Raw genomic sequence first — 53,645 nt, 5'->3', positions numbered from 1 at the left:
TAAATTTTAAAAAAATTTAAAAATTAATTGATGTTTTATTTCATTAATTCAAATTGATAGATAATGATAAAAATATTGTATATGTTGATTTGAATTAATAAATAAAATATCAAATAATTTTTAAATTCTATAAAACTTAATAAACTTAATATATGTATTAAAAAAATTAATTTAATTATTGAATATTTGAAATTTGATATATAATATAAATTATTGGGTAAAAAAAGTTATTTAATAGTGTTTAAATAAGTGAATCTATCAACTTAATATATAGAGAGAAAGACAGATTGCTAATGTAATAGACACCTATTTTTGTTATGCAAAATATATTAATAGCTTACACTAAAATTTTGTAAAAAAAATTACTTTTTACGATTAATTAAGTTATTATATTATAGTAATTTAAACAGGTTATAAAAAATTGCAGCTTTAGTAAAAACGGAAGCATGAGATAGGAGAAAAGAGAAAACTGATTTAAAGATGGAAGTTGAAAGGAGTGCGAAAACCCTAAAATGTGACATTTATATTCACAAACAGCAACTTAAGAAACACTCGATCAAAGAAAATTATAACATTTATAAGATTTCCACCACACGACATATTACATCAACTGCAGCATGAGTGACCGATGTAAATTTTTGCCCTAGTGATTAGGCCTACGCAGTACAAACCTATTAAACTCATTTTACATCTCAAGAATATTGACATCATATTCAAAGGGAAGCATATTTAAAGATAAGAAAAATAAGGTAGTGCGGAAACAACAATTGATACTTTAGCCAATTTTATTTTTTCATATATAACTCCGTAAATATCATGTCTCACTAGAGGATCCACATAAGGAACGTCTAAAAGGTAGCAGTATACACCTGCGTACTATTTATATTTAGTATAGCAATCAAGGATTTCTTAGAATGCTTATATGAGCTCTACACTCATATGAAATACATAATAATTTTAAGGTTTGAGGTGACAGCACGAGCTCATGAATGTGACATGAACACATTGTATTCAAAGGATAATTTTCTAGAGCATGTGGTGGGAGAGATCCATGGGAAAGGGATTGTTTAGAACATTATCCATGTAATAGTGTGGGTGGCTTGGATCCATCACCACAAACTGCATGTCCTCTGAAGGCTTCCAGTGCCGTTTCCTTTGATTAATAAACCAGTTGTTTATTTGCTTCTGATCCAGACCTGTCGACTCTGCTAGTGCCAGCTTCTGTGATTCCTGCACACATTATTTAATAAAATTACCATCTAAATTATGAAAATTATTCTAAATATTACTGCTCATTTTCTCTTGGGAAGCTAAGAACCATCAAGTATTTATCATCTATCATGAAGTATGATATGATAAATTTACTAATTTTTACAAAAACCATCTTAGAAGTCATATTAAGAGGATTTCTAGTTAATCACAATGTAAAAGTTTTTACACTGAAAGTCCGTAGACTACTATTAAACTCAAATTTACTTGCCTATATATCAAAACATTAGGAAAGGATAGAGTAAAAGATAGAACTTACGGATGGGTAAGGCCATTTGTAATGTCTGCTCCACCATTCAAGTAATTGTTGCCTTGCTTCTTTAGGTAGCTTTCCCTTTTTCCTCTTCTTCATGAATTCTTGCTTCAGACTGCCCAAGTATCCGCTGTACTTGCGCAAAAGCTGACCCTTCAATTCCCTGTCCTCTGCCTGGGGATCTATGTTGTGTAGATCAACATCCTCTTCAGATGATCCATTCCTATCACCACCCTCGTTACAAGCTGATCATCATATCAATCAAGTCAATTATGAAAATACTAGATACTTAAGCCTAATTCAATGTAACTAGATTTATCAATAATGTCATGGCAAATATAATTATGCATACAACTCTAAAATTTCCTTTCTCAAACAGGCGACTCTAATAGTTGATCAGAAAGAATTTGAATAATTGCTAAATAGCAATCTAGTCAACTCTTAAACCAATAAAAAAGAGCAAGAAAAAAAAAACAAAAAGCTCAAGCTCACAAGTGAGATGGATGATGACAAATGGTATTTCCCTCCATTTTTCTCTAAGAATTTTTACGAACTGTAGCAGCCAATAATTTTCAAATTTACCTACCACTATGATATCAACTAGTTGAAAGTTGAAACTAGCAAATACGTATAGTTTGATTACATATAAATGTTGGGTACCAGAGGGAAAATAAAAACTGCAACAGCGGAAGTACACACAAGAGAAACAAATTAAAGAAAACAAACTCAAGAATTAACGTGGTTCAGCACTTCTTGCCTACATCCACAAACAAATTTTTACTAGCAATTTTTACAAGGACAAAATTGCAAAACCTCTCACACAAGTTTTCTGGAAAAACTTGGAAACCTTACACTTGCACACAACTACCCAAGTCCCTAATACACTCAAAGGAACCTATGTTGTTGTGGTGAGTAAACACAAACCCTCACCCTTTATTTATAGTAGTACTCTACCACTACCCTTCTTCAAACTACCCAATGTGGGACTTTGGAAGGTACCCACACACTTTGGCACAACACAAACTACTCAATGTGGGACTTTGGAGGATACCCACACACTTTGGGCACAACATTCCTCCCTTCATCCAAAGTCTCACATTAATCCATCATCATAACAGGCCACACTTACAGAAGGAGTACTCTTCTTCTTCTCCTTCATACATTTCAAGTCCTCCTTGAATTCTGGACATTTGAATTGAATGTGACCAAACTCTCCACAGTAATGACACTGAATATTACTCATATCTTTCGGCTGGAATCTTCTACCATGTTGATCACCATACTTCTTTCCTCGCTCGCCTTTAGCTAGCAGTATCTGACTGTCTCCAGAGGATTTATCACCACCCATCATTTGTTGATTCTCCTTCAACGCCCTTATCACCTCATCTAGTAGCAATGTACTCTTCCCAGCTAGCAATGATTGCACTAGTGATTTATAAGATTTGGGTAGAGAAGCCAATATCAACAATGCTTGCTCTTCATCTTTGATAGTCTCCCCTGCATTCATCAGTCTAGATACCAGTTCATTAAACTTATTAATGTGATCAAACACATTACCTTCATCTTCCATCTTCAGCGAGTACAGATCCATTTTCATCATCAATCGATTGGTCAACGTCGTCGATGCAAACTTGCCTTCCAACAAATTCCACAACTTCCTTGGAGATGTTTCTTTTAACACAGTCACTTTGATTTGTGGAGCTAGTGCCAATCGAATTGTGCTCACTGCCTTTTTCTGGATTGTACTCCATTCTGAATCTTTCATCTCACATGGCTTTTCTTCTTCTAAGGCACAATCAAGACCCTGCTGTACTAAATAGTCCTGGATTGTGCATTGCCATAAGGAGAAGTCTATCCTCCCATCAAACAAAGGAACATCTAACTTCATCGTAGTCATAGCACCGTTCTGCTCTGGCCCACGTACTGCTTCTTTTCCTCCCTGGTACTCTGCTTCTCTTCCTCCCTTGAGCAAAACCTCAATTCTTTTTTGATATGGAAGATCAGACAATGCTGCAACCACAGAGCATACTAAGAATTAAGAATTCCCCAGAGACCTACCATCGAGCCGGTCTCCCGATCAGACCATCAGCTCTGATACCACTGTTGGGTACCAGAGGGAAAATAAAAACTGCAACAGCGGAAGTACACACGAGAAACAAATTAAAGAAAACAAAATCAAGAATTAACGTGGTTCAGCACTTCTTGCCTACATCCACAAACAAATTTTTACTAGCAATTTTTACAAGGACAAAATTGCAAAACCTCTCACACAAGTTTTCTGGAAAAACTTGGAAACCTTACACTTGCACACAACTACCCAAGTCCCTAATACACTCAAAGGAACCTATGTTGTTGTGGTGAGTAAACACAAACCCTCACCCTTTATTTATAGTAGTACTCTACCACTACCCTTCTTCAAACTACCCAATGTGGGACTTTGGAAGGTACCCACACACTTTGGCACAACACAAACTACTCAATGTGGGACTTTGGAGGATACCCACACACTTTGGGCACAACAATAAAGACACTACATTATTGTCAAAGACAAGTTTTGGTGGCACATACATGGATGATTAAATTAATTATTTTATCTTAAAATATTTTCTAGTGATCTTAATACATATTTAACAAAGAAAATTAAAATATAAACCATTGCATTGGTTTCTTCATTGAATGATAAAGACAATTTATTAAGAAAACATTTTAGGAGAACTTAAATGAATAACTACAAGTACAAAATGCAATCATTACGAAATAATTGATTCACCCCAATGAAACTTTAAAGTTTGCACTTGAAATGGTGCATAGGATAAAGAGCCGGGCGCCAATGAGAAACAATATTCCAAGCATCTAACTCAGATAATGGACGCACCCTTTTTCTTCAGACCCGACAAAGTTAGGGACGAAAAAGTATATTCGTGAATGTATATTTCTCCGAATCAACTTATGAAGGGCTACTTTATCAACATACATACATAGACCCTAGTGAAGCCTACATAAAAGTAAAACAAGGGGGAACCTAAAGTTGTAACGAAGAAAAGGTTACTATAAGAATAGCTACCTCACAAACAAAGGCTCCACCACTCTCATGGTCATCGTCAATATTTATTTGAAATCACACCAACTCTTAATACAGTTAACGTTCTCAAGAACCAATATAAAATGCATTGCAATTTTGTGATAGAAAAGTAAAAGCAACAATTAAAACATCAAGAAATTAACATCAATAAAAGTGGTTTATTAATTTCCATTAAATACATACGCACAGATCAAATAGATAAATAAGTATTGAAAATGAAATACAAAGGGGATCTCCTTCATCCTAAACAATCTTTTTGGGCAAGCAAGCACATTACACAATAGATATACAAGGAGACTTCCATGATTGAAAAACTAATATATGAACTATGATAGTAGTGACGGGAACAAGAACATAAAGATCTCTTCAATATATAAATAGGTTTCTCTACTCCAATAGAATCTTGTAAACTATACATCGAAGTGTTAGAGAAGTCATTTCATGTGGCCGTACATGATTGGAATTTGGAAGTTAGAAAATAGTGATTGATCGGGATTTATACATCCAGAGCAACATGCAATAGGCTTTTACTCACTCATTTTCATTTGTAGTCATTAGCATAACAGCAGCAAAGTTTGACTCAGATGGTTATCAACTTGTCATATTTAACTATAGATTTCATTGAACAAGCAGCATTCTGTTGACATGACAGTATGTATATCCATTACCAGTTAAAGACATGGAAATAAATTAGTGCCACAAATCTATGATCAATAGGTCATAATTCTAATAACAAGCATGAAAAATGCCTTTGCACCTAAAGAGACAAACTCTTTCTGCATTAAGACAATAGCATAGTCACCCTTTTGAAATTACACAATTTCTATTAGTCCAATAACAGAGAATGATAAACACGCAAAAGCATGAGGAAACATAGAGGGTGACACAGATGAAAAACTAGATTTTATCATTATTTTGGACCAATTATCCAAACAGCTTAAACCCACTAAACAAATCCTCTAAGAAAGAGCTCTTTGGGCTAGAGGCGGAACAATGTAAATAGACAATTATATTTGGTGTGTTCAAAACCCAACTTTTAATTAAGAATTGGGACAGGGAGGATCAAACTTCGGCTTACCACTTATCAATCATAAACAATTCTTGTACCACGAAGACCTATTATCCTAATAACAAATAATAAGTTACTAATTGAAAACTCATCAATCATGTTAACCCCTAACACAAAAAAGGCCCTTTAATTAATAAAGCTGTGAAGTGATAGATTGATTATCATGTCTCTCAACAACTATAACCTCATAATTAGGAATTTGGTTACAGGGACTACAGAAACGTAAAAGACTAGAAAATAAAGTGAAAGATTAATTTTCTCTTCCATCGTTTTAATAGGGATAAATAAAGCTGAAAAAAGTAAGAAAAAAATGAATCAACTTTAACTGTTAAATGACATTTAAACCCTTGTAAATATAACAGAATATAGATCATTGACTAAATAGCCGCTTTAACCCTTTAAATTCCTATCAACTTTAGATTAGTTCTTACACTTAGAAAGCCCTCATTAAATACAAACGATCAAAAAGTCAATCAGTTAACCTCTCACAGTTTTAGGACTTAAAAGAAGGGGTTGCCTTGTCTCCAAACAAGGACTAATTTGAAGTTAATTGAAAGTTACATAGAACTAAAGGCTGTCACACCAAAATGAAATTAGGGTAGGGGTATATTTGTCATTTTATTAATTTTCTCCCCTTCTAACCCATTTTCCTCACCATTCTCAACAGCAAAAAAACATTTTTCCAAAAGTGTTTTTTAATTACAAATAATCTCTCTCTAATTTCCTCCCTTCCAAATGGTAGGAATGAGATGAATTGAGTGAAATAAATGATTCTTGTAAATTCATTTACTGATCCATATATCAAATTAATATAGAGAAAAAATCAGATCACCCTCCTTATCCTTCATTTTATTTTTATCTAGAAGATAAAAACACATACTAAGAAAACAATTAATGAGATGAATTGAGTGAAATAAATGCTTTTTTAAAATTCATTAACTGACCCACATCAAATTAATAAATAGAAGAAATCATATTACCCTCCTTATCCTTCATTTTATTTTCATCATATTACCCACAATTAATAAAATCATTTATATTAAAACTGTTTTGCTAATCATTATGGTTAAAAAATTAAAAGTAAAAAAAAATTAACATGTTTGAAAGAATAACCAAGTGTTACAAATACATAATTTTCACTAAACTCCTAAAATCCTTCTATTAATTAATTCCTTAACCATTGCTCTAAGTCACGACACTTCAACATAGTAAAAGGATTTTAGAGTACCTTGACTCTCTTGCTTACTAAAAAAATATCAACCTCCTAATACGGCATCCTCATTCCACAGCTAAGAAAGTATACGATATTTAAAAATTAGGTGGAGACAGGGATATAATTAAAAATGCTTCCTCTAAAATAGATAAAATTGCAAGAATTATAGTAGTAAGTTTTTTAGTAGTTCTTAAATTCACCCTGGCAAACTTAAAAATTCATCCTGCACTTATCCCCAGAGGACTTCAGCTATTTTCTGCCACTTTTTGTCTGTATATATTACATTTCCAACGAGGGTATCTAGCCAAGTTCCTACCCCGCAATTACCACTCCAGGGCACCAGTGCAGAAGAAACCCTAATCCCTAGGTTATTTACCAGACCAAAATTCACCCGCGACCTGCCTTCGGCCGTTTCATCCACCTTTGGATTCATTCCAAGTAGAATCTTTAACAATTATACTAAAGGAAGCAAAACCAGCGAAACCATAGAATCGCGGTAAAAATCAAATGGAGAAATAGAAAGACAAGAATGCGACTAAAAAGACTTATATTTCCCAAAAAAAACAGCTGGATATGTGTCAATATCAGGAACACACGAAATGACGAATTAGCAAGATACCAAAACAGTTCATTCAATGCACTAACATCGAGAAGAGGATGTAGATATGTACAAAACCACCATCTACACTTTGACAGGCAAAGCCACGCTTTGAACAAGGCCACCGTTACTAGTATTTGAAACCCTCGCACAACAGGACTAGACAATAAAAAAAAAAAGATAGCCCAATGATTAATAAAGAATTTTAAAGTTGAAAAGGAAAAGCGGTGCCTAATCAACTTTAAGCACCTTTCAATCCTAACAAAACATTGTTCCTGAAAACACAAGCGTGCATGGGTATTCAATTACTCAAACATCAAATACCAAACTATTAACGTTAAAAAAATACTTTGACACTGTTTCTCAAGTGTAGTATGATTTGTTTTCCGATCGGATTTGGAGTTTCTTACGGATTACTGAGGTGGAACTCTAGTTTTGATTGAATGACAACACAAAAATCTAAAAATTTGTATCTAGGTTTTATACTCGACATTAATAGAAAATAGTTTTAAATATGAAGAATATTTTCAGAAGATAGCAGAGAGATGAAGAGAGAGAGAGAGGGGGGGTCATCACCATAGTCTGAGGAAGAAATTGCAAGATTTTTGAACTGGCACTCGATCCTTTGAAGGAAGAGCATGGCTTCCTTCAAGGGTTTGGAGAGTTCTTGCTCGTACTTGGTCAGCATCTCACAGTAAGCCTCCATGAACTGATCCAAAGCTGGATCTTCACCTATGCAACCTGATCCAGCTGCATCACCTGCCATTGACACTGCTGAAGCGCATGCTTCTTCTAACCTTGCCACCACTTCAGGCGGTGCTCCAACCTAAAAGGAAGGTGTGAAAACTATAAATGCATCACCAAAAACCACGATATAATTTCCATGAAGAAAGCTGTCTTTGTCACTTCTACTTTAAAGGGTTTTTTGACTTCTTTGCCAACTCTCTTTCTTACGATGGAACACAACTTAACAACATGGTGTTTTTAATAGAAAGGAACAAAAAAACAAGTCCACAGCTCACAGTACACAGATCCAACCTTGCCAAAGAAAGGGAGGGTGCAGAAATTAATTAAGCAACAATCGTTATCAACTACTGAGTCAAAATCTGTCTGCCTTTTCAGCACAAAGAGGGGGTGGGGGGTACACTACACATCACACAAGAGGATTAAAAACAAACTTTTTCTTCTTTTCTAAATTCTAACCTTCTGACAATTGACGTAGGCTGCCAAGAGACGGTGATAGTGAGGATGAGCCATGATCTTGGCCTTGACCCCAGAAGAGGAAGAGGAGGAGCTCCCATTGTTGTTGCGGTGGTGGTGGTGGTGACCACTCTCCATGAAATAGTACCCTAACCCAGTGTTGTTGTCATCGGTGGTGTTGTTGTGGTTATTGTCAAGCATGATAGAAGGATGAGTTTCACTGTTAGTGCAGTTGGGAATGAAGAGACAGTTTGTATTTGCATTATTATTAGTATTATTACTAGGATTAGGATTTATTGGATGATGAGCAGCATGATGGGAAGTCACCAAAGGCATCATCGTCATTGGGCATAGCCCACCACTGTTTTCTCCAAAAGCCAACAAATAAGAAGGGCCATTAGAACTACTACCCTCCATGGCTTGCACATTCACTCACTTGTCAACACATACACTCACACACACTTACTGTCTTATCCTTTTTGCCTACTATTAACTTCTGTAGCTCACTACAGTTGTTCACTCACTAGCCTTACATGTTACAACAAAACAAAGACACTCCATTCTCCTCCTATGTTTTTTCTCTCTCTTTTTTATGAAGTCTGGTTGCTCTGGTGATGTTTGTCTTTCAGGGCTCTCCCGGGTTTTATGGGAAAAGTATCAGGCTTTTTACAGAAAATCCTAAATAGTGATAGTGGAGGCTATAGTCAGTTACATGAAGTAAGTAGCATAGAGATTTTCACACTTGGCTTTTCTGGCAAAGCCTGCACGGTGTTAAATGTTAATACTTCTTTCTTTCCACCCCTTTGAGCATTAATGAATGAATGAATGAAATGAACCACGCACTTTCTCTCTCACTATGATTCTAGTGGTTACACGGTTACACTTGTGAGTGAGAAGACACGGCACAGCAGAGCGCACGCGGGGCACACTGAGAAAACGAAGAGTTACCGAAGATGAGAGGGGCGAGGGTTCATGTAAGGCACTGCTACAAACAAAGGCTTTTACCTTCCCAATGAAAACTCTCCCTCTCTTTTCCTGCACTGCCACTGATACGCTGCTATTCCTGGCGTAAAACAAAACAGGAGAGAGAGAGAAACCAAGTTTCGGAGAGAAGGAACGATCAAATCGAGGAAGAGAAAACAAGTTACCTACTTCTGACCATGGATGGAGAAGGGATAGATGGATAGGTTTATGTTTATGGGGCACGGAATCAACACTTCTTTCTCTCTCCATTCTTTAATGGCAATCCATCCACTCATTTAATATTCTCACCCTGTTTGTTTGTCCAGAAATTATTTCCTAGTTTAGTACTATCTTTTATCTATTAAATGTGTCTTTAATTTATTACTATCATTCTAAAATTTTACTATTTTACTATAGAAAATGCAGAAATAACTCTTTTGTTTAACTATTTATGATTTCAGTCAATTTTTATATTATATATATTTAAATTTTTAATTTATAAAAAATTAATGATATTTAATTACATTCGATTAAAAAGAGTCTGTCAATATTACCTAATAATTTCGTATGTTTATCCTCTTCTCACCGTAGTGATTCTTAAAAATATTCTCTACTCCCACTGAGAAGCACTGACAATATTTAACAAAACATTAGTGATCTAATTTATTAAACCCAACATGGTTACGGAAAATCCATCTTTGCTTGAAATGGTTCTTGTTGTTTGGTTCCAAAATAGTATTTTTTTTTTCAGCATTAGGGTTAACACTATTTTTTTCACAGTTGAGAAAGCCGGATGCTAAATACTTCATTATTCGATCTTGCAAAACTAAACATGAATATATGATGATGCTTGTTGCTTCCTTCTGTCTCTTCCTAATTTTCACGTCTTAAACGTAAGGGTTATGTTGTATATTATTTTATTTCTCTTTTGGTACCACTGGTACCTTTTTAATGAAAATTTTCTTAGCTGTTAAAAAAAAAGCATGATCTAAATTCTAATATAATACGATATAATTTAGGATGGAAAAAGCGAGTCTGCAGCTAGGTAAATAAAGCTGGTAAAGTTTGTGGGACAGTCCGAATGTCTCTTCGTCTCAATCGATCTCTTTTCTTTTGATCAGTAATTCCAGCACCATAGGCATAGGTTTCTCTTCTCTATTATCTATTCTCCACAATAATAAAGGCCTAGAGTATAGCATCACAAGCACCTCCATCAGGTTACGTACACATTGTCGCTTCCCATTGTCCCCCTCTCCCGGTTTTACTTATACTCTTCCCTTTTTCAGAGTACACTTCAATTCATTTTTCTTAATAGATCAGTAGCATATGGAAACATATGACTATTGTTTATTTAAATTATTTTTTTGTCGAATGCATATTTTTTTTTATCGGTAAGGATAATCACTATCAGATCGTAAATGTCTAATAACTTATGGCACGTATATGTATACTTTGATAGTGTATGTATATGAGTATGTAAGTGTTCGTACATTGACACTTTAATTTAATGTAATGATATCACAAATTGCACCGTAGCGGCTATGGTAGGTCTAGGAATCTCCGCAGTCCATCTCGCCGTGAATGAATGACCCTTCAGGCTGCTCCTTGCTCAGTTTTCTGTTTCTCTACCATTTATGCATCTTTATTCTTATTGTAGCCACGCTTAAAAAAACACAAATAATTACATCCTTTATGAGTTTAAATATTTCTTTTTATGAGAATATACCATATAGTATATTTTGAAATTTGAATGATCTCTGTTCAATTTTTGAATTTTTAATATTTGAAACATATAAAGTAAAAATGTTTGAAATTAAAATTATTATACTTTAGCTAATATTTTAACGTCGGAATTTGAATCCTATACTTTATAAAAAAAACTATAAGTATCATAAAAATGTTTTATTAATGTACGTAAAATGTAAATTATAAAGTTGCAAAAAAAAATAATGAAAGAATATCATAGAAATTGCATAGGATACTGTGTAACGACCCATCATGATCTCTACACTTAGTGGAATCGCACTACTACTAGTAAACTAAGAGAAATATTAAGCTGGATAACTCATACATATATGTATAGGTAAGAATAAAAATAACTCAGTTTCTGTATCCAAAATAGAACATCATATATGTACAGTAATTCCAAAATAATATTTCCTAGTGTTGGTCAAGCACAAACAAAACCGTTACCCAAAATGGTAACTCTAACACGAGGATCAAACTCCCCGTCTCGCAGCGGTCACCTCAACTCCAACTATCCCTGACCTGTTCTCATACCAAGTATGATCATTGCAGTCCCACCACATGGAAACAGAAGGGTAAGCTAGAGTTCAAAAATCAATCATACAAGTACAGAATAAAATCTATACTACACATGCATCCAACTCAAGTCCCAAAGGAACTTCCATCTCAATCAAATCATCCATTCATCAAACATGAAGTCAAACACCATACACTTCATCATCATAACAATCATGCAATACATGCAACTCATGACAGATATCAATGCATATCAATTATCTAATATGTCGTCACGCATACACCTAGGAGATCTCCCTAACAATAGAGCAGTATAAGTGACATTTCATCCTATCGAAACCACCCCAATCGTTTTCACGCCCAATGCGCCCGCTCGGTCACAGCTAAACAGGATATAATCCTCACTCGGGTTTACCCGGATGATGTCACTTACACAATTGGAAGTCTAGATCTATTGTCAGGTATAGCACAACTGGGTACAGGCTTACCACGACCTTGACATGCATTACCAACTAAATTGTGGAGTTCGCCCACCGATTATCCGCAAGGATCCACGCACCTCCCCGAGTACTTGGTTAAGGGAATAACCCTCGGCCTCATACCCCGCTCCAACACTAGCTAAGGACTTAGAGGAGACTCACCCAACCCAGTGGCCTACCTGAGCACCACTCTCATATATCAGTAATTTATCCAAGCACCACTCTCAAGAGACTCTATGTGAGCTCTTCCAGTTCGAAAATAATTTTCCTCTCCTCAAGTCCTAGGCTAGACTCATGCAATAAGGCATCACATGCAATTATGCATCACACATCATACATGGTCTGCCCACCATCATGATCAACAATCATACACATGCCATAAGACATCACATGCAATAATCATACATCATACATGGTCTACCCACCATCATGATCAACAATCATACACATATGAACATATACACATGTCATATCATATTTAAACATGCATATATATCATTACCAAGCATACATATGAATCACACCTCACCATACATCATATATCAATTTCAATTATCCAAAAACATCAAACACACTCACGCCGGCGTAACCAAATCACGTTCGGCCTAACATCCAACCCGAGAGCCTTAAGCTCTTCCACGCCCGGTGCGCTCAACCTGCGCCCAGCCTAATCCCAATCAGAGAGTTTCAAAACTTTCATCCAAACCAACAAATCCAGCCACATGGAAACACAAAACACAATGCATAGGCTCCATATAACTCAAAAATAAACTTAAATCTCACATGCACCCATCCGATGCATCAAAATCACCAAAAACCCCATTTTCCCCAAAACCCAAAAAAAATGAGCGAATTCTCCAATCCAACCATGGATCCCCGACTTTCATGCATCAATTGAGTTTCTAAACTCACATGCAACCTAAACAACAAACATTCTAGCTTCCCTTACCTGAAAATTGGCTCAAAATGGCCAAGAACTGAGGAGAAGTAGAATTTCCTTCCAAAGCTCAACCTGAAACTTCAATCCACCCAAAACAAGCTTTCTAGTCTGAATTTAAAGAAAAGACAGAAGACATTAGTGGTCTAGAGGAGAAAAAGAATCATACAGAGAAATTTGGGAGAGAAAGGAGCTCACAGACCTAAAGTCCTTTTATCTAAAATTTCTCTCTAAAAAACTTCACTTTCTCCTCAACCACACAACCCCTATTTATAGAAGTTCAGGAGTGGCCAAAACGGCCCGTTTCAAATTCGGAACGACCCGTTCTGCACCCCTTCATCATGTGCAAAAATAACATGCAGAACGACCCATTCTTAAACTAGAACAGCCCGTTCTCCATTCAGAATGACCCGTACTCCATCCAGAACAGCCCGTTCTCAACTACGATTTACAGGTCAATTTAGTAGTTTGGAACGGCTCGTTCCAAATTGGAAACAGTCCATTCTGGGCTACTAAATCACCCATATTGGGCTTTTGGGTCTTCTGAAATAACTTACTACGTTACATACTGTAATTATATAATTAAATATCATGAAATTGAATATTATGTAATTAAATATTATAATTAATAAATATTTTTATATTTAAATATACTTTTAGTCTTTGTAATTTAAGATAAAATTATTTTTAGTTTGTTAAATTTAAAATTAATTTTATAATTTTATAATTTAAGAAAATATTATTTTAATTCTATAAGTAGTCAATATCATCATGTATAGTGATCGATAGATTAAGATATTTATATAATATTAAATTTAATGTAATATTTTTACTAACAATTAAATGTTTCACATGAAATAAATGAAATGATAGAATGATATAAACATAAAAGTAATATCATCATACATTTGCCCTGTTTGAAAATATTTTGATTAAAAGTTCAATTTCTCATTAACATTTAAACAAATTTTATTTTACTCCCTCCGTTTTTTTTTCATAGTCGTTTTGGTAGAGTTTGTTGTTTTTTTTTCATTGTCATATTATTAAAATCAATGAGTTATTAATTTTTTTCTTCCATTTTTACCCTTGATAATTAATACATGTTTCTTGAAAAATGTGTGTATTTATTTTTAATATCTACCTAATTTTTCTCTAACTACTCATATAAAGTTAATGTGCATTTATAAGAGCAATATATTCCCAACAAAATACTATAAAAAAATATAAAAAAAGGGACAACTATTTAATGGAGTAGTTCAACAGTCTAAAAAATGCAACAAAAAAAAGAAGGGTAAAATAGGAAAGTAAGTAATAAATATTTTTGAAAACTAAAATATCAATGATTTCCTTAATTCCCGTGCAAAACCTTAAACGACTATGAAAAAAAACGGAGGGAGTAGTTATATTTAAATAAGAAAAGGAAAACTACGCTGACATCTCTTAAATATCCTTAAATGATACACATATCATCTCTAATTTTAAAGTGAACACTAACTAGGATGAATTTTTTATGTACATATTATAATAAAATTTTCATATTTTCCATATTTAAAACTAGGTGCCCTCACTTTTCTGTGTTATATTTATCAAATATTTCAAAGTCAATATATTAATTTTTAAAATATTTTTTACAATATATATATAATACACCCTTTATCTCATAATTAGTATCATGTTTGAAAAAAAATAAGTCTCAAAGTAAATGTTATATTAGGTTTTCAATATGGTATTAATTACCACTTTTCATTTATACCCTTTACAATATTTTTTAGAAAGTCATTATTATATTACATTATTTATAATAAAGAATAAATAGTATGTGTAAAGGGCAACACTTATTACATAGTAATGAAAGTACTATATAGTTAAGCTAGTAAAGAAATTATTAAAAAGTGAAGGCTGACCCAAACCTATATTATATAATTTAAAAAAAATGGAAATTTTGATATAGAATATGAATAGATAAATGATTGTTTATTTATTTATAAGGAGAGATATTTTTAAAAGTATTAAAAACGAGAAAATTATTCAAAAAAATGTATAATATGAAATCTCATGGATAACAGTTTGATGTATATTTATATTTCAGAAAAATGGGAAGTTGTATATTTAATATAAATTAATATATGAGCATTGACCTACTACTAAAAACTTCTCGATCCAGCACTAACCTTCCTTATTTATTTATCTAAGTAGTACATATAATCTCTTATACAAAAAAAGAAACATTATTTGTACACTATTAAGAGAGAACAAATTATTAATGCAAATACTAACAATTGAATAAGACTTTATTTCTTACTTAATGTTAACTCTTAAATATAATTTGAGTTGTGATTTATAAAAAATATATAAAATTTAAGAAATAATTTCAAAGAACGAGTTGAATTTTTTTTTTAAATTGAATAACAATTAACATTTTTATAAAAGAAGACATATCATTATAATAATTTAAAAATAAATAATAAACACATATATGATTGACATAATATGAGTTGACTTTTATTTTTTCTTCTCACTTTAACCTATTCTAAAGAGATCAATTATTTTTGAAAACTAGAAAGGACCTTAAGGGAGGGTGAATGCAATTTTTCTAATAAAAAAATTATGCAAACAAAAAAAGACATTACAATAAATTTCCTTTTTGTATATCAAACTTAGTTCGCAAACTTTAATCTAAGCAAGTATGGGTATATTAATAAATTTGATTTCAAGATGTGCAAATTCATCTCCACTTAAATTACTATTTTTCCATCAAATAAAATTAATTAAAATTTTATTTACTCAAATTTATAATTACAAACTCAAAATTAGTTTTAATGCCAAGTTTTCAAATAATATTCGATATGAAAATTATGTTCAAACATATTTTATGTCATCCAAAAAAAATGTGTTTTTTTTATTTATATTTATTTAAAATCAATTTTTTAAATTACATTAATTTAAACTCAGTTATATTCACATATTAAATACAAACATAATATTTGGAATTTCTAATGAAGAGAAAAGAAAAAAACGAGTTCTTCAGCGAAATTAATAAATAATATAATAATTACACGCGTGAACTCATCATCATGAAATGGATCTCCCAGATTTTCTTGTTCTTTTGCTGTGTTGAAAAGGAAATTAATGATAAGTAGGGATATAGGTAAAGTGACCTAGTTTAACGGAAATGAAGGGTCTTTGGACCGGTACATGAGATTGAGAAATAATGAGGGAAGTATAGAAAATAATAAATTGAACACAAACCCTAAATCTAAACTTTTTTTTATTTTTCTGTAAAACGGCGTAGAAATAGTACAGAAAAAAAATATATTATCCATAAAAAATAATTGATTGTCGGTGATTTATATATAATTACGATTTTTTATACTTTGAAAATTCTTTGTTTTTAGAAGAAAAATGATTTCCTTTTATAAATAATCAATTATTTTAAGACAAAATAAGTGATGCATACAAATAATATTTATCATTTAATCATAAATTATCATTTGTGATATTTAAGAGAGAAAAAGTTATATACTACAAATCATCCAATAATAAATCATCATTTAATTTATATAAAGGTTTATTAATTTTTATAAAAATTTTATAAATCATATCAATAAAAGTAAAATCACTGTGATGAAAGAGGTTGGAATAAAAATATAAATTTTAAATTTAATTTTCATCATCATCTTTATAATTTTTCATATGAATCAATCAAATATATATATATATATATATATTATTAATAATAATAATTTTTGATTAATCAACATTGTAAAAAAATGAACTAATAATGCATGATCATTAAATCTCTTATTTTATGTTGTTAGTGTATGATCATTAAATTTTTAATTTAATATAATAATTCATTGTCTAACATTAATTTTTTATTTATTTCTTCAATCAAATGCTGTTATTTTACTTTACTTTATATATTTATTCACTTTTTATTATATATTTATTTCCTTCGTGTGAAAGAACATGGAAGGGAGAGGAAGAGAGACCCCGGAGGGGAAGGGGGAACCCTAGTGTGGGTTTGACAGCAGAGGCAAATAGGTTCCCTTCACACACATGAAGAACCCTCTTCACGATCAATCCAATCAGTGTGGGTCCTAAATCTCCCTCACTAGATTTCTTACACAAATGGATAATCAATTCTTCATTCATTAACGTCACTTTTATTATTTAAATATCAAAATAATTAATAGCACGCGATACTATATTATTGTTTTTTTAATCTTTTTATATTCATATATATATATTAAAACTACATTCTAATAACTTTTCTATTAGAAAGGATGCAGTTGATTTAAAGATGCTATTTTACATCTATTATTACTCAATCAATGTAAACGATTTATATATAATTACAAAAATATCATTGTCTCACATTTCATATCAATTTTTTTACATTAATATGGAAAGTCCACATAAAACAGTGTAATTTTTAGAAGTGTGTACATTTTAGCTAACAACATACTGTTTTTACCGATCTATATAATAAGTTGTTCATCTTATACTAAGGTACACTAACAACTCAAAACTTGTTATATGATTTACAGTGACAAGTTAGGGGAAATGGAATGATGAATTTTCCATATCTCTCGCATATATGTCGAGACGTACAATCTGAAGGGAAAAAGGAAGCAGAAGGGTGTGAAGAAACAGTAATAGTATTGGTAAAAAAAATAAAATAGAAATTGGCATTTGGCACATGGGACGTTACGTTAGGGTTTAATTAGGGTTGGAGAAATGTGATGTGGGAAGAGGCGAATGAGTAAAAGCACCAGAAAGTTGAGAGACGTCACTGGTGCGAGGTGTGATAGTGGGGACATAGCCTTATAGCCGGGACAGTAACCCTACATAGGGTTTCCTTTTATTTTATTTGTTTCTCCATTCTCATACTTTAAGTCACGTCCATACACAGTTCCATGATTGACATAAAACAAATAATACTTTTTTCATTTAATTAAGTTATCAGTTAAGTACAAAATGAAATAACAAGGGCCAAAAGAACAAAATAAACAAATCATTAATATAAGGATTAACAGGTATTCTAACAACATGATATATTATAATATGTAATAATAATTAAGATTTAAATATTTTTTAATTTTTTAAATTTGAGATATTTTTTTATTTGTGAAACTTAAAATTTAATCTCAAAAACTTTGGAAAGAATTGTCATATAATAATCCACATTCTATAATGACACATTATTTATCATTAAAAATATTTTTACTTATATTACAAATATAATACATGTTAGTATAATATTAAAAAATATAAGTATAATTTATAGTAACACCCAATATATATATATATATATATTTTTTTGATGAATTTTATTTAAAATCCTTAATTTAGCTTTAAAGAGTAATCGGGAGACTAATCTCATAAGTGACTTAACTATGAAAACTAATGTTATGATAGACTTATATCCAAGTTATGAGTTAATCACCTATACATTGTCAGTGTAAAATTTTTTTACACTGACAACCAATTATATCTCTTAATTGTGCCATGTCACTGTAAACACATTTACTTTTAACAGTAACATGATACAATTAAGAGATATAATTGGTTGTCAGTGTAAAAAAACTTTACACTGACAGTGTATAGATAATTAACTCCCAAGTTATTCTATCCTGACATGAATATTAGGCTTTTTATTTTAAGTGACTAAATCTGAAGAAAAAAAAAAAACTATATTATTGAGGATTTTATTTAAATTAATTGTTGATTTAGCTAATTGAAAAGATATTTTGTTGTTGATTTTATAAGGTCAAGTCAATTAGACTACTCACATGTGTTGTACAAGATCTCATAGTTAAAATACATAAAGATGCATATAATTGATTTGTCGTGCATATACGGTTGATTTGTTTGAGTTGTGTCATGCATATGTCATGTTATATAGTGATGTTCAAGTTGAATAATAAGTTGTGCATGTGATGTATTGAAGTTTATGTTGTTGCTATGTTGAACTATGATGAGTTGCATTGTTGTGTTGTTCTAGTTAAACGTTTATATGTATCTATGTAATATGACATGTATATTCAAATATTGTAAGTATGTTGATCCTGAGTAGTTGCGTTTATATTATTTTCTTGTTGCTAGTAGTAAATTGTAAAGTGTGGTGACTTCACATATCGATACATAATTCATGATCATTATTTGTTGAGAAACATAACTAATAATTAAGAGGTACTTATTTGAATGTAACTTTCGGACAAAATTTTACTAGTATTTGTTAATATAGTTAATAGCAAGTTATTTTTGAAAAAATAACTTTTAAACTCATTATTTTAACACACAAAAAATTCAAAATGAAAAGTGTAAACCAACTAACAACGTTAAGGATGAAATAAATTTAGGTAAATATTTTGTTTAAATTAAATAAGTATATCATGCTTAAAAAGCTTTAGGCACATATATGACTTATTATTTGTCATAGAGTTTAAGAATATAATCAAAGTCTCATATCATTGAAACAAGAGGACGAACATGAATTTATAAACATACAAAAAGTATTTATTGTTAAGAAGTCTTTTGGGTGATGATTAAAATTTAAATCATGAATAAGAGTTAGGCCTAAAGTGAACAATATGTCACCAATGTCTGACATGTGTTTATGTAGGAACCTCTCGGTACACAACAAGTGGTATCATAGCCCGTTGGTTTGACCAAGTGACTGGTTCGAAAAGTATAATAGTTGACAAGTGAATTCAGGTCCATTATATTGAAAGTCTTTCTAACAGTGAGTTCATATATAAAAGAAAATCTTCTTTGTAATATGGAAGATTATGAGGCTTTTTTTTTGTTATCTTAACGATATGAAAGAGAATCTTCTCTGTAATATGGAAGATTATGAAGTTTTTTTTGCTATCTTGAGTTAACGATAAAGTAACGGTGAAAATAGTTAGAGCATGACTAATTTTTATGATGAGTTACTATCAAATATACTCGTAGACTAATATATAACTTTCACTGCAAATGGATTAAATCACAATCTTTTATTTGAGAGAACGACTGTAAGAATATAATCAAAGATTCACATAAATTTATAAAAGACATACTATTAAGAAACTTTTTAAATAATGACTAATTTCTTTTATTAATATAAAAACACATGTACATGTAGATGTATCCATAAAAATAAGAACCCCGGTGCACAACTATTATCCTGCTCAAAGACCTACTTCATATTATATCTTTTTAATGCGCGGGTCTAACTTTTCTCCACGTGATCGAGATAATGGGAAAAAACTATATGTAAAACATATTATATAACCTATAAAAATTAGAATTACCACTACCCAACCGTCCCAACGTATTAAATGAAGTTGGAAGTAAGCAAACTACTAGGTTTATAGAAGTCAAGCCACGTGTTAGACTTATTTTTAATATAACCTTTAAAGTTGTTCGTACATGTAATTTGACCCTTATACTTTTTAATTAATGATCATAGTTTAATTTTTAATTAAAAATCATTAATGGAGATATCACTTATTTAATAATTCTAACGAATTTTAGAAAATTTCTCAAATTTTATAATTTTTTTTTTAAAATTTCTTAAATATAGGTATCAAATCAAGTTGTGTCTAACTCAACTTAAGCACAATAAGTTATAATATAAAATTGACATGGTCAATCTAATAATCTAAATTTCTTTCAAAATTATTATTTTGATGGTCTAATTTGATTCAATATCAAGCTAACAACAAAAACTTGCCCTAATCAAGGATAAACAAGAAATTAAACATTTTATCTATAAAACAATCAAAAAAAAAATATAAATCAATTTTATAAAATAAAATAAATTTATTCATTGGATTGAGTCAAATTCATTCAATTTTTCTATCCTATAAAATTTTGATGCTCAATCAACCTCATCAACCCTATCGAACCATACTAAAATGATCCAAAATTTTCAAACCCTATTTTAATGATCTAACTTTCAAATTGTTTGAATTAACTCATTTGACTAAATTCAAATTATCACTTGTCCCCACATCAAATTAGTATGTGTTTTTAGATTACAAACCTACCAAATTCACATAATTTTAGAGTGTGAAGACTAATTATTGTACAATAATTACTAAGAAAAATATTAAGCTAACAATTTGACATTGTCTTAATATTTATTATTATAATTTCTATCTAAGGTAAATTAAACTATTAAACATAAAATACATGTATATTACCACTAAACACATAGCCAACTAGCACAAAATTATTTCAATTTAAACAAATAGTTTTGGATTTGAATCTTAGATATGTAATTGTATTAAATACTTAAAGAAAAAAATTATCACTCAGTCAAATAGGTTAGATTCATCTATGCTGGTACATATATGTGGGTTAGTCTGATTTGACTCAAATTTCTTATACATAACTTATTTTGTGGCTTGGTCCATTAGCACGACATAACAATCAAATTGATATATTTTATTTTTATTTGAACTTTAAAAAAAAATAATAATAATAATATATATATATATATATATATATATATATATATATATATATATATATATATATATATATATGATTACAAATAGAATCAATAGAATTTGAGCCTAAAAATTAGTGATCTAACTTGTCCTACTTGGGTTAATTCTTTTTCAATGAAATTTTTTAGGAGTTGATCATAACTATTAAACTAGGTTATTTTTACATTTCTAACTACTCATAATGTTTTACCTAACACAACTAAAATTGTCTATGGTAAAAAAAGTACTTCTAATATAAAACAAAAAATTAATATATACATATTAAAAATGGTATATCATATTAACATATTTTGTTAATACAAAAAGCATAAATATCATCAATACATTAAATGCTAGTATAATACATCATACTATTATCAGTTTGATTTTTATTAAATAAACATTATATTAACAAAGATAGTATAGTTAACGTTTTTTTTAATGATAAATAGTGTTTTTCTCAGTGAATCATTATCCTATATAAGATATAGATAAGTAAAATGAGCTCGAGTATCCATCTATTGACAAATAGACGTTATATACATAAAGTGACGAACTTCCTTTTTGTTACTATAATTTATAAAAAGCAAGAGACAGATAATAAAATAAGTAATGATGAAGAAAGATAAATAAATAAATAATATATGTATATATATAATAAAAAGCAATAATTATACGTGTGTTATTAGTATTACTCGTGTATATATTTTAAGGTGCACAGTTTTTGGTTCTTTGTTCATTCACACAACCCTCTCCCTTACCATTGTCTCCATGCTATTGGTGGCTTGATTGGCTTCTGCTTTTGCCAACAGCGACAGTTCGCAGAATTTTCGTAATTGCGTTGTCTGTCTTTCCTTCTACGCTGTGTTAGCTTCTGTTCTTGGTTCAAAGAAAAGACCACAGCCTGAGTTCTTGTTTAACCATGTCAGCCTTTCATTATCTCTTCATTTTCTTTGCTTACATGCGAAGAAACTTTTCCATGCAGCTCATTCCATTCCTAGTTTCTTTTCTTTCTTCTGTCATCTAAACAAAACAAGTCGTCACACTCCATTCCTTTTCTTTCTCTTATTTTCATCTCATCGGTACCCAAGATGGGACTAATGTGCTACTTACGTAAGAGGGTGTGCCTCATGATTAATGCACCAAGAAGGATAAAAAAAGGGTAATATTTAGTTGCTTTGTTATAGTTTGTTATGAAAATAATTTTATCGTTACATACAATTGAAAATGAACATAAAATTGATACCACCTAATTAAGAATAGTTTGTTGATACAATTTTGTTGCGTAATTAGTATATGGGGCCCGTGCGTTAATGGTTAAATTACTCTGCTTTGCACCATAAGGAAAGTGACATTTACTAAGCTTTTTCTTAGGCAAATCAATCAACGACTGTTACATAGTATATACTTTTGAATGTAACAGCCAAAAGATAGTTACTAACACTGTCATAAGAGGCTTTAAGGAGACAAGCAGCTTTTATAGGTGGTGTTAACTCAGGGTAGTCACTCAACTAGAGATTAGGCAATTGAATAGTATATAAGTGGAAAGCAACCCTCACCTTACAAGCCGGTTTTGTAGGGTTGAGTTAGGCTTAATCCACTATTCTAACATGGTATCAAAGCCATTTAGATCCACTTTAAAAATGGGCCACCCACCATTGATGTATGTCTCATAGGCGTGAGGGGGTGTATTGGGAAAAACCCAAGTCCCGCCAATCCTAGATCATTAAAAAGGGCTACCCACCATTTATCCACGTACCAAGCCCAATAGTGCTGGACGTGAGGGGGTGTATTGGAAAAAATCCAAGTCCCACATCGACTAGAGATTAGGCAATTGAATAGTATATAAGTGGAAAGCAACCCTCACCTTACAAGCCGGTTTTGTAGGGTTGAGTTAGGCTTAATCCACTATTCTAACACAAAGCTATAGTTAAATATGACAATTTGTAGACATCAACATCGAAGCGTAATTTGTTGGTGATATTATTTGATTGATATTACCATCCCAAAGTTATCATTAGTGTTTACTTTTTATGCTAGTAGATATCATTGGCCTTCCCACTTTTTAAACGGTTGTGGTTGATTGAAAAAAGTAAACGTTTATATTCAAGCTCAAATAAAATGATGAACTTGTTACTTGTGGCAAATAGAGTTGTGGAGGGAAAAGGACCAATAACAAAACGAAAGTCGTCATGTTTAAGTATGTTGGGTTGCTATTCCAAATATGTGTGTATCCATTCTTTTTTTTCACTTCTTTTGCTGCATGATCTCCAAATGAAGATGTCTAACTTCTAACCCATTTTCTGCTTTTACATATTTTTAGAAATTTTTCTACCTTTAGGAGATTGTACAACAAAAAAAAAGAATAAAAGAATAAAAAAAACCTCCGGTACTTGAATGTATGTACTTTCATTTGAATTTCATATGCAAATGTCCTCTCCTACATAATTTATATTAAACAAAAGTGGAGGGTTCAAAAGATTATATGCACTAAATAATTGGCTTTTCCTATTACTATTAATTAACAACATAAATTATCTCATATTAGTTCGATAAGGGAATAAATGAGCAAAAGGGAGTGGTGGGTCCAAGCCACCTTTGCAGTTGCACATTATCTGTACACCACACAAGATAAGGAAAGAAGCCCCACATGTTAGTACCCTCTTCCACCCATGTTGACTATCTTCAATTCATGTAGTTAATTTAATTTCACTTAGTCAGATGGCACCTTACTAGTTGAAAAGTTGGTGCGATATATAATTGATGTTTCTTCGCTGGTGTTTGGCTCACAATTTTCCAACATAAATCAAATCTTGCTTTTTCTCATAAGCATATCTATCTAGCTTTTCCGTCAAATGGAATGGCTCTAATATATAGTGTGCCTTTTGGGTCTTCTCTTCAAGATCTTTTTGGGTTCTAAGACTAGATAGTGGTTATTAGACATTGTTCCCAAGACTTTGAGCTTTGTTCCGATTGAAATGTTAATCTGTGTCTAGTTGGAATGAAAGAAAACGCTGAGGATTTTATTACAAATTGTAGGTGAGCTTATGGATGGTTTTCAATTCATAATTATTTCCATATAGAATATCCTTTCTGTTGTTGTATGGCTGCAATATTTTTATATTTCTAGTTTTTAACATTTTATTCTGTGTGTCTGGTTCACGTCATGTCATGCCGCTGGGAAAAATTGGACAATTTCGTGGAGTAGCAAATAGCACTAGCTAATATTTGGGGCCCAAGCATTACCAATGAACCAAGATTGAAGTGGGCTGCTTGCGCTAGCAATTGTGTTAGTTGGTCATTCTGCTTGGTGAGAAAAATGTATATATACTACGCATTATGTATTAGACACAAAAATTAAGTGGATTAATAATTAATAATATGCTAAATCAACTAATATATGATTGAATCTTAAGCTTGTACTAGCAAACAAATTTTTTAAATGTAAATAAAATTTAAAAGAATATGAAATAAATAAACTAAAACATAAAAATATATAATTAATTCAAACAAATAAGTGGAAAATATAATTAGTTTATTTAAAAATAAATAAATTTAAAATATGAAATAATTAATATAGTAGTATAAATGATTCAGATCTAACACAAAGGGAATTTTGAATAAAATTTAAAATTAATTAATTAAATTTAATATTTGACGAAAAGAAGAAATGTAAATAAAAAAAGAAAATTTGAAAGCACTTACAATTTTAAGATTTTAAATCTATATAAATAAAAAGTTACATTGTTATGAAACCACGTTATAAAAAAAATATAATAGAAAAATGTCCTCACATTGAAAAATGAGAAATCAAATTTATAACACATGAATTGGCTGTTTATTTATAGACATATATTAGTATAATCACAATTAATTTTGTTTAATTTATGTACAAAACTGTTACTTGATTAGGAAATTGTAACTTTAAGTTTTTTATTTTTTATTCAATAGATATTTGTTTTGAACTTTTAGATCACACATTTCAATATTTGAATAAAAAATGTAGCTAAAACTATGATTTTAAATCCCAATTTTTTTCTCTGAAAACTCAAGAAAAATATAAAATTATAAACTATTCTAAGTGTGAAAGAATTAAAATTAAAAAAATTGTAATTTTAACGATCATCTATCTAATTGAACACTAAAGGGGCTAATTCTTCTTATTAACAGCCTTAATTAGAGTTTATTTGGAATATTACAAGAGAAAACAAAAATTTTAGATATATACGTATATATGATACTTAAATATATAATGAGGGGCCTACCCTTTCCTTTCAACTAAAATGAGAAAAAAAAACGATTTTCTTTCATGCAATATTGCTTTTCCTAAAATCCTTAGATTCCTATCGATAAGAAAAATATATGTTCTTTCACTTCCCCTTATTTAAGGGGTATGCTTACAGAGTCAAAGCCAACGTATGCTGCAACTTTGTTTATTTTAGATGAAATATAATATAACCACACTTGGTAGTTGGTTTAACATATTCAAAAACTGACGTGTGACTGAAGGTTATCTGACATTTCAGTGAAGTGTTCCATATAATATCAAGTTCAGTCACAAGGCCCGGCTAGAAAGTGGACACAACACAATCATCATAAGATAAAGAATTAGGTCCAAAGCTAAACCATCCAACTGGTCTTAAAGCAAATAGATTACTTGGTAAACTTTGAGCAATTAAAAGAAAATGTCCCCCGCAACATTGGGGTTTTCCTATCTGTTTTTGTAAATAACAGTACCTCACGTCCAGAAGCCCCCAATAAAACTGGTTCCCTTCAATGCAGCATTTAGCCAGCAAAGACTAATGGCATGATGTAGCATGTTGCTAGAATTTCTGTATCACAACTGAATTTGCTAGTCCTGCCTGCTCTATAGTCTGAGTTTCATCAGCTAGAACCTTTGGGGGGAAACCCATCAGCTGAAGTTGATAAGCCTGTCGGCCCCCAGGTCTAGATGCATCAATGAAGGCACGGATGTCGCGGATAGTGTGGTGATTATTAAAATGTGATATCAAGCGGGTTCCATCAGCCAACCTGAGTTGTATTGATGTTGATGGCAATGATTGATCAACTACCAGGCCAGCAGAAGGAGTTGGCGCTGCATTGAGAGGTGTTGAGGCAACAGTTGGATCAGGAGTCATTGATGAAGAGCTGCTTCCAAGAGTTCTTCCCACTCCCTGAAATGGAACATGCTGCTTTTCGGGTTCCTGTATGCATGAATAAAATGTGAATTCACTATTTGCGCATAACAAAAGACCTGGATTGCATTTCTAAATTCAAAACGTTAGAATCTCCAAATTTAATGAACAAAGCCAACAAAATTCATCATGGTTTAATAGTAAATTGGACAGAGACAATCCAAAGAACCCTGACAGAAAACTTACGGGACAGTTCTCATTCCTCCTTATGAGGTTAACATTAACAGATGACCTCCTATCTGCAGGTTCAAGTTCTTTGGGACACTCAGATTTTTTTATGCTCTGCATTAAAAAATAGCAAATATCATAAACACGATGAAACCACTTCATGTAACCAATAAAAAAAATAATAGTAGCACAAATACATTTCCGGCAGATTCTTACATGGTCTTGTCAATGGATTATGAAAGCAACTCACCAGAATACTTATATAACAAATGCAGAATTTCAGAAAGGATTTAAATAAATAATAAAAGTAAAGCTATAACTGAAATATATAGATATGTTCCAGTATTTCTGAACAATGTTCACCAAAAACTCAATCTTCTATGACATCAGGATTTGCCTTTTCAGGAAGGCAACCTCATCACTTCCAAATTATTTTACCCTTCAATCCATTACATAATGTTTGGTTGGAGGGGAGAGGAGAGAGATTTTTATTTTATTTTTAAAACTTATTGTTGTTTCATTCAATTTTTAGGAGAGGAGTAGGAGAGCAAAACCCCTCCTCATCTATATAATGTCTAAAACATTCTTATTTATGCTTCTAAATTTTAAATAATAAGGGTACAAATATAAATTAGTTTTTAAAATCCCTTTCCTCCCCCACTTAAATCAAACAAGTAAAGAGTTATCTCCCCTGTTTTCCTCTTAACCAAACAAAATTTCTAACCCCCTTCCCTCCTTTGAGCTAAACAAATCTTTAATGGAATAAGAAACTAAAATACCATCACCTCTAAAAATGAGGCATTTTCAGGATCGTCCAATCTCCTCAGAGGTCCATCATTTACAGTGAAACCATTACTCCAGAAAATAATGTTGTGAACAACTGCCTCAGGTTGCTGGTTAGTAGATTGTGTAGTTTCCCCCGAGAGTAACCTGCCAGTTCCAGCAAAGCTAGTTGACCTTGGAGGCTCCTGAAGCTGATCAAGAGGCCTTTCAACAGCACCAAGTTGCCTAGCTTGATTGAAAATTGCATCCACATCATTTCCCTTTGAAGGATCCTGGACAAGCATTCCACTGGAGATATAATGTGCAATTGTTAAATATCCAGAAGAAAATAATCAAATCATAAAACCAACTGAAAATAGACATTTGCATCCGTAAATCTTGTGAAAAATTAGAGACACCAGTAAATTGTATATGCACATTAAACTTAGAAAGTGTGTTTGCAGATGCACTAACCTTATTAAATCAACACAATTATACACCTCCTTTAAGCCAACTTTCAATATCCAAATGTCCAAAGACTTTCAACAGGGTAGTCAAAAGTGACTTTTTACTATAAGGTGTTTTAAGTTCTAGAAAAGTAAAGCATACATGTGAAGCATAAGGCTACATTTTTGAATTTTGAAGAGGATGAAGTGGAGTTGTTTGGAATTGCATGGACTGATGAAGTGGAAAGGTACGATTCTATTGTTAAGGTGTTGAGTTAAAACTGTAGATGACTGTCTTAAACGGTAAGGACTAGTTTGGGTCCCCATGCTCAATCATTCCACTTCGTTACCTTAAAAGGTCTCTAAAAATGGGTTAAGTACCTTTTTTCATTCTTCTCCATCCATCCAAACACAGCTTAAAAGTGAATATTTTACATACTATATAAAAAAAATCATTAAAAAAATATAAATATAGATATATGTCACTATCCCTATCTATATGTTTAAGGAACTAAGTTATATAGTTTGATAAATTCAAATTTTGAGAACTTAAAATAGCTTAAAGGAATCATCAAGTGGGCAATGCTTAACGTCATCAGTCATCACATAAATCTTTACATGTCATTATAGACTCACTTCAAAGGATATCAAAATGCAGTAGCATTGCTATAAAACCTGGGAGGAGCAAAGAGAATGTCTATTTGTACAAAAAAAGAAATCACAAAATAATAAAAACACATCTCTTTGAGTTTTGTTTTTTCTTTTCCTCATCCCATTCTTTTAGCAAGTTGAGCTGGAACTAAATAGGCTTTCAAAAGCCCAACACCTAAACCAGAAAAAAGTAACCCAAATATAAGCAAAACAGCTTCAAAGTAAAACTGTAAAAGCTCTCATCAAAAGCATGATTTTATTGTTTTTAATGCCTTTAGACAAGTTTTCAAATGCTTTCAATCCTTCCACCAAACAATGAGGTTGAGGAAATTCTGAAAACACTTTGTACAAGTAAAAGCACAAAAGAATAAACTGAAATCTAACCACTTATTTCTATTTGAAAAACCTTTTACTTATAAAGCAGTATGCTAATAAGTGTGGCAGCACAAGGGTACGTACATCAATCAACTTAACCCAGGCAAGAGCAATCAACAAACACAAAACAATCACAATCCTCAACCATTAGAAGATAAACAAAACAAAACAATAACGACACCAAAACATAATCATTTAGAAGACAAACTGAAACACAGCAGCACAAATTGTAACTCTAATTTCAAAAATACACAAAATCATGCTAAAATTTTACACGATTGGAAGAAGAAAAAAAAAACTGTTCCTAAAACCTAACCTAACCTAGTTCTTTGACCGGTAGCTTGATTTCAGTCAACTCTAATAATTCATTCAGCAATAGCATGTAAGGCAATATATCATGCAACACATTTACGCACACAAAGTGAAACACAGAAGTTGCTACCGCGATAAAGCGTGTTTTGATTTTGTTTTGAATTGTGCTGTTTTCGTTTATTATGGAATCAGCGCCTGTTCTCATATAATGTATGGATAATTATACCTCTTCTCCCCGCCGGTGTAGTACTCCTGGGGGCCATCGGAGTCGCTGTCGGAGTCGGCGGAGGGACGATTCAGATCGGAGAGCGTGCGGATTCGGCCTGCTCGGCTACTGGAGGCCTTGGATTGCTTCTTGTTGTCCCGTGACGCCATGGCGATTAAGATTTGAGAGGAGAAGGGACAGCGTCTCGTATTCGGTGGCGCAATGGAGAGAGAGCTACGTTGATGTCACTCACTCCAATGCTTTGCGTCGCGTCGTTGCCAAGTAGTTACCACTTACGATCTGTCTTCTTCTTAAGAAGCCTAAATACCACGCTGCGCTACTGTAATCGATCGGTTACATAAAAATCATCTCATTCAATTATTTTTCTTTTCTTATTTAAATTCACACGCTCCTGCTTATACTTCACTTTTTTCTTACAAAATATATAATCTATTACTACTAAATAAATAATAAACAATAAATATTTTTATTGTCTGATCCACCAATTAATTCTTTTTCCAGATATCGAGATTTTCTTAAAGGTGAAATCACATATTATTAAAGAAAAAAAAGAATGTGAAAAAGTAATCATGCAGTGTGAAATTAAACTACAATCAAAAATATAATAGTAGTGATCACATAAATTGATTCACTCATAACAATCCAAATTTAGCTTCAACAATAATAATTCTAGCCCAAGACAAAGATAAAGAAGCTACCAAAATAATCCAAGCTAACAACGTTTCAATAGTAAAACAAAAGCAATAAAATTCTAAAGTAGGCTTATCTCTTTCACAAAAATAACTACTTACAATACAATTAAGATATACAATTAAGATAGAACTTGTTGCATGCACATATAAGGTTGGATTGCCAATTGTTGAGAGAAAAATCAATGTTAGAGTATTTAGCATGAATCCAACACCAAACCCTATAGATAATTGCATCAAACACATTATTTTGCCAAAGAACAAATTGCTTGAAGGTAATCTCATTCCTTACTAGCTAGATAGATCACTTGATAGACATCCACACAATGACTTATAAATGTTGCATTTTGTTGCCAACAAAAGAACTTAAAAATTGTCAAAAGTGGGCTAATAACTACTTGAGAATGGTTGTTGAATTCCAGTCCAATTCATAAATTTTTGCCATACAAAGTAAGCGAAGCTACAATCGAAAAATACATGAAACACATCCTCCACGTGATGACATCTCCATATGTAGAAATTGTCTCTATCAAGGCCTAACACATACATTTTGCTTAAATTTTCCAACATTTGATTCCTATTAAGGAATAACCTCCACATGAATGCAACAATCTTGATCAATGCTTTAACATCCCAAATGAATTTGAACTAGGAGTCATTAGCGGTTGAGTTTGGACAGGTTCGGATTCAAAATACCCAAATTGTTGCAAATTGAAAATCACATACATTGAATCCGTTTTTAACCAAATTACATTCAGGTTTACCTTCTTTCGGGTTTTAACTATTTTAGATTAAGTTAGATGTGTTGAAATAAGTATTTAATTTTTTACTGACATTGGTTTTTTTTACTCATTTCTTTAATATTTTTACCCAAATTTTGCTTCTTTATAAGGAAAAAAAATGATCTAATTTTATTTAATCATTTACTTAGTATTTTATCCGGTTTTAACTTCTTTTGGTTATGACATTCACTTTCAGACCTTTTTTTGTTTACACTTAATTGTTTTTTGTAAGGGAGAAAAAAAAAGTAAATTACTTTTATACAATTAACAAATCTTGTTCCTTATTTCAAAAGTAATATTATGGAAGAAAAAAAAATAGAATCATCCTAAATTCAATATCTCAATCTCAATCAATTACAAATAATAATATAAATTACAAAACTAAGATTATATATTAATAGTCATATTTTTAAATCAAATCAAAATAACCCATCATCTTCAATTCTCCATGCTTACAAGAGGGTAACTCTAGTTTTCTCATAAAAAACATTGATTGACAGCTCCACTTGTTTAGGCCATAGACACCTCCACCTCAAAGGGCTAAATAACTTACAATTTAAAATCTTACAATAAGTGATGCATGTAACAAGCTCCTATAATCAAAAGTGGAAGGCAAAAAGAAAAATGGAGAAGAGATAAGTAGAACACAATGCTTGTGTCTGTGAAATAGATGAGAGATTTTATGACCATGGTGATTAAGAGTAAGAACATAGGGACAAGAGAGATACGAAAGGCAAGAAAGGTGAGAATAACACAAACTTTGCTAGGGTTTCAAGGAGAGCAAGCAAGCAATGTTTAGTTTTAGGATTACATATTTTTAACTAAGCTATTCACATCAGCACTAGACTTGGACCACACAATATGAGTTATTGGACTTAATCTAATTATCAATTTCTTTGTCAATCAGGTTCGGTTTCCTATAGATGTAAAGGCCTAAAATCGAACTCGTCCTATGAAACCCATTTAAACCCTTTTTTCTACCTGTATAACCCATTTATCCACCCGAACCCTAAAGACCATTTTTTTCAACCAAATTCTTCAAGTTTGGGCAGATCAGGATTTCTTGTTCACCCCAATCTTGAACATATAATCAATAAGAACAACTTACATATCTCTAATCAAGAAATATGCTCTTTTAACCGTATATCCAACTATAACTACAACACTCCAAACCCAATTATCTAATGCTTCAGTAGAAAGGGAAAAGAATTGAGCATATTACAAAATTGAAAAAACACTTGCTCACTTCCACTCCATTATACACACCCTTCTCCAAGAAAAATTCCAAACTCAACAACTATCATGCCAATCACCAAGGTCTTTTACCAAGTAAATTTTTTTTTTGATAACAAGTACAACTTGGGAAATAATTGACACAAAGGATCATCTACCAACCACTTGTCCTCCCAAAACAAAACCTTATTAGCATTCTTAACATCCACATGAATGTGATTCTTTAACTATTATGTGTGTGCGTGTGTGTATTTATGTATACATTCATTTTAGATTAAATTGGATTGGTTTTTAAAATTAAATTTGAAATTTCATTCAATTCAATTAAAAATATTTTTCAATTTTCAAATTTCAATACAATTATATTTTGCTAGTTATCAATATTTTATTTAAATATATTAAAATTTAATTTTAAATAATTATTAAAAAAAAGACTAAAAAATTTAGAGATTAAAAAAAATACATTTATCATATCATATCAATATCAAATCCTATATATTAAAGGTGAAGGATTATCTTATCTTTTCGGTAAAAGGGTTTTAACATATCATATCAATATCAAATCCTATATATTAAAGGTGAAGGATTATCTTATCTTTTCGGTAAAAGGGTTTTAAGAGATTCTTATAACTTCTTATCTATTATTCATTTGTGAATTAAATTTTAATATTTTAAAAATAAATTATCAATAATTATAAAAAATCTTGTGTCGCAATATATATTATTTATTTTAAATCTAAAATATAATTTATATATTTAAAAATATTTATTTTAAAAATTTAAATATAACTTATACATTAAAATATAATATTTTATTTGTATATAAATTTTACAAGTTATCAATTAGTTTTCATATTTTTTAAGATATTTTTACCCATTTATTATATATTAATATTTTTTCACTATTATATTCTCTTAAGGGTAAAAACTAAAAAACAAATGTAAACAAGAAAATTAAATGTGATTATATCAATGATAACTATCCACTCATTTTTGTAACCACCTTTTCTCTCTATTTTTTGTTTAAGAATATTTGACTTTTTTAATTACACATTATCTAGAACTTAATTTACATGTTGTAACCTTTATTGATTTTTTTATATTAAATATGCTTTTAGTCAAAGTTGATGATTTTGATTTTGATCCCTCTAATTTTTTTTTTCATCCTTTTAAAATTTATAAACATTAGTTTTTATCCTTGTAAAATGATTAAATTTTGATTTTGATCCTTATAAAATATATTTCTTTAGTTTTCATCTCTCTAAAATCTAAATCAATTATTTTTAGTTTCTAATGATCATTTTAAGGTAGATAAATAATATTTATTTTAAATACCTATAAAACTATAATAGTTGAAGTAACACTTAAAATAATTATTTAACTTTTTAATGAATAAAAATTAGTTAAAAAATAATCACATAAAAATAAGAACTAAAATTAATAGTTTTAATTTTATAAGGATGAAAAATAAAGAAAAAAATTTATAGAGACTAAAATCAAAACTTGTTAATTTTATAGGAATTAAAAATATATTTAAGCCTAATTTTTTTTTATTTTATTATTTTTAAATAGTATTCATAATGACCCAACATTTCCTTTTTCACTAGTATATAATATAACAAACATTCATCTTATGAAATGAACATGTTAAAATAGTAGTAATAATATATTTGTGGATTCACAAATAAATTCATATAACACGTGTGATATTTATGGTGGTTTAGAAGACGAAGACACGTAACACATTCATAAGATATTAATGAGACAATAAATTATATTATAAAAAATAAATTAACATTAATGCTAATAAATTTCATAATGATTAATATTTATAATATATAAATCATTGTCATTTATATTTTTATTATAATAATTATATGATTGAAGTAATTTTGATCGGAATCATGTAAATCATATTATGAAATAATTAATTAACATTAATTATGATATATGTTTTTTAAAAATTATGGTTTACAAATATTGTCAGTTTTGTTTTCTAATTTCATGATAGCTACTTGAATTTTTTTATTTTGAATTATAAATTCAAATAAAAATGTAATAATTTATAACTTTTTAAAAGATTTCTATAATTAAAATTTTATCAGATTTATATCGTAAAAATTGATTTGAAAGAACTCCATGAATTTTTAGCAAATATTTAAAGTTATAAAACTAATAAAAAAATTTGGGAACTAATTATATTAAAAATATTTAAATAAAAAGTTTTCACTTTCTTTTCTACAAATGTATAAGAGTGAGCAGAGACATAAATTTGGGTTCTCTTAATGATTCCATGGGTCCAAACTAAATTAAAGGAAAAAAAACTGAATTGGTTCAAAATTTAAACTTACAAATATGATAATTTTTTCGGGGCATAAAATTATACTCTATTTATTCTCCATTTCAAGTAAAAAAAAATATATATTATTTTTTAATATAATTAAATTTTAATTATTTTTATCTTGTTTAATAATATTTTTCTTAAAATACTCTTCATTTAATATATGACATTTAGTTGCATTACTTTTTTAAACATTTATAACAAGAAAAATTTAGAAAAAAATATTATAAAAATAGTAAAATCTAATGTAATTAACTGACTTTTTTTACATAAACATATTTTCTTAATATGTGTATTTTTTTTTATTTATAATAGAGAATGAATGAAGTAACATTTATATATTTTGATTTTTGTAATTTTAAATTTTAAATTATTAATAAATTTTATTTTATTTCATTAAGATTTCCTATTAATTTTTTCCCAATATTTTCTACCTTTCCCCCTTTTTTTTTTAGTTTACTTTATTATTTTATTAATAGACCTTATAAAAAATTACTTTTGTTTTTATATATAAGAAACAAATACCTAATTCATCAAGACTAATAAAAGTAATAAAATTAGTTAGTTATAATTAATAGTCATAATTTAAAATTTTATTCCAAAAATACTCATAGAACAAAATAGTTTTGGTGATAATTATATTGACACTATTCAACCAATGAGCATAACTCATAATGTTAGTTGTCTAATAAATGCACTCACTTTCACGAAGAATGAGTAAGACTCATTAATAAACTCATAATAAATTAAATATATAAAAAAAACAATTACTAACAATTAATACATTTAAAAGTAGACTCATATTTCTTTTAATTAGAACTAAGATAAAACTCATTTGTTTCTTATATTAAAGTACATAAATATTGTTAATCAATTTAGATTTAAATTTCTCTTAAACTAAACCTAGGAACATTTTCAATGGGAAGCAACTCACATGAATTTTTTAGTACATCTAAAGATGTGAATGGTGATTTCTACTATGTCATGTCATTATTAAACAATTCATATTCAATTTTGCTCCAAAATGTAAAGGAAACTAATAAACTAAGATAGAATATGTTATGATTTGGTTTTAGATTAGTAATGTACAACTGTATTAATTTTTCCGTTTTAACTATTGTAACCACATTTATATAAGACCTTTATCCCTCTATCTATCATTCATTATATTCAATATCAATAACACAAAAATACTTTTCTCTATTTTTTCTTTACCTTTCCCCCATCTATGATAAAACTCTAACATGGTATTAAAGCACGGTGACTTCAACCATGGCTTCCGCATCTCCATTCGTACCTTAGATGTTCAATAAGTTGATTGCTATCAAATCGAATGGTGATAATTTCTTAATTTGGCAACGAGTTCTTGCAACAATGTGAGGGTTAAAACTTGAGAGTTTGTTTGTGGCAATAAAATTTCACCATGTTATGCCAACAACAATGAACTTCTTTTCTTGTCTCAAGCTAAATATATTTGAGATCTTCTCTATAGAAAACATGCATAATTTCAAACCTCTACCAACTCCAATGGTTTCAAGTCTACAACTCACATCTGATGGCTCTACAACTATTTTTGATCCTTCCTTTTACAGGTCTATTGTAGGAGGACTACAATATATTACAATCACAAGGCCTGAGCTTGCTTATTCCAGTAACAAAATCTACCAATATATGCCAAAACCATAGGAGCATCACTAGAGAGCAGTGAAAAGGATTTTAAGATATTTACAAGGCACCATTGACTATGGTCTATACTTTAAAAAGTCACTTCACCTCATTCTTCCAGCTTTTTCTGATTCTGATCAGAGATTTGATCCTAATGATAGAAAGTTTATCGTAGGATTTTGTGTCTATCTAGGCGACAATCTTATTTCTTGGTGTACCAGGAAGCAAAGAGTTGTTTCTTGCAGTAGCATTGAGGTTGAGTTTCGAAGTGTTGCAGCTATTACCTTGGAATTACTTTGGTTGCAGTCTCTCCTTAGTGAATTAAAGGTCCCATCTACAATTCCAAAAGCTTATTGTGATAGTCTTGGTATGATCATGTTAGTAGCTAATCCAATAATGCACTCAAGGTCTAAACATTTTAAACTCAACCTCTATTTTGTCAGGGACAAAGTCATTAAAGGAGTTGTCCAAGTTATCCATTTACTTGCACAATTTTTAGGTTGTTGATATCCCTACCAAGCCCATCCCTGGCTCTCGATTTGAAGCTTTCCGAAGCAAACTCATAGTTACCTTAATTAGGAGATACATGAGTTTGGGAGGCGGGGGGAGGGGGTAAAGGGAACTAATAAACTAAGATAGAATCTATTATAATTTGATTTTAGATTGGTGATCTACAAATGTATTAATTTTTTCCTTTTAGCTATTGTAAGCACATTTATATAAGATCTCTACCCCTCTATCAGTAATTCATTCTATTCAATATCACTAATACAAAAATACTTTTCTCTGTTTTTTTTTTATCTTTCCCTCATTTATAACTAAACTCTAACAAAGAAACTTAAAAAAATGTTTCTCTCTTTATAGCAATGGTGTTAGAATAGATTAAGATTAAAAAAAACTATTTTAATACTAAATAGTAAAAAATATTTGCTTAATGAAAAAACTTTAAAATAAAATTAAACTTTTTTTGTCATATAAGATTACTACGGCGAGAGTTATTTCAAGCAACTAAAACTGCATCGAAACATCTCAACAAACATCTCTTGTTTAGATGCTCTAACACAATTCATATTATCTATAACGTTAATACACATATACCTTATTTTGGTGTCCACATTTTTTGGACACTTTAATCCTTTAACTAATTTGTTGAAATATATTTTTATCCTTTAACTAATTTGTATAACTACCCCACTATTTTAAAATTAATCATAAATTTTCTTAATTTTATTATTTTTTATTCTATTTATTTTATTCTTTTATGATGAGGTACAAAATGTCTCACTTCTATTAGTACAAAGTGTCTCACGTTCACTAGTTTTATATAAATAATATATAACTATTTAACCCAAATAATATAAGGAATTCTACTGGTAAAGCAACTTGTGTATACTTAGACCATCAAAATTTACGGTAAGATATACTAATAAGATAAATAACAGTTGAAATTTTTAACCGGCAGCTTTTTGTGATTGAGATTTTAAAATTGCAAATTAGTCCTTTTTCTTTTTTATTTTTTCAATTTCGATTTCTCGATTTCACTGACCCAACAATCATCTCTCTCATGTTAGAAGCAATACATGGGTGATTTTGACACCTAAGTCTATAAATTTGAAGTTCAACTTTTAGTTATGGGTAAAGAGATCAGAGATCGTGGTTGGGGTGTACAGGAGTGGCGGTGGGACAGGAGCAAAACTTGGAACGACGGAGGTCTGATAGGCAGCGGTGGAGAGGGGAGCGTCATTAGAGTGGATTTCGACGAGGGTTAGCAGTGGTAGTGGTTGAGCGATGAAACCTTTCCTTAGTCCCTTGCTTTTGCTTTAGCCACAATACGAGCCCTTTCCTTCATCATAACACCACAGGAAGACATATTTTATCACCATATGGCATATGCCATTATATTTAGCTGCGATTACAGTGGAGCTTCAACTTGCAAACTAAAAGGATAACATTTGGTTGAGTATAGTAATTATTTTAGCTGCAAGATCATTGACGCATTGGGCATGGCAAGATCACATGGTAATGGTTGAGAAATTATTGTTGAATCTGGACAGATATGGTGGAAGAAGAAATGCCACCATCTATGAATATGGTAAAAAAACGACAACTAATTTTCAGGTTAAAGTTTTATAAAGGACTTGAATCTAAATTTGTACTAATTAGGCTTTGTTAATAACATATAAAAAGGACTAAAATGTAAATATATTCGTTTTTAAAACCTGTTATACCATGTAATTGTAGTGAAATAAAACATTCAATATCTACCGTTTATCTTTACATTATATCCTATGCATATTAATAATGGTTTACTGGGGGGCTTACCATTTAAGTGATGATTCACGGTGGAATCTACCATATAATGGATAACCTAACTTAATTTAATCATACATTCAGTAAGCACACGTTTGATTTAAATTATTTCAATTAACAATCAATGAATTTTAATTTGTTCCAATTTTATTAAACAAGCGGCTTTTCCTTACATGAATAATTTAAGACACACTGAAATTAACATCAAATACCTTAATAAGCTTTTAACTCCTAGTATCAATAAAAGCATTATAAATAACACTTAAAATGTAAGAATTTCAAATGGCACAAAGAAGAAATTTGCATATGATAAAAATTAAATCATTTTATCAAACAAAAATTTTAAAACCCAAGAAAATTGAATTACTTGACCCAATTAAAATATTCAAAAAATGAAAGGATTTAAATAAAGTAATTAAAGTCGTGACAAGGGAAGGGGGATGATATATATAAACAAGACAAAAACAATTTGTACTGTGAAACAAGGTCTCAGTCGCTTAGAATCCTGCGGCGGTAAGAGCTTCGGAGCTCCCTGTTTGCGGCAGCGTTACGCAGCGCCTCCTGTCGACTCGTTGCGCACATTATATATTCTTGCAAGGGTGGAAGATGTGCTTCTTCTCCATCCTTGGGAACTTGTCCTCGAATAATCTGTTCATTCATATTAATGCATGCTATTAAATATCTAGCCACAGGTATCCTCCATGGATTGGACATTTAGAGTTAGATAAACCCATTGACAAAACACTTTTTACAAGTATTTAATACAGTTACATAATCAGGACTCGCCGAACTCGAAACTACCAATTATCTATGACTGAAAAATTGGAAAATAAAAAATATTTTTACCTTTGACGCCCACGATCGTTCTGCTTGCTGACAAATATCTCTAATATCTCTTCCAGACATACTGAAACAACCATTGAACAGGAAAGGAGTAAAAACATAGCAAAAACACTTGTTTTAAGACAGTGCAAAACAATTTAGAAATGAATGTTAACCTAATGAATGGTTACATAATTTCAATGACTAAAGAATGTGTCATGATGGTGGAAGTCAAAATAAGAGGTCAATACATCTATATATATTATCTATAGACTCCCCGGATTTTCTACCTTCTTGCTTTCACTACCCAATACCCACCAATTTGTAAGTAATAACTCAGCTGCGGAACTCAAAAGTTAACCCAACTTACTCTTCTGTAACTCTTGCAAGTTCATCTAGTTCGGTTTTGGACAGTTGCTTTGCATATTTGGATGCTATTTCCTGACGATTCCGATGATCAGGTAAACCAAAAGCGATCATACTATCAAACCGACTACAAGCAGGAGAAAAAACAGTAAGGATGAGATTCCGACACGATTGACTGTACACTATGCAAGCTGTAAAGCAATTCGTATTCAAGCTCACCTAATTAATGCAGGATCAAGATCTTCCTTTCTGTTTGTGGCAGCAATGACAACTACTTTCTTATCCTGTTCAAACCCATCTATCTGCAAAAATTGCTCCATCCGTTAGTCAAATTGTATAAAATAAAAACAAACAAACGCTTTCAGCATATTTGATTTAGTATGGATAAGATATTAAGACAAGAGTTTATACATAACAAGGATTTATTTTACATTTAAGAGTTATCAAGCTGTATCTTGTCATAAACGAAAGCCCACCCCATACTTGGATCCAGTAAAAAAATATCAATAATATTATCAAAAACTAGTCAAAACTTGCCCCACTGGGTGGAATCCGTTATTAAAGCAAACAACATTATGGAGCTCTCTTAAAAATCGAATCATATTACATCATAAACTAATCTTGTCGAGTACATATAATGCTAAATAAGAACTTACAAGCTGAAAATAAGTCTCTAGAAACTCTTCACTACAGAATAAAACTTTTAAAACTAGCACAAAATTATTTTCTCTAGCACAAGGTATATAACATGCCCTTCTGCGTATCGTAAAGCAGTAAGCAACAAGATTAACCTGTCGCAATAACACTGACAATATTCTTCGCGTAGCTTCATGCATTTCGTTGTCACGAGCAGCAGCAAAAGAATCGATCTGTATCCCAAAAAGAAAAACACAAACAATATGTAACAAGTTCTATGGAAAATCAATAAGAAACACAGCAACTCATTGTCACCATTACTTGTTTCGTTACCTCATCCAAAAATATAATAGCACCATTAGGAAGACTGTTCGCCAGAGAAAACACTTTCCCTAGAAGACGTTCACTTTTACCGTAGAATTCAGACATTATTGCCTCAAGTGGTACATAAAGCAAAGGGACACCCTGCCAAATCAAGTACACAGTTGAGTGCAAAATAAAAAATTCTAATTGATTTACCCCTTATAATTTATACTATATTACAGACATGAAATAACCAATTAAGTATATTAAACAAAACTCAACCATAAACATTGTTGTTCAAGCTAGCGTGCAAAGACACAAAATTGCCATTTATGTGGCCATTGAATGGCACTTTACATATGAATCAGTGTTCTTCCCCTTATCCAAGCTAGAAAGCCAGCTCTTTAACTGTGCCTCTAAAAATCAAGGGCATTTACATTCTTAGTGTTGTAAAAAAGGAGTATTTTACGGGATTTGATTTTATGCTGAAATCTTTCCTTATTTCCTTATTTTCAAGTGCTTAGAGCCAACCTACCCCTCCCCCCAGCCAACACACAACCAAGAAGTAAGAGATTTGAACAATGCTCTTTGATTGTGCCCCAAAAAATAAAAGGTATTTACATAGTCTATTTCAATTATGAAAAGATAATAGTGATCCCAGTCACCCATCCACCAGTTCCTCACCCCCTGCAAACACAAATGCAAATTGTAAAGGCAATTGCAAATATTGAAGTGATAAATTCCCCATCCAGAAAGCAAGTCTTTTTGAAGCACCTCAACTTCATCATATGTATACAACAATAACGTTCTTAAAAGCATAGCTCTGGAACATATAAGGTCAGAAAATTCCTTTCTGGCCAAAAGTAAAAAACAGAGAAAATTACAATCAGAAAGCTGACAAAACAACCACACGAATGAAACTACGTAGAATGAAAACATACACACACAAAATAAAGATATAAAGTAATACTAATCACCAATTAGTCAATACATGATGCAGTTTTCCCAATGAAAAACACAAGATCCTACATCCTGGTGAGTGCCAGCTAAACAACCAATTTATTGAATACCCGACTACTTTATATCAAGAGCCCCTTTAATAGTGTTTCAAGATTAGATTCAATGTGTTGTTTCAGAAACCATTAAAAGAAGTTCACAAATAAAGCTAAGGGGTAAAACCATAAAATAGTTAAAAGCAGCATACCGCTTGATTGGCAATGACACGAGCACAGGAAGTTTTCCCTGTACCTGAAACCATAAAAATGTGCTATTCAACATCACATATAATGTGAACAATGGAAATTATAGGTTGTACAGTCATCTAGTAACTTCTCATTAAATTGAGATATCAACTTCACATAGAAAAGGTTCAACAGATGCAGTTTCTTATTAAAACAGTGTCATAATCTTCTACTAAATACTTAGGATCAAATGCATGAAATAATAGTAATTCAAACTTCTGAAATAATAGGCACATTTAATTTGTAAAAGGTACACATAAATGAAATAATTGACAAGAGTGTATGAAAATATCATATCATATCTTAAGTTAGGATTATGATTAGTATAAATAAGGGTTAGTGGCTTAGTGCTCTAAGTTTTAAGAACGCAATGTAATACATTTCATTACATAATAGAATATTATATCTAAAATCCTATAAGATGGCATCAAAGTGATACCATCATGTGACCTATTTCATCACTACTCTGCTGCTAAGTTCTCATAACACTGGAACTTTCAAATTAATTCTCTCTCTTGCGGTATTTCTTCTTTGCATTTGATCACCAGACATGTTCTTCATTTCAGCCATCTCTTTACTAGTTAACTCTTTCGCCATGTATTTTTCCAATACATTTTGAACAGGTTTTGATCCCATGCTTTTTCCCTAATCACATTAAATGTTTTTTGGGTCTCTTGCACCCTTGTTCAAGCTTTTTAGGGCTGTTTGGTACTGTTTTTCTTTCCTGTTGATCCATGAACTCCTTTACTCAAATCCCTGAACTCCTTAGTACAATTCATGCACTGGGAACAAAGAAATCATGTTAGCTCTGTAGCTTTCCCAAAGATATGAGCCTGGCCTCACAACTTTCCCAGAAGTATCAGCTGGCCCATGACAATCCTATAGAATCATCCTAATCCTGCCATTCTATATTTGTTTTTTAAAAGGTTTATTTTTTACAAGCTTAAAGCTTAGTAAGCTTTAACTTTAACTTGAGGGAGTGTTAGAATTTGCGAAAACATCTTATCATATTTTAGAATATCTAGATTATCATTTCATATTAGTTTCCCCATTTCCCATTATCTCTCATGATTGGTTATCACAATTCCTTATCTCATGATCTGTTTCATTACAAAACAGAATATTATATGAATGTCTATTTTCCCTCAATCTCCTCTCACTACACCTAAAACCTCATAATTTAAACAATAACTACACAATGTATTTATATCCAACTCATGTCCAAAGAGATATATAAATGGTAAGATGATAATATACCAAATATTATAGTTCCTTAATTGTACCCTAATTCATCACATCTAAAGAAGCCTGGTGGTCATTTTTAAAACTAATAATAATTCAAGAGAAATGATTTTGAAAGAATCACTCATCTTTTTTAATCTATTCTACATGATTAGAAGTTGCATCCTCTGCAACTTGATCAGACAAGTGTTCCATTTATGAAATAATTAATGCCCTGCTCAAGAATGGAAAATGTTCTTTAAAATAATTAAGGTAAAACATGTTTCATTCAACGTATTCTTGTGAAATGTAAAGAATTTGTTTTTAATACGGAGTTAAAAACAGTTGGTGGTTGTTTTCCAAGTTCAAATTTGGAGAATATGGTTTTCCTTAGAGAACAGTATTCCTTCCTAGACATATTTTTTGCCTTTCAATTTATATTTCTTGTTGAAAAGTTTAGGGTATTTTTATGATAGAATAAAAATTAAAAGCAAAAAAAAAATATAGTCCAAGCCAAAGCTGGATCATATTATCTAATCATATAGAAAATGTAGAAAAAACTAAAAATGACACACCTGGTGGACCTTCGAATAGCACAGCTCGAGGCCTGTTTGACTCAAACTTATGACGAGTCCCTCGAGCAATATCATTATATACTTCAGGACTATGCAAAGCCAACAGTACTGTATCTTCTATTACTCTGAAAAATATAACAAAATTAGATATTAAATTTACTTTCATGCATGATGATTCTCAAGAAAGTGGCTTGGAACCTAACTCAAGTATACAAGACCAGCTTATAAGGTGAGAATCACTCCCCACTTATATACATTTTATTAATTTTATCACTAGTCGATATGAAATCTCCAACACACTTCTCATGCCGAGGACTGAAGATCTCAAGCGTTAAGTTTGCAGGACTTGACATATGCAAGTGATCCAATAACGGACAATAGCAGGTGGCCTATTAGGCCCAAAAACATTCACTAGAATAGGCTCTAATACCATCTTAAGAATTAAGAAAGTAGTTTGGAGCCTAACTCAACCTTTAAAAATCAACTTGTAAGATAAGAATCGTTCTCCATTTAACAATGATAAATGAAAGTTGGGCACACATCTTAACAGAGATACTATAATTATAATTCTATACAATAAAAAAGAGAAAAACAATTAGAAAAATAGTGTTACAATGCTCTTATGAGATATAGAGACACACTACACATATAGGGAGGCATAATCAAATTGGTAGGAACTTAGAATGACTGACGAACCTCTCATACCCTTCAAATACTAGAATCTAATCATTACAAGTTACACAAACTAGGCACTTAGCCACTTACTGCGTTTCAATCAACAGAAAAATATGCTGAGTGCTGAAATATAACAAATAATGAACAAGGGTCATATCAAGCTGTATAATTTCCAGAAGAGATTAGAAAACATGAATTACATGACTATTTTAGTTTTGTCCACTTGAACCTGAGGTATGAAAACCATAAAATTGTAAATCTTTATAAAAAATTTTGCTTTCCAAATTAGATAGAACATTCAGCTAGTGAGAAAATACAAGCCAAAGTTCCATATGTACATACCGTTTTTGAGGTTCATAACCAGCAATGTTGTCCCATGATATCTCGCCAGCATTTGATAAACCCGCGGATTCATTAAGTCCATAAATTCTCACTCCCATACCCTCAAGTTCAGAAATAGATTTATCTACAGGTGGGACCATTTCAACCTCTTCCCTCGGTTTTCTTTCCAGGGTGTTTCTCTGTCTCAACTCATTTCCAGCTAATTGTAAAGCAGAGACGAAAGCATCAAGCTCTTCAGGACTCAAGTTCCCTTGCTTAATGAATTCAATTTCCTGCAAATGTCCAAAGAAGATGATTCTATGAGAAATGACCTTTTTTCAGTGCACAAAAAGCACAATAATGAGAAGATCAAATCAAGAGAGATATAAAAATTAACGACTTACAGCTTTATCTGAGCCAATGAGAGAATGAAATATGAGTATACATAGATCTCTATCATCTTCGTATATATCTGTCTTGTTCCCTTGAATATTTTTTTGTTTGGATGGATGAGTAAGGGTTAGTTGCCAAGCAACTGTGCTGTGGATAAGTCACAACAAACATTGAGGTTTTTACTAAATGAGTGAATCACTACTGTAAAGGAGAAAAAACTAAATATGTATCATAAGCCATAAACATGCTTGCTAACATTCCCTAAACCACAAATATCAAGAATGAAGTACCTGTCCCAAGCTCGTAATAACATGTCTGAACCACCGCTATGGCTTTCAACTTTCGTTCCAAGATGTGCAGTAAGATTTGCAATAAGTTGTGAAACTTCACAACCAGGGGGAATTTGAAACTTAACACTAACCTATAATTGCAATTCCACCATCAGATGTAGTTCGACTTCCATAACATTAAACAACATCGCACCATCAAAGCTAGAACATGGTAATAGTGAATTTTTTTTTATTTTTAAGAAAAAGTAGTAGAATGCACCCAAGTCAATGTTAGCGAAGAAAAAGAGAGGTTGAAGTTGAACCGTCTCACAACTGATAACACTTCAAGTTAAAATTCAATATATGAAGAATATGATATCGGTGGAGTTCAAAATGGTAATAGAATATTAGCTCGAAAATGGACAGATTGGAAACAAAATTCTCTTTGCATTTACATTTGATGCTACTAAAGGAATGTGATGGACTTTACTCGTTATTGCTTACAAAACCAAAGACCATTTTACAGCTAAGCATACATTTCTGACTACAGATTAACTTTCCAAACATGAACCCCGAAGAAAGAAAAAAAAAAGCATCGCGAACCAACTAGTTGTTTTATTTCCCATATAATGACCTCAAAATTTAGGTAAATCACGGAAAAACAAAGTACACCAACCTTTTGGCCTTTGGCGGCCACTGTGAAGCGAGGATAAGAACCATATTGAACATCTCTACTTCTGAGCAACTCCTCAATTCGCTCGCGTTCCTTCCTAGCAGTTTCTTGGACATCGACGCCACCGTCTTCCGCATATGCCGCTTCCACCAAACCAGTTCCGAAAATACCAGCTAAGACAACCGGAAGCATCGAATAACCCTCGCGAAAAACACTAGAACTTGAAGCATCAAACACGGATGAAGTAGACGCAAACTCTATACAAAAAAAAATCGTAAACGCAGCGAAGCATGTATAGTGTTTGGAAAGAAAATCAATCGAAGTGGAGCGTTGGAAATTGAAGGAGAGGGGAACGTACTGGGATAGGGAGAAGGAGGTGAGGAGCGAGAAGCTAGGGTTTGGAAAGAGGGAAACGAACAGCGGCGATGCCAACGCCACGCCCGAACTGACCTGGCCAAACGCTCCATTGGAGAGTGCAGAAACGAAAAACGAATTTCGTTTCAGCGCGATGAGTGTGTGGGTAGCACACTACTCTCTTGCGTGCTCTGCAAGTCGGCAAGGATTCAGTGCCACCCGAACTTTCCCGCTGTATATAGAGCATAGAGAGAAGAAAGGAAAACAGCGTTACGTGTCGCGTAACTTACGTCAACACAAACAGATTATCTACCATCTATTGCCTCTCTTTAACAACTTAAATATTTTATACTGTATTTTATAATTTAACTAATTATTCTTTTCAATCTAATATTCCTTTTTGAAAAACAAAATTAGAGGTCTTAAATGATCATATTATATTATTATTACGGATTTTACCCTTTTAGTACATTTTAATTTTATTTATTTTATATAAATATCATTTATTATTAATATATGACTTAAATATATTTTAAATTCTTGTAAATTTCATTTTTTTCTTAGCTCTTATGAAAAAATTGTCTCTTTTATAAATCTTTGATTTTTTATTTTCTTTATTTTTTTGTCATTAGCACTATTTAATTTGGTGCTAAAATGATAATAAAATATATAATAATTAAGATAATTAAATAAAATAAATATTTTAGATTTAGACAATTAAATATAAAATTAATTATATATGTAGCACTATAAGTTATAATAGTATTATAATTATTTTTAGTCATTTTATGCTATTAAATTGAGTTGTTAATTAGTGTTAAGAGAGTTCGAGAGCTGATAATTTTTTAAAAATTTCAGTGGTGTTGGGAGGTTTCTTTAAGTAGATATCTAGTTTGATCTTAGAGAAAATAGTATATAAGATTTTTGTTTTGAACTAAGTTTCATAAAGCCTTTTTCCTCTAAAGTCTAATGAGAGGAATTTAGAGAGAAGGTCCTTGGTCTGTGATCTCTCTACTCCCTCAATATTTTCCTTTTCTTCCTCTGATTCTTGTTAAAGTTATGTTGTTGTTGGATTCAAGTCAAGAGTAGTTGGATTCTTATGGTTGATTTGTCAAAGTAGTGTTGCAAAGTCTCAATTTTTCTTCTCTTTTACCTCGATGTCGAGCTACTTGAGGTAAGAGAAGTTAGAATTTGTTGTGTTTTGGATAAATTGAGGGTTCATGAACAATTTTTGAGTTACGTGTAGTGTGCAATCTCAATTATGCATGGTTATGTTGATGAATATGAAGAGGGAAACACATGGGAAGTGGGGTTTTTAGGTTATTGGCCAGCATTATTGATTCTTTGTAAAATATTGTTTGCATGTTAAATTTGAGTACATTTGTGAGTTGACGGTGATTTATATACTAGTTGTTTTGTGTTGCATGTGTCAGAACTTTGTTGGATTTCAGGTTTGTTTATGGTGGAATTTGTTTACAGGTTCTTTTTATTCAGACTAGCACAACAAATGTTTCAATTTAGGTATATGTTTTTGAATTCTATAGAATGAAGAGGAATGGAGTAGAATGATCAATGATTACTGGTTTCTAAGCATTCATCAATGATTAACACGTAATAATTTCCATGCACGTAAACGTTTAGATGAACAGAATGAACGATAATGATATTGGCAATACAAATCATGGTTCACTTTACACAAAGTTCAAAATATTACAGCATTGATAATAATCTAACACTACGAGATTTAAAGAACAATAAACTACACTAATTCTACTCCTAAAAAGAGAAAAGGAAAATGGCTGAGAAGTAGTCATACCAAAAAACAATTCCTTGCACGAAAGCCATATGCTCGGGCAGAGAGTGCTTGAGGGTTCAGTTCTGGTATGAGTTTTCTGACCTTTGTAAATCACCACACTTCTCATATTTATAGATCTAGTCAAGAGCGGTTGATTTCAAGTTTGTGCGTCATGGGGAATAACCGTCATCCACTATGCTTTTAACGTGGGTGTGGCTTTAAAATGTAACTTCTCATAACCGTTCGACCCACGTTCTTTGTTTGTTTCTTCGACCAAGTTTTAGTAATTGCCTTAATACAATTGCCTCAATACAATTGCTTAACTACTCAGAGAATGTTCCGCCTCTTACATTTTTTTGACCAATTCTTGAGTTTGTATCTTCAGGCCCTCTTATATTACCAGCTTTCTTTCGAGTAGTTTCAACTGTGCAACGTTCGAGCAATGAAGCTTTCGAGTGACCCTAACAAGGTTATAACTCAAAATCGAGTTCTACATAAGCAGAATGTTGATGTCATGCTAGGCACACCTTTATGGTGTCGAGCATTGTTCTAACTTGAGGTAATTTGTCTCGATCACATTGGATGCGACATCGATGGCCTATGACGTGAGGAGAGAGACTTGTCTTAGGTTGGCATGGCACAGGGCATGAGAACCTTGAGAACTCTCTAACTTAGTGACATTAGACCCAAAGTTGAATGATGTCATCTTGGCCAAACCAGAGCTCTCTATCTGGATTTCATCAGGCGCCATTATGGCAACGTCTGACATGACTCAGATTAAGCATGGCAATGGGGCGGGTTTTTTTTAGCTCGACGAAAATTTTATTCTTGAACCTTCGGTACAAAAATTTGTACAACGGATTAGCAATCCGATGCTTTAGTCCACTCAGCCATCTCTCCCCAATTGAAAAAATAGAATTACTTTGTTTATGTGATATAACATAAACAAGAAGAACAAAAAAAGGAACTTAAAAGAAAAGACTTCTTTATTATCTTATTTTTTATCTTATCTCTTTTTTTCTATTTTATTTATATAAATTATTATATTATATAAATTTATATATATTATTCTATTTTTATATTCTATTTTTTAGTTTTTCTTTTTCTACAGTCAAAGAGCCCTGCCAGTACCTAGTCGGGCTAACTTCAATCTTACTATACATATTGGGTTGAGTTGAGCAGGTCGTACTGAAATCAAATTTTTCCTTTTTTTCTCATTTCTATCTAATCTTTTCGGGTTGGGCTATATCATCACGTAGCCCAGCCCGAAAAGATTAGATAGAAACTACTAAAATATAGAAATATATTCGCTGAGAAAAAGGAGAGACCCCTCGATAGTTCTTCCCGTCCCCGCCCCCACAGATTTAAATCACCCCCGCCCCCGATACCCGTTAGAGGTAAAATCTGGGTACCCATCCCCATCCCCAACGGGGTTCGGGTTTTCCCGCCCCACCCCCGCTCCTACTTTTTTTTTCTTTTTTTCTTTTAAATAAATATGAACAAATTTAAAAAAATAAAAGAAAAGTAAAATAATACAAATTTTTACATACAAATATTTTAAATTTTGGTTTATATATATATATATAAATAATTTTTTAATTATATTATTAAGCGGGGTGAGGGCGAGGCCGGGTACGAGGGCGGGGCAGGTATTAACATCCCCGCCTCCGCCCCCGATTTTATTAATCGGGGAAAATCTAAACACTAACCCGACAAACACGGGTTTTTTTCCTGTCCAAATTGGGGCGGGTTTGAGCGGGTACCCACGAGAATGGGTTAGATTATCATGCCTAACTCAAATAAAGACTTTTTGCTTGAGATAGGGTTGGGCAATGGTGCTTTACCATACCAAGTGCGAGGTCTTATGGCCTCTACCTTAGCCACGTCAAACATGAGTTGTGTAGCATCAAGTGTGAGTGAGGCATAAAGCTCCCTTTCTGGATGACGCATGGCACTGATTACTAAAGAAAGACATGTTGATATAGTTGAATGAAATGTTAAACATTTATTGATTTAGTTGTTAAATGAATAAATGACAAATGAGTTGTAGAGATGAAATAGTATGTGATAATTGTATTTTGAGTTGTTGGTTGAGAAGTAGAAACAAGTTGTAAGTTGTGTGTTGTGAGTTGCAAAGTTGTATGCTGACTGTGTAGTTGTATTGAATATAGGATGAGTTGTTGTGTTGTTAGATGAATGATGAGAATGCTTTAGGCATTTAGACATGGTGTTGTTGAGCTATGATGACCACTTAGGACTAGAGGAGAGGTTTTCAAAAGTTGCGTATCCCATTGTGTGGATATTGTGTTATGATGATCTAAGAGCCCAATTTGTTAAAAATCTTTATTAGGAAATTGACCCTTAAAGTGGATAAATATGTTAATTCTCCTCCAGGACTTTGTTGGTACTGTGTGTGAGCAATATCAAGATACATGTATGAAACAACCACAACATAGGGATCAAGTCAAGCTATACTAATTACAAGTGACCAATCAAATAAAGTACGAAGTTGGGAACTTGGTTCTTAACCAAATATCAAAAAGGCGTAGTATTTGGAGGATAATCAATGAACAAATTTTATAGGAGACTTGGTTAATCTACCTTCATAGTAATACTAAACTTCATTGTTTAAGTGACAATATCCAATAAATTGAGTTATTGTCTTATGGGTTTATATTCAATTTGTTGTTGATCTAGCAAATCCTAAGAGAGTACCCTACGTTGTCAATTTGATAAGGTTAAACCACTTAAGTTGCTCACATTGTATTGTAAGAGATCTCTTAGTTAAAATATGTGATGATGCATATAGTTGCTACGAAGATTAATCTGTTGTTGAGAAGGTTGTGATGTTGAGTTGATACTATGCTGTTGTAAATTGAGTTGTTGTGTTGGTACGTGTTGTATATTGTGATGTCTTGTGTTATCAATGTTGTAGATGAGATGATGATGTGATGATATAATTAAAGTTGTTGATGTTTTGCGTTAAATACACACTGTTCATTTTAACTTTAGTTTACCATTACGTGTTGTAATATGATGTTGACTATGATAATCATACGTGATATGAAGTATGACAAAGATAGTGTTAGGATCACTCGAAGACCAGGTAACTCGAAAAGCACATTCAGGAGTTTCAGGAAGTATCAAAAGCTCAAGCTGTCCGTATTCAAAATACAGTCGAAAAAATGAGTCGAATCAAACCGAGAAGTGCTCGAAAGATGGAAATTACTGAAGGTTTCCAAGTAGTGAGTAGTTATCTCAAAACGGTTAACGAAAAATGGATCGAAGTGGAAAGAAAAAGAGTGGAACGAGCGGTTACGAGAGGTTACATTCTAAAACCACCTATTGAGCATAGTGGATGGCGGTTACCTTTCCATGACGCACATGCACTAAAATTAACCACCTTCATTTGACTCTATAAACACGAAGAAATATGTACTTTCAAGGGGTCGGAAATTTCATACTCACATTTCTGTAAGCACTCTCTGCCTGCGCATATGGCTTTCGTGCACGCATCTGCTGGGTATCAATTTCTTGACCACTTTTCTTTGCTTTTTAGGAGTAGAATTAGCGTAGTTTTCTTAGTTTATCTCGTTTAAACCCACGTAGTTGTATTACTTCAGCATTGTAATTCTGGAACGTTATGTAAGTTGAACCATGATTTGTATTGCAAATATCTCAATTATTCATCCTGTTTATCTTTACATTTATATGTCTGGAAATTATTGCTCGTTAATTATTGAAGAATCTTTAGAAACAAGTAATTGTATTACTTCAGCATTGTAATTCTGGAACGTTATGTAAGTTGAACCATGATTTGTATTGCAAATATCTCAATTATTCATCCTGTTCATCTTTACATTTATATGTCTGGAAATTATTGCTTGTTAATTATTGAAGAATCTTTAGAAACAAGTAATCACTAAATCTTCCTACTACTCCTCTTCTCGTTTTATAAGACTAAAACTCAGAAACATCACATATCTAAATTGAAACGTTTTTCGTGCTAGTCTAAATAAAAAGAGCCCATAGAACTTAATTCCACCGTAAACAAATTGGCACGCCCAGTGGGACACGTTTAATTTAGAACATAATTGGACTAGTTTTAGGTGTGTGAATTGCATGAGATTAAGGAGTGGAAGAACTATGTCTACGTCTGATAACATGAACGTAAACCATAATAATGTAGATGTAGAACAGCCTAACTCCAATCCTGATAATGCTACCAATGTGACCAGGGGGGCAAGATCTCCTCCTGTGTTGCTTGAAAACCATGCTAGGCATAATAATATCACTCAAGAGTTGGTAAATGTTACTAGAGAGTATCCCTGGGGTATGCCACAGAATTGGCGAAATACTCAACCTGTGCATGTCGAAATGCCAATACCGCTAATAGGACCCAATTCACAAATGCATGTATCCCCACATGGTTATAATCCTGGGCCGAATGGCATGGGTTTTGTTATGCAAGACCCGTATCAGCATATAGGAACAAGTCAGGAGGGTTCTTTGATTCGACCAGGGAGTTATATACCTACGGGTATTAGTAACCAAGCCATGATGGCTCTTCGACAACAAATGGACCACAGTAATCATGACATGGTCAATTTGCTGTCAACACAAATGCATAATATTATGACTCCTCTGTATGAATTGATAAATAAAATTGGAGATAAATTAGGTGAGGGGTCACCTTCGAGAGCCATGAGTGGAAATCTGAATGAGATGGAAAATCCTGGGGGGCATGAGAATTTTCACCGGAACGTAGTTCGACCTAATAAAAACCCACAAGATGACTTAGACCAAATGGTAGAGAGGATACTCAATAGACATGGATTCGATATAGGTCGAAATGAACGTCCATATTTTGTGTCAGCCTTCCCTGATTATATCACACAGGTAGAACTACCCCGTGGAGTAAAAGTCCCAAAATTATCGAAATTCGCGGGAGAATTAACTGAGTCAACAGTGGAACATATAGCTAGGTACGGGGTTGAATGTGGGGATTTAGCAAATAATGAATATTTGAAAATGAAAT

The 53,645-nt window shown here is 31.7% G+C and overlaps 3 protein-coding genes across 4 annotated transcripts; all 3 read right to left on the bottom strand.

The window, feature by feature from the left end:
- Positions 1-767: 767 nt before the first annotated feature.
- On the bottom strand, positions 768-9,919 carry LOC109803987 (homeobox protein SBH1). Its single transcript, XM_020365706.3, has 4 exons — positions 8,688-9,919; positions 8,061-8,310; positions 1,529-1,767; positions 768-1,230 (listed from the first exon to the last, which is right to left on the bottom strand). Exons 1-4 carry the CDS (start codon positions 9,099-9,101, stop codon positions 1,027-1,029), a joined length of 1,107 nt encoding a protein of 368 aa, XP_020221295.1. The 5' UTR covers positions 9,102-9,919; the 3' UTR covers positions 768-1,026.
- A 16,389-nt stretch (positions 9,920-26,308) lies between these two features.
- On the bottom strand, positions 26,309-30,284 carry LOC109804201 (plant UBX domain-containing protein 4). Its single transcript, XM_020365994.3, has 4 exons — positions 29,944-30,284; positions 27,957-28,242; positions 27,190-27,285; positions 26,309-27,012 (listed from the first exon to the last, which is right to left on the bottom strand). Exons 1-4 carry the CDS (start codon positions 30,090-30,092, stop codon positions 26,632-26,634), a joined length of 912 nt encoding a protein of 303 aa, XP_020221583.1. The 5' UTR covers positions 30,093-30,284; the 3' UTR covers positions 26,309-26,631.
- An 8,962-nt stretch (positions 30,285-39,246) lies between these two features.
- On the bottom strand, positions 39,247-47,116 carry LOC109803684 (P-loop containing nucleoside triphosphate hydrolases superfamily protein). Of its 2 annotated transcripts, none has more exons than XM_020365371.3 (13): positions 46,817-47,116; positions 46,462-46,715; positions 45,807-45,937; positions 45,528-45,663; positions 45,145-45,416; positions 44,128-44,252; positions 42,295-42,338; positions 41,121-41,252; positions 40,943-41,020; positions 40,371-40,453; positions 40,156-40,278; positions 39,810-39,870; positions 39,247-39,611 (listed from the first exon to the last, which is right to left on the bottom strand). In XM_020365371.3, the coding sequence occupies exons 1-13, from the start codon at positions 46,923-46,925 to the stop codon at positions 39,453-39,455; spliced, it is 1,707 nt and encodes a 568-aa protein (XP_020220960.1). In that variant the 5' UTR covers positions 46,926-47,116; the 3' UTR covers positions 39,247-39,452. The 2 variants fall into 2 exon arrangements, with proteins under 2 accessions (XP_020220960.1, XP_020220961.1); XM_020365372.3 differs by having other exon boundaries at positions 45,528-45,658.
- Positions 47,117-53,645: the final 6,529 nt, after the last annotated feature.

This window comes from Cajanus cajan, chromosome 1 (genome assembly GCF_000230855.2).
Source record: "Cajanus cajan strain Asha chromosome 1, NIPB_CcT2T_4, whole genome shotgun sequence".
In the NCBI taxonomy this organism is placed as follows: Eukaryota; Viridiplantae; Streptophyta; class Magnoliopsida; order Fabales; family Fabaceae; genus Cajanus; species Cajanus cajan.
This window is presented reverse-complemented; position numbering and strand designations above follow the sequence as displayed.

Excerpts from the sequence above, each read along its gene's own strand:
- LOC109804201 (XM_020365994.3), bottom strand. The coding sequence starts at position 30,092 with ATGGCGTCACGGGACAACAAGAAGCAATCCAAGGCCTCCAGTAGCCGA. Across the intron at positions 27,286-27,956 it reads AAAATGCCTCATTTTTAGAG|AGCATAAAAAAATCTGAGTG; the intron begins GTGATGGTATTT and ends TTTTTAATGCAG. Across the intron at positions 27,013-27,189 it reads GGAGGAATGAGAACTGTCCC|GAACCCGAAAAGCAGCATGT; the intron begins GTAAGTTTTCTG and ends TCATGCATACAG.
- LOC109803684 (XM_020365371.3), bottom strand. The coding sequence starts at position 46,925 with ATGGAGCGTTTGGCCAGGTCAGTTCGGGCGTGGCGTTGGCATCGCCGC. Across the intron at positions 46,716-46,816 it reads ACCTCCTTCTCCCTATCCCA|AGTTTGCGTCTACTTCATCC; the intron begins GTACGTTCCCCT and ends TTTTTTGTATAG. Across the intron at positions 41,021-41,120 it reads CTATTATATTTTTGGATGAG|ATCGATTCTTTTGCTGCTGC; the intron begins GTAACGAAACAA and ends TTTGGGATACAG.
- LOC109803987 (XM_020365706.3), bottom strand. The coding sequence starts at position 9,101 with ATGGAGGGTAGTAGTTCTAATGGCCCTTCTTATTTGTTGGCTTTTGGA. Across the intron at positions 8,311-8,687 it reads CCTACGTCAATTGTCAGAAG|GTTGGAGCACCGCCTGAAGT; the intron begins GTTAGAATTTAG and ends CCTTCCTTTTAG. Across the intron at positions 1,231-1,528 it reads ACAAATGGCCTTACCCATCC|GAATCACAGAAGCTGGCACT; the intron begins GTAAGTTCTATC and ends TAATGTGTGCAG.